Source organism: Nothoprocta perdicaria, unplaced genomic scaffold, assembly GCF_003342845.1.
Source record: "Nothoprocta perdicaria isolate Ctin4 unplaced genomic scaffold, notPer1 scaffold_66, whole genome shotgun sequence".
NCBI classification, from domain to species: Eukaryota; Metazoa; Chordata; class Aves; order Tinamiformes; family Tinamidae; genus Nothoprocta; species Nothoprocta perdicaria.
Genome location: NW_020455932.1, coordinates 3,232,476 through 3,297,004, shown reverse-complemented (window position 1 = coordinate 3,297,004; position 64,529 = coordinate 3,232,476). Strand labels below are relative to the sequence as shown.

Genomic DNA, 64,529 nt, shown 5'->3' with positions numbered 1-64,529 from the left:
GGCGCGCCGCTCTGCGCGATCTGCCGCTGCAGCCGCAGCACCTCCCGCTGCGACTCCCGCAGCAGCCGGTCCAGGTCGGCCAGGTGGAGGCAGCCGGCGCCGGCCTGCGGACATGGAGAAACAGAACCGCGCGTCAGGGAGCCCCGCGGGGGCGGCGGAGCCGGCACCGCCGCACGAGCCCCCCGAGGTCCCGCGCTGTCCCTGCCCCTGCGCGAGGACATGAGCGGGCTCTGGGAGGGACGGAGGCCCCGCAGCAGCGCAGCAAAGCGCGCCCGGGGCCAGCAGGGAGCGCGGCAGGACCAGGACACGGACACGGACCAGGACACGGACACGGACCAGGACACGGACACGGACCAGGACACGGACACTCCATCCCCGCGTGGCGGCCGCGTGGCTGCCCTGGCTGCGCGGCAGCGTCCTCGGGAGCCCCACGCGTCCCGCTCTGTTGGGGTTTAAGTGCTAGCAGCGCTATCTCAGGTTCGTTCACTTCTGATGCCACATCTTTTTCTCCTTTTTTTCTTCCTTCTGATTCTTCATTTCTAACTTCTTCAAAGAGGGGCTACATTTGGACTCTGATCTTTTGTACAACTGAGCGTTACTGTCTATTCTGGACCCCAGGCCAGCAGGTTGAGAGGGAAACCRGCGCAGTTTTACTCTCACTAAAATAGTGAGATAGATAGGCCACCAGTTTAAGGCTTCAAAGGTTCTCATTCTTTAGGATGCTGAAAAAGAGGAAATCCAAACAAGGAAAACACATACCTGCATGTTCATAAACCCGGTTTTGAAAACCTGTCTTTGCAAATGCGCTGCTGGACGAGACATTGCTCGTTCCCCTGGAAAGCTCCTAAGCCAATGAATTCAAAACGTAATTGGTGTCCAGGACGTATTTAATCACTTTCCCTGTTCACTTTTGATTGGCCCTAAAAATAGTATGTGCTTTATACATATGATACAGTTAAGCCAGAAGAACATGTTCTTATGTTATAAGAGACAAACTGAGGTACCATTAATGGGAGCTGATTAAAGATTCCCAAGTCAGGAGCTGAGCTCTCTCCTATGCTAGACCCATGTCTCGGGTACCAGGGTAATAGTCCCATATATTAAAAAAAAAAATTGCCCATGGTTCTATACAAAATCTCCCTTCAGCCACAGAAAAACAGGCAGCTGTTCCCAAGAGACAGCCTCCAAAGGAGGCTTGTTCTGGGGAGAACAAGGGAGTGGAGAAAAGCTCAGCTTTCCCCTCTCAGTTTCTCTTATAAATGGCTCCTGCAGCTGCCCTGCTGTCCCCTGCACTGCCCAGCTGGAGAAGCTGTGACAGCGGCGGTGTCCGGCTCTGCGCCGCGGAGGAGCCCACACCAAGGCAAGCGCCTGACCCCACTCGTCCCTCTTGTAGCTTCCACTCCTGCGTTAGCTCCTGTCCCATCATCCACAGAAAGTGTTGAAACTACTTCTTGGCAAGGAATTGCAGCCTGCTTTTCACTAGAGCTTGGTTAGAAGCCCGTTACCAAAGCAGGAGTCTTAGGGAATCWTTTCATCCTGTCCTCAGAGCCCCGACTTTGCAATTCAAGGCTAATGACTTTGACTCAGATGTGCAGGATGGGAAGGGGACTCAATAGATCCATTTGCTAGCTATTAAAATACATATGCTGATTTAACTACACTAGATTAAAAGTGGTTTAGTTACAAACTCCGAACACGCACATAACATCTCTGCACAGAAAGCCCTTTACTGACATAATGTTTCTAGCATGTTGCAGACAGGTTAAGTGAATGTTCAATTTTAACTAGCTGAAAATCAAAATTTTATGCCCAGCTCGCTTGATAGAGAAATGAGAAAAACAAGAACAGGCAGATTGATTTCCTCTCTAGTACTCTTTGCAGATTCCCTGCCTCATATATAAATGTCCTCTGTTTTTGTTGCCTTGGCAAGTTTTATAAACCAGGATATGTCCCACCTTCAAAGTTTGCGGTGGTCACTCATGCCCTAGCAAGGCAGCAGCTGAAGTCATCAACCCAAAGACTGCACCATGTACTTTTTTGGACTGTAATGAATCTTTCTCACCCACCTTTGTCACATTTGTCACTGTCCTGTCCCTGGCAGATTCAGGTTGCCCWACATGCCCTGGTATGAGTATCAGAGCATTTTGGAAGGGGTCTCGGTCCCCTTCTGCGGGGTCTGTGGTGAGCAATCAAGGATGGACACTTCTTCTCGGTGGCACTRGCCTGGATAACTCTCCTATGGTGCCCCACACCAGGGCACCTCTAGACAAACACAGAACATCACCCACCAACACTGGCTTCTCAGTCGTTTCCACAGGAAGAGTTTTAGTTGCTGCTGAAAATGGCAGCCTGGATCTATGAATTTGTAAGGTGAAGGGTGGGATATCCTCCCATGGGCTGTTCTGGAGRCATCCAGCCACTCTCTCCACCACACGCTCTCCCACTTTTCCCTGTCCCAACTCACATATAGAAGGCGCTCGACTTTCACTCTCCACATGGGACCAATTAGCCTCACCCCTCTGGTTCAGGGCTGACCCCTGCAGCTGGTGTTCCCCTTGCCCGCCCTCAGGCCTCGAGCGGGGCCCCAGGAAGTTTCTCACCTTGCCTGCAATGAGCCGAGCCTGCAGGTCCCGGCACTCCTGCTGCAGAGCTTCGATCTGCTTGTCCTTCGCCAGCAGAGCGCTGGCTTGCTCCGTCAGCTCTTTGGCACGCTGCCGGGCGAATGCTTTTTTACACAGCTCAAGACTGGAACCCTTCAGAGGCACGGGAGCTGTTACCTACACCGGAGAGAGCAGCAAGGAGGAAAGCCGCRTGTGTTGGTGTTTTATTAACCACGGCCTCAGCAGCCATCAGGCAGAGAGCACCATCCAGAGCAGCAGCCTAGCCAGAAAGGGCAGGCCAGCGGACAGAGGAACCCACAGAGAGACAGAAAAGTGGGAGGAAGGGAGGGCTGCTTGGAAAAGCGGATTAGAAAAGAGGCAGGAAAGAGAAGGTCCTCAGCAGATGGGGCCATTCAGCACAGGAAGAGCAAAAGCAGGCGGGAAGAGGAGATGGAAGCAGGATGAGGGCAGAACAACTTGTGACGACAGCAAAGAGAAGAGGGTGATTGCAAAGACTACCATGGGAACAAAACTGGAGCTGGTCAAAGCAGGAAGAGACATGGAGATTTTTTGCAGGGTCTTGGAAGATGCCTAGCTGGCCCCGAAGAACCCGTGTGCCAGGTCTTGCCCTGCATCCAGAGACATCTGGATCCACCTCCCACGAGACACCAGCCCTGAGGCATCTGCTGCTGCAAGGAGACCCCGGCTGCTGCTCCCAGGTGAGTAACCCAGCAGCTCAACCATCCCAGCACTCTCACAGCTATTAAACAGTGACCACCCCAGGGTTTTGTTCAGAAAGAAAATAAAAATAAATAAAACCAGTATTTGTGCAGTTGTTGGAGCCCTGCACTGCTACTGGGCGTATAGCAAGTGCTTTCTCTTAGCACAGTACCTGAGAAATCCATCTGGCAGCAACCACTCTCCTGCAAGTACCCAAACCCAGTGACAGACGGGCAGCTCAGTGCCCAGGGACGGAGAGTCGAGGCAATGCCAGGAAAATTCCCCCCGCCTTCTCTTTGGCAAAATTCTCCCTTCCTCCTAGTCCCAGGGGGTCAGCATTCCCACCACAATCCCTGGTCTTCCTCCAACACAAAAAGAACGGGTTTCCCTTTCTCTGCTACATGTCACCCTTAGGAAGCTCATTCAGATGCTTATTTGCAAGCTCCCACATTCGTCAGCCTTCTCCCAGTGCTCCTGTGCTGTGCCACGAGCTGCAGGTTTCATAACAGGGTGCAGTTGGGTTGGAGAAAAACAAAACATGTGGTTTGCACACAAACGCAAGCGAGGTATGAATGGGGTAGAGGAAAGTATTGCACTCCGTCCTGTTTTGCTTCACCCCAGTCTTATTCAAACATTTCCTGTTTCTTTTTGCTGGAGTAGGATGAAATATTTTCACCAGCAGCACAGGAAAAGCTAAGCTAATTACCTTACATATCACCTGAGGGTAGGTGGGCACATTTACAGCAAGAAATGAGGCAGGAGGAAATTGCTGCAAAGCAGCTCTCCAAGCATGAGAGGAAGAGGCAGTAACTCCTCTTCCTGGCAGGCTTGCTGGGTTCTGTGAAGCTCTTATTGCTGCTGATGGACAAAGGATGTTTGCTGTGCAGACTCGCTCGGCTTGTGGAAGGGGCAAAGAAAACAGCTTCCTATCTCCGTAAAATAATCCTGCGTAAAAACAAGTCTCGAGGACATCTGCAGGGCTGCTGCAGCAAGAGGACCAGGGGACAGAGTGTTGTGCTGCTGCACGGGGGTTGCTCCCACTGTCTCCACTTCTGGAAGGGGAGTTAGGTGCCCAGAGGGCGAGGGAGCTCCCAGGACCAGCAGCGAGGGGCAGGTCCTCACGCAGAGCTGCTCGCCCAGCTCGCCCAGGCAAACACTTACAGCTTTGAGGTTGGCCTCCTGCAGCTTCCGGGCCCTCTCCTCCAGGCGCTTGGCRATCACGGCCAGCTCGGCGTTCTTCCTCTTCAGGTGCTTCACCTTCTCCTCGGTCTCGGGGAAGCAGCTCCTGCGCTGGAAAACAGAGGGGAAGGTTCGAGGTGAAGCCCCCCCCCACCTGCCCTCGTGCYGCGCTGGGGCTGTGACAGCAGCCAGGTCCCCAGCCCTGCAAGACCTGCCGTGGCCAGGAATAGAGGAGGGCTTTGCCAGGTCTTCCATACTGCGCTTTTCCTGTTCTTACATATCTGACCCAACCATTAAACACCCCCTTCCTCTCCTCTCCATTCACTGAAGGCTCTGTTTTTTTCCTGGTATTTCTTATTACTGATGTGACTTTGTTGTCCCCCAGAAGTCACAAGAAGTCTCCATTCCTGGGTCCTTCAATGTGGTTGCTCTTCCTTTGCAGTGTGTTGTTCTCTCCACTTTTGCAGGCTCTGAGCCCATGGGCTGGCACGGCTGCCAGAGGGGCAGCCATGGGCTCCATTGCGTCCTAGAACCTGGGGCCTTTTTCCCTTTTTAGTTCATTTTCCCAATGTTCTGATGCTCGGCACATTGCTCCAGATCTGCAGACCCTATCGTAGACAGAGAGCTTTGCTACTGTCCCTTCTCTCTTGACATTGAGGCACGAGTTGAAGGGTAATGGGGAAAAAAAGCAGCAAAGGACTTTTTCATGTTTGCAAACCATTTTTTTTCTATTTATTCTGTGTGCTCTTAATCCCTTTGTATTTGTTATCTGTCCATTTTGATAAGCTGCAGATTGCCAGTGGCTTGCTCTCAAAGTCACATCCAGATGTGTGTGGCTGTCTTTTCACATCAGCAAAAATGTCAGGTCAACTGATCCTTCCAGTTATTTTCTTTGCTGCCCCTGTGAGATCYCTTGACCGGCACTTGCTTTTTTTTTCATTGCTCTATTTGCTTCTTTTCAGTCAAAAGGTCATGGCTGATTTTTAATAGTAAGATTTGATGAGAGCTKATATGATAGAGGTTTTGCTAAAATTCAGGTGTCTAGCGAAGGATAAACACCCCAGATTTCAGGTCATACTGAATTTATTTTTTCTATAGTAAGAAAATATTCTAAAGCGTATTTCGAACTTGGTCACATAAAACAAATGTTCAGTGGAGCAAATAAAGTGATCAAATTTTCAAGGGCGTTTTGAAGGGAGAAACCAACCTGAGTTGAAATCTTCTCAGATGCTTTCCCACCTTCTTCTGATCTTTTCTAAACCACAGTGACAACAGGAGATATGAAAGTACTCTGAGTTTAGGTTGGGAAATGGGAGAAGGAAAATCCCTTCGGCAGTGATGTGGGGCTAATCTGCCTCCAAAGGTGTGTGGAGGAAGCCCCACGTGGGCAGTGCCAGCATGAGCAGGCTCCTTGCCCTTGCACTGCTTGATACCCAGCAGAATCAAGGCACCTGAAGCAGATCCCAGTAGGAGGGTCTGAGAGCCAGTGTCCATCACACCACGCAGCGAGTCCCAGCTCCATCCGTTCCTTGGAGCTGGTCCTTCCATCCAGGTTGAAGGCTGGAGCGGGCCAGGCACTGGATGGGGGCCGGAGGCAGCAGTGCAGTTTTGGGGCTGCAGTGCTGAGCGCCGCCTGACCCCGGGGCTCCTGAGCTGGGCCCAYGCTGGCAGGTCCAGGGCTCGGGGCTGACGTGTGCAAGGGCCTTGTGCCAAGTCAGGGTCCCGTGTGAGGAGCTGAAGAGCCTCCTGCAAAGCTCAGAAGCCTGGACAATGTCGTGGGTGACTTGGTCCCAGGTGCATGGCCAGGGGTGGCACCTCACGGGGCAGGGCTTGTGAGAGGATGGTGCTCCTTGAGCTCCGGCAAGGAGACATGAAGGGAGGCATCTCCTCTGCTTATTACCCCAGGTTCCCAACCAGCCCTCACAGSCCCGGAGCGGCCCAAGAGCACCTGACGATGTAGGTGAAGCAGGCCGGGCTGCATGGCCCTGCGCCCTGCAGTGTCCTGGGTGCTGCAGGGTGCGAGCAGGGGCAGTGCTGCACGGCGGCCCYGGCAGTGCGGGAATCACTGTTCTGCTTTTCCCCTAAAGGGGAAACRAGAGCACCTTCCCCGCGCTGCTCCCCGCCGCGGCCTTGCTGCTCYGGCAGCTTTCCCGGGGCTGCGGAGAAAGTCTCGCGTGGTGTCCAGCGGGAAGCAGTGCCACATGGACATGGCGGGAAGAGTGGCAAAGGCTCCTGACCCTGCTCAGCGTGACGAGGAAGGGGCCTGCTCGGGCCGCGGAGGTGCCCAGAGCCCTCCGGCTGCCCTTCACTCCTGGCCCTGGGTGGCCCTAGGTCTCAGCACCCATCTGAGCGAGGCGGCCGATGCCCAGTGTGCCCAGGGCCCGGCCCCCTCGCCACGGAGCACCCTGAACCCCACGCACACGCGCCCGGCCGCCACTCACCAGCAGGCTGTTCTCCGCGGAGAGGCTGGTGCAGCGGTGCTGCAGGTCCTCCAGCGCGCTCAGCAGCTTCGTGTTCTGCCTCACGAGGAAGCCGTAGTCGGCCCCGCTCTGCAAGACAGCGCAGGGGAGGCCAGGCAGCCCCGCGGCCCACTGCGGCAGCGGGGAGGAGGCTGAGGCCGCAGCCTCTTCGGGGCCCCTGGCAAGCCCAGCTCCTCAGCGGGAGGCCGGCAGGGCTGCGCAGGCAGCACCGTGTCGCAGCGAGAAGCAGGGGCGGCCGAGGTGGTTGCAGGAGGGCTGAGGAGCTGCAAGTCCTTTGGAAAGTGGAGAGAGCAACGACCATGAGCTGCTCCCTGCCCTGCAGGGAGGCTCGTGCTGCTGGTGCTGCTGGGAGCCAAGGAAATCAGTGCGAGAGGAGGCCGGCGCTGTCCCCAGTGCCCGCGGCCCCAGCGCTGGCCTGCCTGCTCCMTGCCCTGCTGCACGCCTGCCCCAGCACCTCTGCCATCCAGGGCCATGGCACAGGGCTTCCCRGAGCAGAGGAAGGGCACCGGGAACCGCAGCCTGCGCAAGGATCGAGTGGCCCGTGGGCCTGGTGAGGTCTCRCGCGGTGCCCGGGAGGCGGCAGCCAGCACGGCCAACACAACCCGGGGCCACGGCGAGCGCTGAGCGGGCTGCCCCACTCAGCAGAGCCGCCCCGCTCCCCTCCTGCGCTGGCTACRATGCGGCCACTCGCTGGCTTCCAGGTTACAGCCGCCATCCACAGGGCAGCTTTCAGCTGGAGAGGAGGCGCGGGGACCTGCTGGCCTCCGGTGGAGGCCTCCCCTGCCTCCCCCTCGCAGCTCCCTGCCGGCTCAGCCGGGGAGGCAGCCCTGGGCACCGACTGCCCTCTCCGCGTGAGCCCCGGCAGGAGGCGGCACGCAGGATTTCTGGGCACACACCGCCTGGGTCCTGCCCCGTCAAAGGCAGCAGCAGCAGCTCTGYCGGGAGCTGTAGATCCGGCTCGTGCTTGGGGCTTCCTGCTGCGAGCTGCCGCCCACGGGCTGCCGAGGCAGGGCCCGGAAAGGCTTGTTGCGTGCCAGCCCAGCCCCCGGCCGAGCCCTGCGGCTCGGAACATCTGGCCAGATGTTTTCCCAGCACCCGGGCTCCAAGTGGCTGGGCAGCTTGTGCTGGTGCCACTCAATGCCCTGGGGACACCCCGTTAYGTAGCCCTGCACCAGCGCTTCCTAAGCAAAGATTACAAGCTCAACGTCACCCAGCTACCCAAGAGCGTCTTGCCAAACGTTCTCAGGAGCGAACACCAGGACAACTGGCTAAAACTCCTTGCACTTTTGAATAACAACATGTTTTGGCTTTTCTGTTGCTTCTGCTGGAGGAAAAATACTGGAGAGCTTCCTCTGGTGCTGCAAAACCTACCCCATCAGCACCTCCTGTGTGGCTACCATGCCCGCACTACCACCGTTGCCCAGGTTGGCCAAAAAAAGTCCTTTCCAAACCAGTGTAGTGCCAACGTTTCTTGCACTCATATAGAACTGCCTTAGCAAAGCAAGAAGGAAAAATACAAGTGAAGGAGATGGAAAACCCAAAGACCTCCCTGAAAAGCTAATGCCCAGGCCTTCTTTCCTGGCCTCCCATGGTGCGCAGTGGTCGGAGCAGCCCTCTGAATCACTGCAAGGGAATACTAGGGGCCACAAGTTGCAGAAATTTCTGTGCTTCAGAAAGTTTCTTCTATATTTTGAAACGAGAAAAAGAAAAAAAAAATCATAGGAAGGGAGACTACCTATTTCCATCTGCAGAAAAGCAGAAATATGTATATTTTCTCTATAGGTATTTTCAGAAATCCAGATCCAGTACCTGGCCATAAAGTTCAGCTAGCAGCCCATTCCCTCGAAATAAAAGCTGGAAGAATTTCTATATTGGAAACCCCTCTTCCGTGGCTGCAGAACACGAGGTCTCCAGCAGGCTGGGCGGCAGAGCCTCCCGGCCACTCACCCCTGTCGCAGGCAGGTGGTTGGCAAAGCATCCCCATTCAGACAGCGTCTCYTCTTCACTGCTCCAGCACCAACCACCTGGCTGAGGTGCCGTTTCCTGGGAGCTGCTGGCATCTCTGGCCCTTGCGGGGCTCCTTGGACGGGAGACCACGGCTGTGTGTGCGGCAGGGACCAGGCTTTCCCCTCGCCAGTACCTTCATGCTCCCCAGGGCTTCGCCAGGTCAGGCTCAAGATCCAGCTGCAGAAATGCTAGGGACGAAGATGTGGACATGGGAGATCTCCATATCACCTCCGCGCTGCAGCCTCAACAGCAGTCCTGCTGCAGCTCGAGAAGAGCCCCTGGTCCTCAGGGATGCTTTGCCGAACCCTTCCCGCTCGGCAGGCAGCTGGGACAGGCGCCGCAAGGCGTGACGCAGCTTGAACCCGCTGCGCCAGCACAGCAAACCACTTGGAGCTGAAGGGCTGTCTAGACGTCATCCCACACTCATTAAACATTCATTCCCTGTAATGAAATGGCTTTTAATTTATTAACCGCTCCGCTGTTCCTCGCCGCTCCGCTGCTCCTCCGTGCGGCCTCACTCCAGGCCAAGCCCGTGTTCCCCTGGGTAYTGGGCTTTGGAGGCAAGTTGAGGATGTCATTAGAAAAAAGAGGCAYGGAGCCCCATCCGAGAAGTGACTTGGCTTAATAAAGATATGAAATCATGCCCGCGGGAGCCTGGAGCGGAAATCCAAATGCTTCCTTTGGACGAGGATTTTTTTGGGGGAACTGAAGCCAAGCAGGACAGAGCCRTGCTTGAAGCCAAGGGGAGGCAGAGAGGTTTCTTAGGGAGCCCCAGGGCAGCCGTATGGAGCAGTCAGGAGCCTCCCTGGACCACTGCAAACCCATCCGCTGAGACCTGCTCTGTGGCTATCAGGGAAAATTGCCGAAGCCAGAGTAATTGCAGGAACGAAGCGAGCAGAGGCAGACGGAGGAGAGCAGACCGCATAGCCGCCCTGCCAGCTGCAGCTTCCAAGCCGCTTGTCGCAGGGGAAACGGCATTATCTGTCACCACTTTTGGCAGATTTCTCCAAAAATACAGTCTCTTCAGGATGCCTCCGGAGCTGCTGAACAAAGAGGAGGTCTCCCTAGGTAGCTGCAAGAAGCTTTCGCTTTTTCACCCGAAAGCTTCACAAGGCTGYGGTGACTTGCGGTGGCTTTGACAGGAAGAGGCTCCCAGCCTGAATGCTGAACGGGTCACGTAGCCAACCCCACCGGGAGCACCCAGGCTCCAGCGCGGTCTTAAAAGGCCTGTGGAAAACGTGAGGGAAGCTGTGCGGGGGGCAGTAAATCAAGGCACGGCGAGGGCGGTGGGCTCTGCCACGCGGCGAGGGTGGCAGGGCTGCCAGGCGCCCAACACGGCTTCCCGGTGCCACCGAGACCAAGAGGCCAAAGCCGAAGCAGCCCCGCTATAAATCACCCCGCAGAAGCCAGCGGGGAGGGATGGCTTTAGCAGGTGGTACATTCCACGAGTGGGAAGTCTCGGATGCTTTTTGGAAACAGGCATTCTCCTGATTTTTATATATATAATTTTTTAAATGTGCCTATGGGATAGGAGGTATAACTCAACCTGCCAGGTTTGCTTTGCAAAAGGTGTCTCTAAAATCCAAGGCCTGCATTGCAGTCACTCTTCCCTAAGCCTGTGGTTTTCCTACTGCCTTGGATATATTAAATCCACCAGCTCTCGTTTAAAGTCATTGTCACCTGTCACTTAATAAATTCCAGGCTCCACCGTGTTCAAGTCRTTTAGCTGTTCTGGCCTTGGTAATTGGTTTCCTTCGCTTCTTGGTCCTTGCTGCTCGGAAATGAAACTTGTCCTTGCAAATCCATTTTCTTCTCTTGCATTAAGGCTTAAAGGAATTGGTTGGCTCTCGGAATGAGGTTATTTTCTCTAGGCTGCCATTCTGCAGTGCCCTCGCTGCATGTGAAAAGCGAGTCTAAAATAGGCTCGCTGCTCGGGCAGGGARCGAGCCAGCCCTCGGCTGCTGTTGCAGGAACAATCCTGTACCACAGCACACGCTAGCCAGGCGAAGGCAGCAGCATTATTTTTGTTAAAGGTATGACAGAAATAAGGGAGATGCTTGGGATGCAGTCACAGTTATTCTGTCACTCCTTTATTCTCCCGTCCGTGTCCCACRGCACTTCCTCTAGATCATTATTTTATGCCAAGTCCCTGGTTTTAGGCACAAAATCCCTTGACTTCATCACGCTTCCTATCCAGCTCCTCACCCCGTTTATTGCCCTACCAACTCCTGTTTCCATGATTCAACGTTTTCCCCTATTGCTCGCCCCGCTTCCAGCCTACTGCTTGCCTTTATTTATCCCAATTCCTCATTTGTCTGATTTTTATCACCCCGTGTAACAAATTCAYGGTAGAAATAATCCATCAAAGGCTGTTAATTTCAAAGACACTGCCTCCAGCATGCGGAGTTTGGAGCCACAAACTGCAAGATACCGAGTGAATATTCAGAGAAACGTTTACTACATTCCTACACCCTTCCCTAGGTCCCCCCTTTTGGACACCACCAGACTATTATAGGTCTTCCTGTRTTCCTCACAACATGTTGAAAACGAGATGCCCAAGTAAAACTAGAGTCTCACAAATTCCTGCCAGAGTCCCCCAAAGCTTCTTAAAAACCGCACTATCATCAGTCCCAAGAAAGCAAACCCAGCTACTCCAGCTGCAGAAAAATGAGGGCAGGAGCCCCGATCACGCTGGTTAGGTTGTCCTTAGATGAGCTCAGCTTCTCCAGTCTCCATAACCAAGGAGAAAGCAAAATTCCTSTAAAACCGAGCCAAGGAGGAACGCAAGTGGAAAATAAACCCCCTGGGCAAAGGCAGCACGTCAGCGCTCGGGAAGCCAAGCCTGCAGCTGCTTCCAGTGTCAACRTGGAGCCATTTCTCACCTTTAGCAGCAAATCCAAAGGAAAAGAGATTTTGCAAGCAAGAGAAAAGAGGTTCTGCAAGAGAAAATGACACCGAAACTCCACAAGGCTCCTGAAAAGTCAGTTTTGAGTAACCCTGACATACCRCTCACGCACTTCATGGCTCAAAATCAGACCAGGCAGATGAAATGGTTGGAAGCCTCAGAGAAACTCTTCTCTTTCCACACAAGCACAGCCTGTCCCATGCATTATAAAGAGGAAGAAGTGCCTACACCATGACTTAGATCCCCATGGAGACCTGCAGGGTCTCTAGTGCAGGAAAAACCCTGCTCAGGACACAGGCAGGGCAGGTGCTCATCCAGCTGAACAGCTTCTGAAATCTAAACTTCCCCTTGTGTGATACCAGAATCTTACGCTGGGACCTTATGCTTCTTGCAGCACACAGTGACCTGCCTAACGCAGAAGCTTGAGGGGTTGTGGTTGGTCCCGTACTGGATTTCACCAGCTGTGACCCAGCCCGTGGTAGGGGTTGGCTGTAGACAAGGCATTGAATGCTTGGGATATTACAAGTCTTTCCGTAACCCTGTGACTTGGGCTGCAAGGTACGATGGTGATTGTTGAGATAGGGCCCGTTCCTGCTTGGCTGCCAGAGTACCTACAAGGGGTCGTGCAAAATAACCTCCTAAAGGTAGAACCACATCATCTTCCTGTCCCGGGCTGCTCTGCAGCACGCTTGGGCCCTTCCCCCTCCACACGCCTCAGGAAGCAGAAGGCTGCATTTGGTTGTAAAATTCAGGTGACAACTGGGAGCCAAACCAGCCAAGCTGCCCTCTCCCCCGTTACAGATCTTTCCGGCTCGTGCTGAATGTGTTAACAGCTCCCATGYAAATGCAGAAGAGAGATGACTTCTTATCTCCTGCTCCTTTCTTATTCACCTGTATTGTCCATCAACTCTTGAATAAAGCACATGGGTATTGGTTTTCTCTAGAAGGCATTTGGACTTTCTGAACAAAACCTTTTTTCARAAACCAAAGGAAGCCTCCAGCTCCCAGCATGGCAGGCCAAGGAGCCCCAAGGTCTTCATGGAGCATCTGGACTTCCTTGTTGATGCCACGTGTAAGAATTCTAGGTAGCAAACATGCAAAAAAAAAAAAAAGGGACAATTGGTCATCTTTAATCTCTCATCTTCCTTGTAACACAAATGCTAGCCCAAAGAGCCATTCTCCCAAGGACAGTGAAATGTTCTGGTGCCCATAAGAACACTTGGGAACAGAGTACCTGTTCACAGCTGAGCTCAGCAGGCAGCTCTGTGCTATTTCAGGGGTTCACGCTGAAGGGCCATCAAACTGCATCTCATTAAATTCCCTCCCCATGCAGGACTGCCACTACCGTGTTCCAGATGAGCACTTGAAGAGTTCACGTGTCAGGTCGTCCCGTTTCAGAGCCCCAGTGCCATTATTTGTGGGTTTAGAAGTCTGCTTTTCCTGAAAGATAGGCTAGACTTCCTAGATCTCCCGATACTCTGAAGAGCACCGAGACAGACACACTCTTCCATTGTAGAAGGTATAKTGTGGAGCTGGAGATATAGATTTAATACTCTCAATTCAGTTCTCTAGCACATGTGTCTGCTCCACAGCCCTCTCATCATGACTACCTGATTTGCAGTTTCCAAGAAGCCAAAAGCATGGCAGTGGTGAGCCACCATGCCTGAATTAGAACACGCAAAATGAGAAAGACGTCAAGACAAGTGRTCATACCCCAATCATAGCCAACTCCGAGACTCCAAGGCCTGTCTGAAAACCAGTTTGTCCAGAGGAGCCACAGGACGCAATGAGATGGTTGGTCTTCCTCATCCTCCGTATTCCCCACAAGCCATCCTGGCCAGACTATCTTGGCACATCTTCATGCTCAAGGTTATCTGAGTGGAGTTAGCTTGCTTTGGAAGGTAAGGGAAATTCAGTACAGTTTGCCTTGTGTTCCCTACTATTGTTTCTAAAATTTAAGTCTCGTTGGACTTTCTTGGCAGGTGGCTCTCTCAGGTTGGTCACACTTTCCTAATGCCTGCAGAAAACACTCAGAGTTGTTTGCATGAGAGTGAGTTTTGGCAAGACATGAAGTAATTTACTTAAATTTTGAGCAAGATGAAGTTGGTTATTTTATTAAAGGAAATGTGGGAAATAATGTCTGCATCAGCAAGAAACAGCCTTAATACCCAGAAAAGACTTCTAATCCTGCTACTGTCTTTTTTTCCTTGCTGATCTGTCCTTCTTCGTCAGAGGTACAGCTCTTCTGCTCTAATAAGCAGTTTTCCGTCTTTAGCTGGGAGCATTTGAAGGTCTTWAGAAACTCCTGCAAAAGTCATTGAGCTTCTTGTTAAAACCAGCTTGGGCTGAAGACTTGATGCACAGGATCTTTACAAGCATTATAGAATTCTGATTGTATATGTGTTTTTTGTTATTACAGCTCACTGAGAGCAACTGCTTCTTTTGTGGGTGTTTAACCTCCTACTCATTTGGAGCTCCTTGTCTTAAGCATCGTCACTTGAGTTTTACAGAGTTATTGAATCCCTACAACACCTCCTGCCCTCAGCTTCAGGCAAAGCTGTATGCTCTGTGTTTAAGAGATTCACATCCCTCAGAGTTTGGAGGTACTAGCCAGCTCCAAGCCAGCTCCAAGCCAGCTCCAAGCCAGCTCCAAGCATCCTAACTGTGCTCTAGCTTCTGTGGCTGACGGGACACCAAAACAGGGATATGGTCACCCTGCTGAGATTATCCCATCCGCAAGTACAGCCCGGGGAAGTTGGTGGAAGGAAGAGTAATGCTGGAAGTGAAGGGCATGGGGAACATTCCAAAGTTGAAGGACTTTACTCCTTTCCTCACTACCAATTTAGAGCATCAAGAAAGTTTTCACTAGTCCCAAGCCACCCCCCCCATTTCCAGGATCAAAGCAGCTCCCAGGTGAGCAGCATCCCGTAAGATATGCAGGTTACTGATCTCATGGAGGATGTCCTTTAAGAGCAGTTTGACAGCACTATGGGAATTTTCCAGTTTCCAGCAAGACTATCTGTGCCACTTGAACCACAGTCTTCYTACACAGACAACATTTTTCTCTTTCTCTGATATTCACTATTTTGACAACCTAAAATATTCTGTGCCCAGAGATTCTCCTCATGAGAGCAATTTCTTAGCTCTTCTGCTTGCTCCAGGTTGGACTTGAGACKCCAAGCATCCTCTCCCAAACCACTTCTGATTCCAGAGGTCCCTTGCCAGTTCCTAAATGGGGTATCAGCTCTCCACACTCAGGAGGGATTTGAGCAATAAATCTAATACTAACTTGACCTACAGACAGCCTTAACATCTGCCCCAGGGGAAAAAGAGAGGAAGAGCAGACAGAGCTGGTACACACAGCAAGAACTTCACCCTAAAATCACCTTTAATCAATTCTGCGAGCCGGGGATGAGCCCTCAGGAGGCTTTTCCCAACATTAGGAAATTATTCCCTGGAGGCAGATGTCCTGTTTGCATAATGCAGCATTGACATCTCAAGGACAGATGCGCTGCGCTCTCAAAGGAAGGCCAGCTCTGACAGCAGCACACATGGCACCTACAGCTCACGTCCCAGGCTGCTGAGGAAGAACCGTCCTTGGGAGGAATGCTGTGCAAGATGTGCTGTCTCCATGGTCTCCAGACAGAATATGGCACCTTGTTCCCTAGGAAATGTATCTGAGGATGCAGTTCCAACAGCCCAGCTCCACCTGCGCTTGCTGTGCCACAGTCAGCAATGCTGAGCTCCTGCCTGCGCCTGAACCAGAGCCTGTCTAGCCATGAGACTCTCTCATCACTAAAGCCACTTGATGGCAGAAGAAGGTGCTGATTTTGTTCCCCAAAAAGAGACAGCCTAACTTCTCTGGGAATTAAAACCAATGTTGAAAACCAGCCAAAACCAACTATGGCACTGGGGCAGCACTACCACAGCTCTGAGTACCACCACGATACTGCCAAGTACCACTATATTATTGCTCTGATACCACCACGGTACCTTCCACGTACCAACAAGTACCACCACATCATTGCCACAGTGCGGGGTGACAATCTTGTACCCTTAAGATAATAATAATAATTCACGGTGCTTCCACAGAATTGGCCTCTGAGAGAAGGGCAGAAAAAGGAAACAACAGTGAGCCACCAAACTAGGAGCATCCAGGATCCAGCCAAAAGCACAGAGGGAAGACGGACGCAGCACTGCTGCCCTACGAAGCACGTAGGGTCCTCACCTCTTCAACATCACATGTAGACACAGCTGACACCCACGAGACTGCAGCAGGTGACAGACAGAGCTGGCGCAGAGCCGTGGCCCATGAGGTGTTGTTCAGCTGCCAGAGCACCCACAAACACCATTTGCACCTTATCCCTGCCACCTTCCCACCCACCCTGGCTTTAGGCTAGGGTAAGGTAGTCCTGGATTTGTTTCTTGCTTCCTGAAGGAAAAACGCAGTCACCAAAGCAGAGCCACATAGAGGGAGCACCAGCGTGGACAGCAGCCCCTCTCCTAGATCTCACACCCGGCTCCCTCACCACGACAAGCCACTTCCCTCCCCCACTGTCTCTCCCAAAGGGAGAGGAGACCGTAAATTTGGCACAACTGATTTCATTCTCAAGCGTGTTTAAAAGAGAGACCAGGAGCAGAAATGCTTCCCATCCTCCTGCCCCATTTTTTTGGCTGGAGCTCTTCTGGAGCACCCAGGAGCCGTGATTAGAGGCAGACTAAGGACTGCATAATTAAATGCATCTTTTCCCTGAACATCACAATAAACAGCTGTTAAAAAATGGCACACGAGAAACTGCACAGTGCCTGAGTGAAACCATTTCCCCTCCCAGAGGGTTCCCAGCACCGCTGTTTCTCCTGCAGCGCTCTGATCTCTAGCCATGCTCAGGACTCCAAGGAGCACAGCGCAGGCAGAGCTCAAAAACCTCATCCTAATCCACTGCTCAGCTCTTCCCTCCGCCCTGTCCTCAGAAAGGACAGGCAGAGACTTGATTTCCCAGCTTCTTTTAAAGCTCTGTGGAGCTACCCTAGACTGCAAGGAGGTCTGAGAAAGGCGATAGATTTTACCCAAGGGGCTGGAGTGCGAGTTGTCCTAAGAAGCTAGTGAACTTTTGTGGCCCCGTTTGAGGGGACAAGGGTCTGAGGAAGTCTCCTGGGCTGCTTTCAGAGAGATGTGGCCAGGGATGGGGCCCTGGTGAGCGAAGCTCCGGTTGTCTCTGCTGGGAGAAATTCAGGTCCCCTGGGTGGGCAGCCCCCACCAGGCTGCCCCAAGGGGAGAGGGGATGCTCTGGAGGAGGATACCAGCGGATCGCGGCCCATCTCCAAGTGCAGAGAGATGCTGCAGTGACGAGGAGCCCGCTCACCCCCCATGCTCGTGCAAGGACCGTCTGCACTGGGGAGCCCGTGCAGAGGGTTCCTGGGGAGCTCCTGAGCACCTCCCAACACCGGCCAGCTGGAAATGCCTGCTGAAGGGCAGCAAGTGGAGCAGATCCYTGCTCTTCCACTCCAGTGCACTGCAGGAGCAGCCTCTTTGGGCAGCTCCCAGCCCCACATTAGCCTTACCAGTAGCTCGGCCATGGCCAAGCACAGCTATTGCCCCTGCCTGTGGGGTATCAAGGTCACAAGTCCCCCAGCCGCCTCTCTCTCACTGACATCCCCGCCGCGACATTCCACCCAGCAGGAGACGCTCAGCGACAGCTTCCTTACCTGGGGGGATCTGGCTGTCTGGTCGCATTTGAGCCCATCCGTCGCATTCAGGGGCCTCTCAAGTGCCGGTGCTCGAGATGGTGGGTCCTGCTGGGGGTCCTGGGCCTGTCCACAGAGGGTCCATGGGGAGTCTCGGTGGGATTGGGCTGCTGTGCTCTCCTGCAGCCCCAACTCTGGCGCTGCTGGGGGCAGCGGAGGGGTCGTCTTGTCACCATCCTCTGCTGCAGGGGCTCCACCTTCACGCGTGTCTGTCACCACAGCCATGTCTGGATGGGCAGAGGCCGCAGGGACGGTGTCCCCCAGCGCCAGAGCGCAGCTCTGCCACGCTGCCGTGGGCGGCAGGTCCGCGTGAGACGCCCTCCCCTCCTGCTCCTCCATGGCTTCGCTGGGGGCACGGCACCTCTCCTGCGCGATGGGCTCACCCCGACACGGCGAGGACCACACGGAGCTCCAGGAGCCAGCAGAGAAACCCTGCAGGCATCACAGCTGCCCCGGCGYGAGCAGTCCGGGCTGCGGTTCCTCACGGCAGGGTCGGAGGCAGCCGAAGCATCGCGGCGCTGGAGGAGGCACCATCCTTGTCTGCTCCGTCAGGCTTGGCAGGCTGGAGCTTCACCGCACGCTCCCCCCCCTCCTCCCCGTCATACAAAGGCTGCATGACGAGCGGTGCCGCGCCGGGGCTCGCTCCCGCGCTCCGCCGCCGCTCCGTCGCGCGCTTCCCCCGGTGCTGTGCCCAGCRCGGGCGGCATCGCCATCCTTCCCTCAGTGTCCCAAGCTCGCACCTAGAGAGGCCAGGACCAGCCGGGCGCTCGCCCCATCCTCGCGCAGCCCCAAGGATGATGTAGGTGGAGGGGCTGGGGAAGTTGGCAGCCTTTCGCGGCGCTCCAAGGAATCCGTCTGTGCCGCTTGCTGGATTTTTCCAGTGCCTGCTCGGGAATCACCGGAGCCCCACACATAAATACTGCCAAGTCATCAATATTAAAACGGGCCTTACACCTCGGCAGGGCCGCGCGGCTCCTGCAGCCCTCCAATGGCAGCGGGCCCTGCCGGTTTCCATGGAAATCATGCGGGAATGATGTTTGCTGCCTATTGATTAGGCGTGGGGCTACTGCAATCCCGAGCTGTCACACGAGGGACACGGGTGCCTGGCCCGCAGGCCTCCAGGGAGGCCCCGCTGCCCGCGGCCGGCCCGCACCTCCCACCGCCCCGCGCCCCATGGCTTCCCACACTGAGGAGCCGGATCCCTCGGAGCCCCGCAGGGCCCCCCGCGTGGCTACAGGCCCAGGGGGCTCGGAGGCCGTTTCCAGGCTCCCTCTCRCTYGGCCTCTCCTCAGCTGTGAGGAACRGCAGCGCAGCTCTGCTCCAGGGCTCCCCRCGCCCAGGGGGCCTTGCCGCARCGTCCGGCTCCCCGCCAGCGAGCCRAGAACTCGACCCCCATCAGCGCRGCCCGGGGAGGGCCATGATGGGAGCGACATCCCGAAGAACCAGCAGCTCAGCTCGGGTGCCCAAAGTGAGGGCTGGAGCCCATGTCCCAGGGGGTCACTTGAAGCAAGGCGAGCAGGGAGGAAGCTGTTGTATTTGATATGATCCAAGGAGACAAGAGCTGGCAGCATGACACCATAGGAAGGCTGGCTCTGCCTTTTCCAACGCGCGCACGCGCCCGCAGAGCGGGCAAGCGGCTGTGCTGGCTCCCTGCCGCCTCCCTGCCTCGCCGCATCCCTGATGGAAGTTATTTCTAGTTGTTAAGCTGTATGGTGTTAGCAGTTCTCAGGGGAAAAGCATTGGGTTGCTATCTGGGACAGGCACTCCAAGGGAGRCCTGTTTGCCATTATAAAACCCAGCCCTGCTCAAAGGTTGCTCGACTGCAGAGCGAGATCTCGGTCACGGCTTCTCTGCACTCAGGAGGTGTCAAAGACCATCGGAGAGGAAGCTCATATCACTGCAAATCACTTTGTTTTGGCACCTCCTGTTTCCTTGTTGCTTTGTACTTTGCAACTGAAGCAACTGAAGGTCCCACTGCTAGTGCCTCTCCCCTGCAGGATACTCTGTTTTGCAGACATAGCTCCTGCATGGGGAAAGAACCAGCCTTGGACCTCCATTCACTCTGGGTGAGCCACTGCAGAGGAGGCTCTTCAGTGGTCAGCATGCTTATTTCAGATACTGCTTTGTGAGCATCCTCTTCAGGAGCTTCACTGGCCAAATCCAGGTTCATACAATGCAGATGTGCACTTCTGAGCTAGCTGCTCAAGCTGTCTCCGTGGGATATTTGTCATTTCTTCCTGAGATTGGCATCTAATGCAGTGCAGAGAAATCACCACTAATTCCTGTCTCCCACACTGACTGTGAAGGGTCTAGATGACCCAATTAGATGAAGACCTGCACTGTCAGGAGTTAATACTAGTTCTAACAGTTTCACATCTAACAGCATTCTAGGTGTCTGTCATCCATCTGAATTTTAAAACTCCAAGGTCTACATTTTAGGAGAAAAAATAAATAAATAAAAAATCACTAAGCAATGAACAATGCAATGAACATAGCCAACAGACCGGAAAGATTTCTAGCAGTTGATCCCCCCGCCTGCATTTTCTGGTACCTGCATATCTTCAAAAGAGCAGCTTAAGTGACYCCTGTCCAAGGCAGCTTGGCAGGAACTGGACTCCACCACATGTCCCGGTCAGAAAATCTCAGCAGGTCCCTGCATACGACTTTTTCCCCCAGGGCAATCCCAAGCAGGATCCTTGGACACCACAAAAGCGTGGATTAGGGTCTAGGCCCTGCTCAGCTCACAAGACAGAGTAAGTAGGTTTAATTAGCAGGAGGCGAGAGCCAGCAGTGGGAAGGGAAATATAACACTGATAAAATCGTGTGGTTGCAGGCAATGAACACACCACTCACACAGCAGAGCTGCCTTGGAAACCCAGCTACAACACATTTTGTTTTGCACTTCAAGTGTCATATGCTGTTCACTGTCTCTGCTCATCTCAGGGACCTACCTCCATCACTTCCTCTTGGGCATCTCRTAGCATCTCCTACTCAGCAGTAGGTGAGTAGTCATGTAGCATCAGAGTCCTCCCTGGAACTCACTACCTTGGGTTTCCTGGAGCAGGAAGACTGGAAACAACTCTCTGGACTGACTCACACACGTTTTCTGGCCTTCCACAGGCCTCCAGGAGTTCCTGGAGGCCATGAGTGTCCAGGATGCCAACATTCCTCCCCACAGCTATAAGTCCCCCGTTAAAGTGCCGTGCTGGCTCGGGAGCTCCCTGAGCTTTGCATTCTTGCCTTCATAAGAATCTCAGTATATATGAAAAGAACCCCTGCTCCTATTCACCCAAGCATCTGCTAGAGTGACTCTAGGTCAGAAGGACCAAAACATTCTGGGAGATCCTTGAAGCTCTCTGTACACAGGGAAGACCCCAGGATCAGGGAGAGAACAAAAAGAAAGTACTTAAAGTGCTTACATGGAAAAGCWTCATGTCACATCAGCAGGGAGCAGCAAGAGGACTGCAGTAACCTCTCACTGACCAAGGAGGGGAGTGAAAGTCCAGGGATGAGCTTATGGTGCTCCAGGTGGGTGGGGAGGTGCCAGGTGAGGCTGTTCAGGGCAATTAGAACTAATTAGTGTCCTCAGGGGTTTGTCCACTTCTCTTGTGATGCTGGGGATGGTGTTTGTAGAGACCAGAAAGGGTTTGTGTGAGAGACTGTGATTCACTGAGGTCTCACCTGGGGAAGGAGGCTTGAGGATGAGCAGCCTGCGACGCAGCTGCACTCGCAGGCGCCTCCAGACCAAGGCGACCGGCCACGTGCTGACCCATGTCCCCCTTCCCTGCATGCTGGCTGCGTTGGCAGTGCTCCAGGCTCCCAACTTCTCCTTCCCACCCGTGCGGCTGCACCCAGGAACAGTGCCGGGACTGAAGCCCAGTTAAACATAACCCCATATAAAAGAGGATGTGAGAGGCCGGCGCACGTCGGTGTTGGCGTCACGGTGCAGCCCYAGACGGACACAGTGCTCCCCTGCATGAAAACACGCGCATGCGCAAGCACGGTCACACACACACACGCTGGGTGGGTGCCCACGTCCCCCACGGGGRCTGACAGAGCACCAGGAGCCACAGGAGTCTTTGAGCAAAAGCAGCCCGAGCACCTGCGCTGCTCGGGGCGTCTTCTCCAGGGCCTGGAAAGCAGCTGGGTGGAGGAGCTTCTCCCTGCCCTAGGTGCTAGAGAGCAACACGGAAGAGGATGAGGATGGAGCTGCCAGGCCCGGGGGCTGCACAGGGGCAGGACTGAACGAGTGAAGTACTGCCAGGATCAGCAGTTCACCCCAGTAAGGAAAGAACACGTTTCCTTGCAGGAACCCGTCAAAGCGCTTTCAATATGCACACAGGGCACTAAAAAAAGGAACTGCTTTTTTTTTTTTTTTAAGTAGCAGTTTCAGTTGTGCTGCTTTCAGCAAGAAACACGTTTTCAAACCTCCCTTAGAACAGTGAATATTGAATGGTTGGAATATTCAGAACCACAAATACCTCAGTTGTAAGCAGTCAGTATTTGTAATTCCTAATAATTCAGCAGTCGACACTGGTTATTATAAGCTTGAACTTTCAAAACATTTGCACCCCGGAATTGTTGCAGCTTTTTTTCCCTCCATTGCCTTTATTTTCCTTGCAGGACTCCCACACTGTGAAAGCTGCTCAGTGCTGAGCACGTCGCTGCTTGCGGGGGGCAGCTTAGCCCTGCTGCTCAGAAACCTGCCACCCCGTGGCCGTGAGCACAGCTTTGATTTGGCTTTTTCTGCCTGTATCCCTTTCAAATATTTACAAAGCTGGAGAACTTTGGGAAGCTGAAACAGCAAAATGAAAGCAAAACACCCCAGGCCTCTCTGGCCATTGGGGAGGGAAGAAAAAAAAAAAAAAGAAAGAAGGAACAAAGTGAAAGAAAAATATCCCGGCTTCAATAGGCACATCCGCAAATGCTCCAGCACACAAACTTCTCCAAAAAGTGGAAGCTTTCCCATTAGAATTTRGGTTCAAGAAAATAATAGAAAACTGTCTTTACTTTGATAGTGTATTCCTACTGTTTTAGGAGGTCCTTTCAAAGGCCAGGACTTCTGGAGCTGAAGTCATGTGTATGAAGTGGTATTTTGTGTGCTGGAGACCCTCCCGCTGTGCCCCTTGGAGGCTGTTCGCTGACTCACAGCGAGGAAGGGGCAGGTGTCCCGGGATAAATGGGGGGAGCTGCACAGTGACCATGGGAGCATCCCCCTGCTCCTTGCCAGGCCTTGCTCATAGCGAATGCTATCAGCATGCAGGGAGACAAGGCAGCTCCCGCAGGGAGCCGGCGAAGGCCTTCCTGCAGGGCAGGCAGGACCAAAGCCGAGCGCCCCATGCCACTGTGCTGAGATTTGCTGCTTAAGTCATTTCTAAAGCCTCTTTCCTGCCCCCAAGAGCCCCAAAGGCTTCAAACACGGCATCCAGCACCGTGCAAAGCTGCAGGGCCTCCCCGCTGGGGAGAGCCCTGCTGGGCCCTGGTGTCTTGCAAGCATCTTCTTCCAGCTTTGGTGTTTGCCAGGGATATAATAAAGAAACGTCCACAAGTTGGTGCCGAAAGAGTTTTATTCCTCAGCCCCTCACCCCCAAGCTCTACAAAATCATACAGCAATGTGAGGCCATTCAAGAGCCCCAGCTGCCCACCTCTGCCTTGGACACCTCCCATGGCTCTGCTGACTGCACGYGGCCACCACCACGTGGCGTGCCCAGCTCTGCAGGGACTTGTGGCGAAAAATGGGGATCAGAGGCTCTTCTACCTACCTGTAAGCTTTGCTGCAAGGACTCTGCTCGCTCTGGCACCGACTAGCCCCGCCATGGCTCTGCAGGAGGCTGGTGCCACGTGGGCACGGCCACGTGCGGGTGCGTGAGCTCCTCTTCCCAGAGCGGCCACTCCTGGCCATGCTGGAGTGCGGGTGCCAGAGGGTCTGCAGGGATTGGGAGCCTTCTGCGCCCCTTTGAGGCACCCACTTCCCTCCCTAGTGCTCACGGGCTCGCCGGGGTCACGGCTGCGTCGGTGCCGTGGGACATGTGGCGGCAGTTCCTGCTCTTCGCCGAGTGGTGCAGCCTGCAGAGCCAGGGCACGAGCGTGGGCGCGGGCACCCTCGAGTAACCCGGGCCCAGCCGGCCCTCTGCTCTCCGACCGCGTGGCTTGCGACGGGCACGCGGGGCAGCAGCGTGGGTCAGGCGCTGTCGGCAGTGCTCTCTTCTCCGTAGCCCACAGTACACTCATCCATAAAGTAGGAAACACTACACCCTGCAGTGCTGTTTAGTAGTGCTTTCTACTTTATGGGTGACTGCACTGTCTCTCAGTCGGTGGCTGGTCTCCTCTCCTCGGCGTGCGCGCTCTCCTCGCCCGGTCGGCTCTCGGCGGCGGCGGGGAAGCGCCTCCCCCAGCCCCGCGCACCCGGCCACGTGGCCGCCCCGCGGCAGCCATTTGGGGCAGATGGCCCCAGCCAGGGGAGCAGGCACAAACCGCAAGGCTGGCATGGCCCATGGGGACAGATGCGCCACCCCACCAGAGCCCAACTCATGCTTCAGGGGAGATCCCCACCTCATACCCATCCTTGCCTCAGGGGACCCCCTTCTTCTTGTCCCCATAGCAGAGGGACCATTGCAAACTCCATACCAGGCAATGGGGACTCCCTCACCATGTCCTGCCCTCGGGGAAACCCACTTCATACCCCACCACAGGCCCATGTACCCCGTTGCCTTCTCCCAAAGAGAAGGATTCCCCTGGAAACCCCTTTACAATCTTGGGGGACYCTTGCTCACTGTTTCCACTGGGGGACACCCCCTCAAGCCCCATGCAGAGCACAGGGGAAGACTCTTTTACTTCTCCCCGCTGGAGGCGCCCCCCCCTCAAAGTCCATAACGCCCCTCAGACTCCATCTCAGTCACAGCAGACCTTCTTGTCTTGTCTCTGCCGATGGGGAACCTTGCTGAAAACCCATCACTGCCTCAAATCTTATCCTGGTCACGGGGGTCACCTTGCCTTGTCCCCATGACGGAGAGGTCATCTAAATGCCATCTCTGTCACACAGACCCTCCCTCCATCTTGTTGTCCCCACCAGGCCTAACCCATATCAAACATCATCATGGCCACARGACACCCCGTCACCCTGTCCCTGCCATGGGCAACCCCACCTCAACCCCATCCTAGTCACTAGAGACCTTCTTGACTTGTCTCCACATGGAGRTGAACCGGCCCAAACGCTTTTCTGGGTCTCTGGTGAAGCCCTCACCTTGTCCTTGCTGCGGGTGACCCTCACCCCAAACCCCATCTTCACTCCTCACATCCCAGGCCTCTCATGGGGAACCCCCTTCTTTACACTCATGGCAGGAGAACCCCACYTGGACAGGGGACCCCACAGCTCCCGTAGGCGCTCCGCTCCCGCCCAACCCTTGTCCCAGGCAGCAGGAGCACTACAGGTCCTCCCCACAGGCCCCTCTGCTGCTCACCTGTGGAGGTCCTTTTGACACCCCACGGCGACAGGGACATCTCCGAGGCCCCAGGCACCAAGAGGAAGCACAGCCGGACAGTGGCCCTTGCCCCGCTGCCCCAAGGTCCCACCCGGGGCCGGCCCTGCACGCAGCCCTCGGCGGACCGTGCCGGGGGCCGCGCACTGCCCGCGCTCACCTGCTCCCACGCGCGGCGCATAGCCCGGGCCCCGCGTCTGCCTCTGCGAGGAGCCGCCTGCGCGACGCAGCCCCCCGCGGCACTTCTGCTTTCGGCGCTTCCCGCCCTGCCCTGCGCTCACCCGCGCCCGCCGCACTCAGCCTTCCCCTTCCCTGCACCGCAGGCGGGACGAGGACCCGCAGCGGCCCCTCGGCCTACCCCGCCCGGGCAGCGGAGTCCGCGCGCGGCGGCACCGCAGTGCTCTGGCCTTCGCCGCGGGAGCAGCCGCACGAGGCGCCGGGGCGGCTCTGCTGGGACGAGGCACCCGCTGCTCCCCGGGCACCCGGCGCCACATGCACCCCCTTCCCGCACCCACCCGCGCTGGGGCCGCTTGCCCGTGTGTCGGCCTGCAGCGGTGCCGGTGCGAACCCACTCTCCAAAGCGTGGGTGCTGCTCCAGGCGAGCGGCTCCTTGGGGGCTCCTCTGGAGAGCGGCAGATACGTTACCGGGTTCCTGCCGGCGCCCGCCAAGCCGAGCYGGGCTGGGTGAAGCCGGCCCATGTGGCCGGGACCCTGTGGCGGAGCTGCTGTGGGTGCAGCTGCAGGGCCGGGAGGAGCAGACCCCTCCGGAGAGCGGGCCGCCTTTTAACCCCATCCTGCCCACGTGGCCTCAACCACAGGAAGAGCCGTAGCTGCTCAGGAGATAAACTGTGTAGCTGTCCCACCCAGCGACACCCCGGCAGTCTGACCGCAGCATGTTCCAAACCGACAACACGGCGACGCTGCTGCCGCTGCACAAGGGCTCACAGGAAGCAAGAGACGCTCTTGCAGAACAAGCCGGTTACGCTCCTCTGAGCTTTGCTATTCCGAGCGACAAACATGTTTGTGCAAAAAAAGAAGTCTGTTTTCACCCAGTGCAGTAACCAAATTTCTCCCCCCAGCCCTGCCACGGTGTAGGATTTGATCGGAATAGAGACCAGGGCCGTGCGGCCCGTAGGCCGCCCTGCGTAGCAGCTCAACCATGCCTCTCATCTCTACCCGCTTTCTTGCCGGGGGAGTGAGCTGTTTCCCGAATGAGGAGGGTGGCAGCAAAACCCTAGAGAGGTTATGGAGGGCGGCAGCAGCCTTGGTGGGGTAACAGCGATCGCAATCCGTGCAGGATTCAGCTCTGTAGCAGTAGTGAAACAGGGACTCAGGATGGACCGGGCTTTCATCGGGGCCTTGGAGCCACGGAAGCAGCGGATGAAAAGCCCAAACCTGTCTTTAGGAAACTTGTTGCACGAGAAACCTCCCTGTCTGTCCCTGTGCTTTTCACTCACAAAACACTTAGAAATATCAGACTTCCTCTGACTCCAAGGAAGCCATAACAGCGAAGGGAACAAGAGGTCCCCGAGAAGAAAACGAAAGGTGGGTTTGCAGAGCCAGCAGAGAGCAAGACCTTGCGTGGCTCGTTAGCGAACTGGGGACATTCAGGGCCAGGCATTACTGTCTGCCAGAGAGCCAAGGGCTCAAGTGAAGTATGTGGCTAAGTGAGTTTTCCAGCTTGTGCCCCGTTTCACAAAAGACATCTCCAAACCCTCTGCAGTTYTGCTGATATTTGCAGTAAAGAGCAAATGGATTCTGCCACCCAGCCCTGCTCTCCTTCTACGAGAGCGGCCAAGTGCCATGAAGGGAGAGCAGTGACTACGTGCCCTGCATCAGTGACTGAGCTGAGGGAGGTCACTGAATGCTGAATGAAACGATCCATTAAACTAGATTAAAAACTGCCAGATTGATCTCAAAAAGGGGCTGTAAATGAGAAACCATCGGTCTGTGGCGTGATCTTCACGCAGCTCTGCAGAGGGCTCTTTTTAGGCCAGTGTTGGTAATCTGGATGAAAATACAAAAGGTGACATTTGCAGAAGGTAAAGATGCAACAGTGTCAAAGTATTAGGGCAACAGCACAACGCAAAGCCTTTTGACAGCATGGGCTTGCTTGAACAATGTGTGTTCTGATTAGAACAGGCAGAATGAGTTTGGTCAGATACAGAGTTTGTCATTGAATGATCCTCAAACGGAGGGAAAAGCTACTCAAAGAGTTTAGCCAGACCCCAGAYGTGTTCCCAAACTGCTGGAGCAATCACATCCTTTGGCCCGGGCATCTCCACGTCTTGCTGCTCGAGAGGGGAAACCTTCCCGGTGCCGCAGGCCGCCGAGGCGGCGCTTGCCGGCAGGAAGCGCCGCTGGGGGCCTGGCTCGGGGAGCTGTGGCCAGGCCGGCACCGTGGCCGGCGCGGGMGAGATCTCCCGGCTCCGCAGGAGCTGCGGCGCTTTGCGCACGGGAGGCGGCATTCGCTGGAGCTGGAGCCGGGTGTCTGTCTCCCGACGGCGGCTGAACTGCCATCTAGTGAGTCACCCTCACATGCTCCCTGCAGGGCTCCTTGAAGCACTGTGATCCTCTGCCCTGGAGCCTCTGCTCCTCGCCTCCTTCATGCCTGTGGGTCCAATCCATGCTGCAAAATGCTCCGGGGTGCTGCCCGCCCACACTGGCCCCGTGCCAGGCTCCATCCCTTGCTGCYGCGGGCCCTAGGTCTCCGAGTGGCTCCAGGGCTGGGGACACAGCTCTTGCATAGAGCCAGGCCACTCTGTCTCTCCTTTGCTCTGACTTTGGGGGCTCTCTAGCATTTTTTATGGGGAAATCTAGATGGACATTTGTGCTGGCCTCATAGACTGTGGGGTGTGAGTGGCAGCAAGTACAGATGAGACCTGGGACAGCATCTTCCTCACCACAGCCTCATGGTGAGCACCTCCTAGCTAGCAGAGGAAGCCACCCACCTGTGTAGCCGACCTTGCTTTGCATGAGGCTGGGTTAGATACCTCCTGATCTCCTGAAAGGACCTGAGCTCCTTCCCAGGCTGAATTATCCCAGGACCCTACTGGCATCTTAACTCCTGGGGACACCTGGAATGTCTGAAAYAACATTTTGGGTGGAGCAGGTTTTTACCTCTACCCATAGATTAGCCCTGCAGACCCTAGAGAGAGTGAGCCATTTCTCTGGGCACCTGGGGGAGGTTTTGGTCACAGCGGTGTTAGTGAGAGCCTTTCACGTGACAAACAGTAGCACAGGATTCAGCACCACATTCCTCGCAGCAAACCTTGCTCAAACTGCAAGTCTGCCTCTGCACAGGAGTGGGCTAGGAGGCAGGCAACAAAGAAAGGGAGTTTAGGCCACTTTGAGATGCCAGGCGTTAGTGAGAACAAGGTGGTGTACACCACTGATTGTGGTGCCCGGCTCTGGGGAGATGCCTTCAGAGAAGTCAGTGCATGTCGTGGACTGAGACCTCTCAGGCAGAAGCTCAGGGACAGGAAAGCAGATAAGTCAGTGCCTGGAAGAGTCACTTTAAAGCAAGAATTAAACAGAGAAACCCTTCTGACTAACAGKGCCACGAAGAAATCTGCTGCTTTGCAGCAAGGGCTTCCCCATCCCTCTGCAGCCACGGCAGAGCAGAGCTGGGCACTGCAGCTTCCTTCTGGACTGGGGCATACAAAATCAGGTAGCACGAGCTCGGCTTGCCATGCGAAGATGGAGATGTGTTTTCTAGAGCTGGCAGTTGGGAGTGAATAYGCTGGGGCTGGTGGAGAGCGTTTTGTTGTGGACAGAGCTAATGGTCAGGAGAGGGTATGGTGCTGGGAACGATGCTGGTGTTCACACACGGGGATGCTGCAGAAAAACCTGCACCAAGGACAGATGCAGGAATTGCAGCCAGGAGAGGGCAGCTGGTGAGCTGGGCAGCACAGAAGGTTGGATCAAGCCTGGAAGCAGAGCAGGACCTGGCCCGCGTCCATACCATGGAGGGCAGCACCATGCTGCAGAACCTCTCCACGCAGTATCCAACAGCAGCACTAAGGGCAGGAGCCACCCCCGACCCGAGACGGTGCTTGTTGACTCGGGAGCTACCCCTGGAGAACCCGCGCTGGCAGCGGCTCCCTGGCCGAATTCAGTGCTGGGCACAGCACTGCCACGAGCACCAGGGGATCTGGACGCCAGATCCATGCCCAGGAGGGGACAGGCAGCACTCGTGGGGAGGCCTGACTTCCCGGCAGGGCYGGGGCCAGGGGAAGTGGGGGAGGCGACACGCTTCCCCTTTCCGCGCTCCCGCGGGCAGAGTGCAGCGAGGGGGACATGACATTTTCTGGTGTCTTGAGCCAGTTTCCTTCTGCCAGGCAGCCACCTCCTTCTCTGTTTCTCAAAAAAAAAGGGGGAAATCAGCAGATCTGGTTTCTCAGGCTCCACTGAGGAGGCCTGAAAGTCTCCAACTGATGATGAACTTACCACATCCCCTGGCCATTGGTTAATTCTACCACCCCGTAAAGGAGGCTGYGGCAGTTTCTAACCTAGTCCTTGTCCCCAGATCACTGTTCCCTCTGTGCTCAGCACGCATGGCCAAAACGGCTGAGCACGTACTGCACTCACTGTGACTTTGGAGGGGAGTGGGGAGGAGGGTTGAAGTGCTTGAGTTTCCTCACCATGCAACCTCATGAGAGCCTCCAGTGCCCAGCTTTCTCATGGCCCCTCTCCCGATGCCGAACAGCCCAGCATCTCCTCAGGTGCTGGGGGAGTCACAGGCTGCCTCCAGGGTCGGGGTGCTGGGCACAGTGCTCATGGCTCCTGGGGTGCAGCTCTCCGCTCCGTAACTGCCCCGATCTGCTGCTCCTTGCTTGAGCCCCAGCAACAGCAGCCAGGCCTGGCACCGTGTCCCCGACTCTGCCCTCCCTTGCCACCGGCTCCCGGGGGGCAACACGGCTCCGGGTGGATTGACCATGTGCTCCCGGCACTTCCCAGCCTTTGCTCCTTCCTGAGAATGGAAGGCGGGGCCCAGGGATGCCACCGCAGCCATGGTGTGGAGGGCCCCGCTCCTCTGCCCTGCCGGCCTCACGGGCTGGGGCTTTTCCAGTACCACTCTCTGTATCTGCGAGGGAGCGAGAGGCAGCGGAGGCGAGAGGCAGCGGGGGCCCCCGGCGCGCAGGGGGAAGGGAGCTTGTCGGGCGGCRCAGCCAGCGCGCTGCAAAAGCGCTGATATTTCTTATCGCGCCTTGCAGCAACTTCCCCTCCTGGGCTGCGGTCGGGCGCTGCTGCACGCAGGGGAAGTGGCAGTCCCAGCTGCCTGCACCCGCTCCCGCCTTTAAAGGAGCAGAGCCCCCACCGGGTGCCCCCCAGGCAGCCCCCACAGCCACGGCCGCCGGAGCCTGGYCCCAAACCGCCTGCTCCGACCACCCGTCCTCTGGCCTCCCTGGTGCTGCCGGGCACCCTCGGCCCACGCAAGCTGCCCCATCGCTGACCCCTGTCAGAGCAGGCCGGGGCCTGGAGAAGGGCTGGTCCAGACTGCTAGACCAGCTCACCCCTAGGGGCTCCAGAGCCACGATGGAGTAGACACGGGTGATCTTGCCCAGGCCTTGTGGATTCCACTCTTGGGCCACTAGGAAATGGGTGTCTGAGCCACCAACTTCTGCTCCACAGCACCAGCACCCACAGCACGAGGCACTTCTGGTCACTCCTGGGAGCATCTCCTGGACATCCTTCAGCAACATCTGCCAGAATCTGATAGAGCCACGGACGTGCCATTGTTAATGCTGAAGCCTAATGACTGCATTTCCAACAGGCACTTCCAACTTGCCTCTCAGAGTGAGAGTGACTGGGAGAACAAGCTCCAAGATGAGCACAGCTAGCTGGTCCTCCATCGCCCTGATTAGCTTGGCAAGGGGAGGATTTGAGAAAAAAGTAACAGTGAGAAGATGGACGCGTGCAGGGGCCAGCATGACGGTGCTCCTGAAGAGCAGGGAGGACTGCTGTACGCGGGCAAGAGGGAGCGGGAGCAGAGCCTGGGAGGTTCTGGGCCAAGCGGCGCTCCAGGAGGAGTCCCCAGGCCATGTCCCATGCGGCCCCGGCTTCATGCTCCGGAGCAGCGTGCCAGAGGATGGAGGCGAGCGCGCRGCCCACAACGCCGCCATCGCAGCCCCGCGGCCGCGCGCACACGGCCCCAGCGCCGGCCCCCACCAAAGTGCCGCTTCCCGCCGCCGCCGTGGCCGGGATGAGAGGAGGCCGTTGCAAAGTGAGTCAACCAGAAACTGCCGAGCGAAAGAGGCCGCGGCCCGGAGGCAAATGAGAGCGCGAAGGAAAACCTCAAAAAGCCGAAGTGAGGAGCGGGCGGGCGCGCAGGGGACACAAGGGTTAACGCGGTGCCTCGCTGTGCCCATATATAGGCAAATCGCAGCCGCTGCGCCAATGGCAGCTGCGGACCGTTGCGGGGCGCAAAGTGCCCCGTCATTTTCCATGTCACCTGCTGCAGCCGCCGCAGGTGGGGGCAGGGAGGCGGCGGCGGCGCCCGGGCTCCCCGGCCGCCCGCGCGCCCTGCTTGGCTCCGTCCCAGCCGCTGGGACCCCCTGATCCCCCCCTTAGCCCAGGGGAAGGGCTGCAAGTTGGGGCAAGATGGGGGGGCTGCTGGGCCCACCTGCGGGGGCCCTGCAGCCGGCACCGAGGCCGGGCAGGGTCCGCGTCAGAGCTCGTGTCACCCCCTGCCACTGCGGGTCACCAAGGGGGCCAGCAGCTGGCGCAGAGAGGCAGGAGGAGATCGCCGGGAGGGCTCCTAGCCCTTCCGCGGGCATCCCGGGAGAGGAGGAGCCGGCGTGGGCCGCGGCAGGCCGAGCACGGCAGCTCTGCCGTGTCAGCCTCTCCTGCCCCGCTCTCTCCACCGAGGCCTGGGAAGAGCTGGGCATCCATGAGTGGCCTGGGGGCCGTCGTGCTGCCCGCAGACCCCGAGGAGGGGCCGGTACAGGCYCTCAGGGTGCCACGAAGCATCTCCCTCCGCTTGGCCGTGGCAGCCATGAATGGCGTGTAGGTCAGGCTGATCTGGCACAGCGGCAGCAGAGTTGCCAGCCTGTGCAGAGGACTCGATGCTGCCGTCAGCGGAGCAGGCTGCCACCCTGCTTGGCACCGCACATGGAGGTGGGGGCTTTCAGGCCCTTCTGGTGCTTGGTGACCTGCTGCAGGAGAGAGACAAGCACATGTGATGGCCTTGCCCAGCACCAGGCCCAGTCTCTGCCTTTGCTGGTGAATCCACAGCTTTGGCAATAGCACATGAAGAAGGACGATGTCCCCAGCAGGGACAAAATGCAATTTCAGTCCAACTCTTGTTTCAAGAACATCCTGGGTGGCACAAGTGCAGTCAAGGACAGGAAGGAAGGGGGCTTATGCATGACACCTTTGGGTGGGGAAAGGGCAGTGAGAGAACCTGGGGACAGGGGGAAGGGGAGGTTGGAGGACAGGTACCAAAGAGGCCCTGTAAGCCTGGCAGATGGCAAAACGTGGAGTCTGCAACCAGAGACACAAAACACCAAACCACTCGCAGCTGTGTGCATGCCAGATGAGCAGAGGTAGGTTCAGGACCTGGCAGAAAAGCCATAAGGATGTGGCAAAAGGTCCAGGAAGGCTGGGGGCTGGTAGTGCCATGACTTCAGATGCCTTCTGTGATTTCAGCTTTCCTTGTGGGAGCCAAGCGTGGGAAGCGGCTCTTGCTTTGCCATTTGCCCTTAGGAAACAGCTCCCTGCAGCCCCCCAGAAATCAGCACCACAGGTGGGTAACACCCGCCTCTGCTCCACCAGCCTGTGTGTATTCCCTTCTCACAGCGTACAGCTTAAAGAACAGACTGGGGAGGCAAGAGGTCTCCTGCACAGAAGACATTTGAGACCCTCCACCTGCTTCTCTCATCCTTCTGGCCACCAAAACCACAGCTCGAGACAGACCGGTTGGGTTTCATGTCCACCACGAAGCAGCTGAAAGCCTCTCTGCAGGCAGTATTGGGTACAGAGATGCGGGCAGCACATGGGGTGGCAAACCCTTCTCTGCGTGCCCTTTTCAGGCTGTCTTTCGGGCACTGATAGACCACTGGCCCACATCTCTGCTGAAGGTCTGCTTCCCAAAGCAGAACCCCTCTTCCCTCTGAAATTTTGGAGGGGCRAACATCCAAGACAAGCCTCGTTCTCCATGCAGACAGCCCTCGCGATGGACCAGAGCTCCCATTCTCCCTGCAGGAAGCCTCTGCTACAGTGAGGAACGTGCCCCAGCCCTTTGTGGCCCTGCTCCTTCACTGCCTTGCTGGGAACCATTTTGAACCGAGGACATGGAGGCTCTGCCTCGTTTCTGCCACTCACCTAYGAAACCTTCACCCCAGCCCCTTGTGTCAGTTACTGGAAGCTCCTCACAGGTTCTCAAAACGCAAATCCCCCTCCCGCCGCAGCACATTCAAACTGCTGCGATGAAAAGCCGCTAGCGAGTGGCCCCCTTTCCTCCCCACATCAGACACCAGCTCCCTGCCGACTCCCACAAACCTGCTCTGACTCAGAGATGACGGTTGAATAGGTCTGCACCTCAGCTTCAGGCCGTCTCCTCATACTTTATTTTCCACTCCTGCTCCAATACCCGTACCATGCTTGCCTCAGGCAGGCAGGCCCAGGAGGCTAACTCTGACCATCATCCTCTGCTTGTTTAAGCCACTTCGCGGCTTGCTTTTGCCAAAGAAAGTGCTTTGCTCTTTTTATTATCTCATTATTTTCCTCTGTTGCACCTACCACCAAGCCCTGTGCTCTAAGTGGGAGTCTGTGTTAATCCACTTGCTTCCAGCAAGCAGCTCCAAAGGACCCCCAGGACCACAGGGATGGCTGGGAGAAAGGCACCCAGGGCAGACTGAGGGCAAAGCAGGAGCCAGAGAGGCAGCAAGTGCCAAGGGTTTTAGGGCAAGGCGGCACTGGAGCCAGCCGCAGGGAGCTCCAAGCTGTGGCCCTGTCTCCTGGCCACCCAAAGTGCCACGGTGACAACCAGAGCAGCTGCATTGGTGCGTACAGAGCGTCTGCAGGATCAGAACTGCAGCGTGGAAGGTGGGGGCTCWCCCCCTGCCTTGCCTGAAGCCCCCCCAGCCCTAGCGCTGAGCGCGTCTCACGCCGACAGCCCCTTTCTGCAGAAGCGACGAGCCCAGGCCCGGCTCGAGCACCGCCACGAGAGCCTCCACAGCGCCAAGCGAGCAGCTCAGCGCCCACAGGGCTGCCCAGGCCGCGCGCTGGCACCGGGAGCAGCGCGGGGGTGGCACGCGAGGCCGGCACAGGGCCCCTCGCGCTGCGACTGCTCGGCCGGGCCTTTCCCAGAGCAGCCGGCAGCTGCCTCGCGTAGAAACCCCGTGTGCTCTGCGGTTTTGGAAAGTCACTTTTCTCGCCCGGAGGGAGAGCCGGGTATCAGTTCTCAAAACCTGCATTAAAAAAAAAAAAAAAAATCAACTCGCTGGGACTTCCTGCCCGGCAGCCCGGGGCCCCCAGCCCAGCCCAGCCCCAGGGCACGCTCTGCTGAGAGGTGCCCCAGCGCCGCCGGGCTGCTTCACATGCCAAACCTGCACACTGCAGGCCTGGCTGAAATACTTGAGCAGCATTTGCTGCAAGGGGAGGAGCTGTCTTAAATGGACTCAGATCTAAAGCTTCCTGCCTGCTTGATGCTTTCTCTTGCAATTACAACCCAGGCTGCTGCTGTGCACATTTTTCCTCAGCTTTCTTCAACATGAGATCTCCCTGGCCTACTTTTCTCAGCAAATAAAGTTCTGCACATGCATTTGCCTTTGCCACAACCCCCCAGCATCTCTGGCGGCGGCATCTAAGCGGAAGGCTCGTTCTGGGCCCAGCGCTCAGCTCGGGCGCCTGGCAGCAGTGAATCACTCGGGTGCGTGGGCCGGGAGCTGCGGCGCGCGCGGGGGCGAGCGAGCAAGGCAGCGGCAAGGGCCTCACACCTCAGCCCCACGGCAGGCGTCAGCCCCTGCAAAGTGCTGCGATCTGCTGCGGGCGGGAAAGGCAGATTGCCTCGGAAYGACCACAGGTTGCTCAGCCAGTTGGGCTCGGCTTTTCAGCTCCGTTCCTCTGGACTGCAGCCACTTCTCTTAACTCTCCATAAGCCAGAGCTGCTGCACTTCCTAGCAAGACGCGAGACCCCTGCATTCCGCCTTGCTTTCCTGCAAAGCATGACGGCAGCGGATGCTCTTCCTGCAGAGCCACTTCCTAAATCCTGCTGTGACCCCCAGGCAGCGACCGAGTTGCTGCCAGAGCGCAGCTTGCCCAGCGGCAGCCACGACACCATAAGACCCGCGCGCAGCTCCCTGTCGCACAAGCACGTGCAATGGCCCCGCGCTGGCAGCATGGCACGGGCCGCTGCCCCCAGCCCTGTGCAGGCCCCTCTGCGCCCCGTGTGCCAGCGAGATAAGACAGCCTCCATTGGAGGCAGGGGCCTTGCTGGGCCTCCCCGCATGGAGCAGATCCAGCAGGCTCATCCCCAAGCCTGCAGCMGGGGAAGGGAGATGCCACCTATGCTTGAGCACCGAGGGAGCTGGAAGAGAGTTCCGTGCCCTCTGGGATGTACTGGAACCCCGAGATCTGCCTCGGGTCTCTGCTGCTCAGCGCCTGACTAATGCCCGTGCTGTGCGCAGGTGAGCTCAGCAGGCGGCCGCAGCCCCGCTCCCCAAAGCCCTGCTGCCACCCCGTGGCATCCCGGCAGCAGGGCTGCGAGGGGCAGCCCCAGCCAGCACCTCCCTCTCCACCGTCCTCGCAGCCGGCTCCGCACAGCCCTCCCTCCGAACCAGCTCCAGTCCAAATCTCCATCCTACAACCTGCCTCCCTCAGCTAGAGGGACCCTGTCCAGCAGCACATCRCTCCCAACCAGGTTTAATTTAAACCTTGCCAGTTGCCGTTAGGCTCAGACCACACCTGAGACAACAGTCATTCCTTCTTTCCCGGACAAACCTGCACAAGACAAACTCATCCCAGAGGACATGACAGAATCCCAGCTCACCCTGCCCGTCCCGCTGCACAGCTGGTCTGAAACCACCCTTCAGGAGCCCAGATATCCAAGCACAAAATCTCCAGATCTTAGCTCTGAGGGAAGCCGTCCCTCCGGCCTGCTGAGGCTTCCACACTGTGCTTTCCTTCACCTCTCACCAAAAGACCTGACCTACCAGGCATTTCTGACGTACGTCTCTTGTCCGTTCTGTGCAACCAAGCAGGCCGGGAGCATGGGTATGAGGTAGCTTAAGGATTTGGACGTTGACCAAGGATGGTCAAGGATGTGTGAAAGCCGGGCTCGGTGGCCTCCTTTGCCCAGGACCCGAACCTGCTGCTCCATTCCGCAAGGTAGCACGGCAGCCACCGGGCCACGGGCTGTTCTGTGACAAGGCGCTCTCGGCCCTTCCTGCACAAGGTGCTGCTCGCATGCAAGTATTTGCTGGAGCCACAAGCAGCTGAACGACTCACGCTGCAAGACCTGGTTCCAGTCTGCGCCTACCAAACCCTCTGACTTCAGTGTCAAAGGTGCGAGTCCYTGAGAGAAGTGTAGTTTAAATGATCTTGGTGTGCAGTGGCTCCTCTCAACCGCTTCAGCCCCCTGCACCGTCTCCATGCACTCACCAAAGCATGGTGCATCTCCAGCTGCGTTTCCGCTCAGAAACCAGAAAACAGGCAGATTTTCCTTGGCCAACCTGTAGTGCCTGGGCTTGTAATACGGGGAAGTTTTCTTTGGGTGATCTCTACAACTCAGACGAAACCAAAAAGCACCAACAATACCTTGTAGCTTGACAGGGCCACTCTCCAATAGCAATCCATTCTCTTCACTGCAGGCACTTTGCCCTGAATCAAATAAAATAACCTTCCAGGTTCTATCAGTTTTCCAAGAGCTCCATATAGGAAACAAACAAACAAACAAAAAAGGAAAATATAGGAAAAACAAACAGAAAAACAAAAGCTTATGGATACATTATTGATAGAGGACTCTGCTTGCCCAGCCCCYGGAGAAAAGCCATGCTTTTTGGTCACTAGCTACTGCTGAACTAGAACTAAACTAGCAATAGTCAGTAGGATACCGAGTCTCTGAGGAGCCAGTGCGACACGGTGGGGAGACTGTGTCCAGTTAGCTGGACAGGACAAAACGCATGGTGTTAGCCAGGACTTCATGACCRCAAGGCAGGACGTGTTTCTACCTATTTGTTGGGGCAACAACACATCCCTCCCCGCCGCAGGGTCCAATGCCTCCCAGTGCCACCAGCTGCAGGTTGTTCCTGCTCTGTCTGCCACTGGAGGCCATCAATGGTCCATTCCAAGTCCTTCCAGTCTGCTTCACAAGGTAACTCACTTTGGTGCGCTGCAAAGCAGGGTGAAGGCTACTGTGACCACTAGAACTCCCTCCATACAAATTATTGCACGTTTTCTTACCTATTCTGTCCAGCAGTGAGATTTGGCATTGCTTGTTCTGAGAGCAAAGGACACCCCAGTTCATCCAGGGTGTTGATCCATCCATCCTGTGGTGGGCAGGACTGCAGAGCGAGCACACACGACGGACACAGCGCTGACCAGGTTGCATGGTTTATTGAAGTATTTACACAGGTCTCCTCTTCCCCATGCTGACAGCAAAAGGTTTGTGCACTATTAAAAGCCTCTTTCCCTGACCTACTTACATGCTCCTATCAGGACTTCGAAAAAAAAATCTATTCTGTGGGCAGAAATTGGAATTTGTGTTTGTGGGGGGAAATTAGTATGGGAAAGTCCAAAGGTACTGAGTGAGAGAGGTGAGGCAACAAACCAGCAAGGACCCCCCAAGCCCCCGCTCGTTTASCCACTGGCTACAGCTCAAGGCTTCCAGAGCAGCCCTCCGTGTTCCGGCTGCCCCTCCAGTTGGTCCCGCAGAGCAGAGGCAGCACAGAAGCACCTTAGGTTTTGATAGCTGTGTCTCGAGACTTGTAAGCCACGCCACGGCTCTTCAGCTCTCGGACGATGCCTGCAGGAGGGAGACAAACACATTTCAGCATTCAGAGAGGGAGCCCTCGGGAGCCGGCCGGTTGTGCCCRTCCTTTTAGACACCCAGAACTGCCGCTCACATCTACACTGGCTGAATGCAGGTGTTGTCACATGGTACAGCTGAAGGACMTCAGGAAACATTGTCCCTCACACTTTAGAACGGGGCCAGTCACTCCGTGTATCTTAAACCATCTCTTCTTGCTCCTGGTAAGACCAGTACATCTCAACTARTTACTATGCAGAGTCGCTTGTGATGAAAGGGAAGCACCCACAGCAGACACAGAAATCAAAAGCTGGACAATCGTCTCAGGGTATCAGCTTCACTGTAAAGAATGTTTATTGATTCACTTCCTATATACCAWTTTTTTTTTTCTCCTCAGGAGCAGGAATGTCATTTATTTTCTTTCTGAAGTTATTTGAATATTATGATAATGAACTGACCAAGCTCTTAAGGCATTTTCTTAAACCTTTCAAACAGTTTTGTGACTTTCTTGGTAAAGAAAAGCGTTAGGAGAACAGCACTCTATGGCAAGGGACAGCCAAAGGAGRGCCTTCGAGGGCCACGAGTGCAGCTCGCTGATCCCTGCACTCCTCAGTCCCCCCTAACCTCTCTGTCCTCCCTCCCGTTGCAAGGCCAATGACAGCAGCTGCCCCTGCCCTCCTGCTGCCCTGTGCGCTCCATGGGCAGCTGTGCCCAGCACACGCTGCCATCGGCTGCGCTCCAATTATTTCGGACACGTCCAAAGCTGTGGCCAGCAGGCCTTGATGTCAAGGATCATCACAGAAGGGTTGAGGTTGGAGAGACCTCTAGGGATCATCCRGTGCAGCCTCCTGCTCCAGCAGGGTCACCCAGAGCTCGGGGCACCCAGTCGCATCCAGGTGGGTTTGGGAGATCTCCAGAGAAGGAGCCTCTGCAGCCTCCCTGGGCAGTCTGSGCCAGGSCTCGGGCACCCTCATAGGAAAGTTCTTCCTCATCATCGTGATGCTCCAGCTCCTTCCTCCATACAGTTGATGGAGCTCAGGTCAAAAATAAGAGGCTTGGGATTTCAGACACAYGCACAGGCTGCGGACATGGGAATGCAGCACTTGGAAAGGGGTGTGAGGTTGGGATTCTGCTCTGGGCCTCTGGAGAGGCAGCAGGGAGCAGTGGCCATTGGCCACATGGAAGGTGCACATTTCTGCTACAGAGRGAGTAAAGTCGACTCTCAACACCCTCCAGTCCACTTCTAAATGCACAAAACCCACCAAGCCCATTGTGCACTCCTAYGGTGTAAAGGGTTATCTGCTCACCAAGACCCCCAGCCCTCCTCAAGATCACTTTCTTTAACAGTACCGCTTTCGTTTCTAACACAKGCTCTCGCATTGCCCTGCACCGAACACCTTGACCCACGCTCTCGTTCTGAGCTCGGCCTTCTCTCACAGGTCACCRCTCCGACGGTCTTTCCGAAATCCCCAGGTTTCATTCTCAGTTGTTTCATTGTYGTTTCTGACAGGCCGGACACTGACTGAGCGCGGGGGCAATATCTGTGCACAGATCCCCTGCGACTGCCCTCCCGATTTAACCTCTCCTTGCAGCGGTTCCCTSGCGCACCTCCTCATCCGCGTGACGCCTGCTCCGTTCACTGCGGTGTTCGTTTCAGCTACAGGGGTGCAGTCACCAGGAGCTGCCTCTCAGTCCTCACGATATCACACACAGCCAGTGTGATTTACACAGTATCGATGCACGATCAAGTCTGTCACCTCAGGGCCGGTCCCCAGCTGCCCCCCATTCCCACTGCCCAAGATAGTCCCGCGCTGTCCGTGGGAGAGGCTCCCGGTGCCGGGCGTTACCTTGGGGCAGGCGGCCGGTCACCGACACCGCGTACACGCCGGGCTTGAAGCTGCCTGCGGAAAGGACACACCGAGTCACAGCGCGCAGCGGCAGCCCCGCCACCCCCAGGGAGGGCTGCCAGAGGGAAAGCGGCTCCAGCGCAGAGCGCCCGCACAAACACTCACTGATCCGCTGCCACTTGGACACCCAGCTGTCCTCGGGGCTCATCATGGCGATGATCCTGCGGGGGACACGGGGTGAGGACACGGGCCCGGCCCCGGGCGGCCCGGGGTGCCCGGCRGGCCGCACTCACCCGTCGAAGGAGGAGCTGGTGCAGTCGTAGACCATCTCGCGGTTGCCCTTCATCTGCAGGTAGGCATCGCAGTTGTCGCACCCGTCGTACTCGAACTGGTCGATGGTCTGCGGGGACGGGGGCGGCGCGCGCTGAGCCGGGCCGGCCGCGGCGGGCCGGGCGCTCGCAGAGGACGGGGAGAGGGAACGGGGGGTGCGGCCGCTGAGCGCGAGCGCGGGGAGGCCGGGGGGGCCGCGCGGAGGGAGCCCGGCGAGCCCGGGCAGGCGGGAGCGGAGCCCGGCGGGGCCGGGCCGGGGCCGGGGAGCGCCGCGCAAGGGCCGCCGCGCACCTTGACGAGGGAGCAGAGCAGGCAGGCGCGGAGGTGCCGCAGGTCCTTGGGGACGGTCTCCAGCGCCATGGCCGCCGCCGCCGCGCAGGCGCAGGGGCCGCGCCGGGCCGGGCCGGGCCTCGCCGGGGCGCCGCCTCCGCGCGCAGCGACCCCGCGCGGGCGGGAGCCGCGGGGCCGCCCGCTGCGATCCGGCCTGGCCCGGAGAGCGCGGCCTAGGCCGGGAGAGCGGGGCCCGGCCCGGCCCGGGAGAGCGGGGCCCGCGGCCTCGCCGAGGCCTCCTGCGCCCCCCGGCCCGGCCCAGCTCCCCCCGCACCCCCAGGGGGGCCCCATTTCCACGGGACGGAGGCGCCTTCCCGCGTGGCTGCGGGCGAAGGAAAACACGAGAGCAGGCCGGGTACATGGATAAATATATTAGTAAATAAATATATTTATGAGCACGTCAGCATATTCACACATCTTGGTTTCTATCGGACATAAATACAAGTTTTGCATATATATATAAAACTTTTTTTTTTTTTTTTTTTGAGGGTGGGGTCATAATTTATTCTCAAGCCCCAAGAGCCAGGACAGACTCTGCAAAACAAAAACAAAACAAAATAAAAAACAGAATAAAAAAATGAAAGTATATTCACATTTCCAAAGGATCTGAACGTTAACAAGGGCAGGAGCAGAGGGGTCCGGCCGGCCCGGGCACCCAGGGCCCAGCAGCGACGCTCTGGGTGCAGACAGAGAGTTCAGGGTGCTCCGTCTGCCCTCACGTCTTCCCCCACGGCTTTGCCTGGCTCCAAGGAAGCAAAATGAGCTCTTGCTTTGCAGCGATGCCGAGGAAATTCGGGAGCCAAGCTCGAGGACGTTGACCACCCAAAACTACCGCTCGCTGACGCGAGCGCTGCTGAAACGCAGAGGGACCATTTCCCGTTTTCTCAGAGACTGCTTCTTCGTGTCCCTTCTGCGCAGCCAAGAACCGCGGCTGCCGAAGAGGGTTGGAAAAAGACACCCCCTTCCTGGAGAGCTCCGCTCTCTTCCCACGTGAGAACCCAGCCAGAGGCACCTCCGCTGCCCGTTCGGCCGAGCGAGCCCTGGGGAGGACGCTCAGCATCCAGGGGGTCCGTTGTCCGAATGGAAAGTAGCAGCAGTGTAACATCGGAAAATGCAAACACTTTGGAGCGGGCATGGCCCTGCACAGCCCAGGAATACTGCAGGAGGGAGTGGAAAGGGTTCCTTGCTAYTGACCGCCGACTCCAAGAAGCTTGGGCCTTGCTGCCAAGTACACAGTGCTCCTTTTTCAGTCTAAGGAGGGGAAGCCAGGAGCACTTTTAGACTGCAGACTGGCTGCCAGCTCCTGTGAGGCACTCAAATGCATCCGTGGAGGCTCTCAGGCTTCTCRGCTCCCAAGGAGACGTGTGGGAGCCCAGTGAATCTTAGCTGAATGCCCGAACTTCATGAGAGCCAGAGAGCAGCCGGACTTCCAGCCTTCCCCTCTGTAAAGCCCTTTGAGCCCTCCAGGATGGTCAAGCTAGTTAGGAYTATCCTTATGACATATGCACAACTCCTGATTTTTCCTCTACTTTTAGAWTGAATTCCCTACAGAGGAGAAAACAGCTGGGCTTGTGTCTTCTGCTTGCTCTGTATGACAGAGAAGAACCTGCAACGGTTAAGATAGAACCTGTTGGATTCATTTATGTTAGGAAATCAGCTCCTCACAAGGCAAGAAAATGAACACTAGGAAGGGAATAATGTTTTGTTTAAAATTCTGTTATTGGTTGTTATTGGTTATTGGTTGACTTGTCAACATTGGTGACTGATGAGCAATTGAGACAAAGATGCCACCCAAAGATGCAGGGGAGCAACCTGAATCTGTAAAGAGCTTTTATCACCCAGAAAGGAAGGTGAGGCAGGGCCAAGCTGACGTGGGAGCACCTAGGCACTGTGCTTTGTCAAGGTGGGGAAGAAGCAGGTACTCGGAAGGAAGATATAAAGGCTGGTCACAGAGTGGATAGGGGACAGTCCGTCTGCACACTGGGTTTCACGTTGTCAGAAGTCACCATAATCTCTACCACAGCATTCCTGCAAGCGCTGCATTAACACGAGAGCTCTGGGTAGCCTTGCTGGCCATGGGATACACACTCCGCACGGAGATCTGCCTAGTTCTTTGGTTTGCATTAAGGTTTCGGGCAATGAACACCACAGCCTAATTCCCTGTACTGTGAAAGCTGTTCGGATTTTATGGATTTGGATTTCCCAGTCTTCATTTTAGTTGAATGTCTCCTAATTAAGTGACATGGGAAAAATCAGAATTAATGATTCTCCCAAGATGAAAGAAAACCAAGGAACAACAGGTGAATYAACCCAGAGTCTAGAAATTTCTCAAGCTTTCTCTCTCCCCATCACAAACATGTTAGAAAAGGGAGAAAAGTATTCTGAACCATTACTTTGCAAGATCATTATAAAAGTGGGATGGGACTTCTTGGGTTTTGCTGAAGCTTATGAGTTTGCTTTGAAGCCATAAGAAGATGGGTTTTGCTATGTGTTTGGGCAGTGAGAGAGGAAGAGAAGCAGCAGGAACCGTGTGCACACAAGGATTCCCTGCAAGTCCTGTCGGGGCTCATCTCGGATTTGAAACACACCTAACAAATGTGTCGCTCCCAACAGCACTGACCAGAACAGCCATTTTGAGAGGGAATGGAGGAGTTCAAGGATATTTGTTCACATTATCAGGCGAGCTGGTGGATTCTGAACAGTGCAGAGCCTGATCCCTGGAAATGGCCCTGTTCCTTCSTCTCTCCTGCAGTTGGCAAAACTCAGCAAATGGCCAAGACGGTTTCAGCTGAGGGGCAGTGAAGTGACAGCAAGTGGGGAGAGCTGTTAGCTTCCCATGAAGTCTGGAAAAGCACCCTGCAGGGCAGACCTGCGGATGCACAGGTGGAAACTACCTAGTTCCTATGTCTGAAACAAGAGGGGAAAAGTTAAATGAAGAAGTTTGACTTTTCACCTAAGTGAGGAAATGAAGTCAGGAGCTGCCAGGCTAYGGAAAGCCACTGCTACAGCTTTTGGTCTCGAAGGCTTGTTCATTTTCTGAAGTATCTAGCAATGCCTTCTATGGCATGAACGTGCTGGAAGAGCAGCTTGCACTCACTCTTCTGAGCTCTCCAGCTTGAGACTCCCAAGGCAAGTCTCGGAGCGAGCTTAGCCACGCAAACAGATGATGCTGGAAGCTGAGCTGAAGATGGGCTCTCTGTGCCTGGGAAACAGGACTCGGTGTTTGTGTGACCACAGCAATACGGGGACAAGTGTGCAGAGCACAAGGGAGTATCACGTTACTTATTTGCAGTTTGCATCTTGGTCTGGCCTGTGTATTTATTACAGGGCCTGCGTAGAGAGCAAGGTGTGACCTCCACTCCTGCTGGTATTCTGACCTTCCTTATCCACTCCAGGTCTCTGTAGTGAGCAAATGAGCCAGTCTTTTATTAAACTGAGTGTTCATGGACATCCTGGACCTCCTCTTCAGATCCTGCATTCAGAAAAAGAAAAAGAAAATGTAAACTCTCACTAACTGAATGCTTCAGGATCCTGTGGCTGCTAGAGTCTTAATTCTGCAATACAGAAAACAGATACTGCTGTGAAAGCCACCAGGTTTGTCCCGGCATTTTGGAGGGAGCTTCCTGGCTATCTCCTCATGAGTTTATTCCTCTGAGTTAATGAACGATCAAACCTACACATAAGACAGCAATCTACTCCCTGGACATTTCAGGAAATACTGGCTAAGGATATAGTGCCTGCCACGACTCACCATGCTGCCAGATGGCTTTTTGGTGTTTACAATGTGAGGAAAATCTGAACAGACATTTCAAAAATTCTCAGTAACTGTCAGTAACACGGATTCGCTCCCACGCAATGCCACAACCGTACTTCCCATGCACAGGGGACAGCAACAGGAGAAACTCCAGAAAACAAACGGAGTGTGCAGGGGCTGTGTGCCTGCAGAAGGGAACACACGAGGGATTCTCGGAGCCGAGCTGCACAAAGTGCTTGGAGTTCCAACAGCAGCCAAGCCCTCGAGGGGAGGTTGGCCACGAGCGCCCATCCCGCAGGCCCGCCAGCAAGGACGGCAGTTCGTGCTCYTCACCAGCTCCTTCTGCCCTGTGATTTATTTACACACAGGGGCCGAATCGTTGACATTGAAACATTTCAGCCTCAGGGCTGCCTAGGAACTGTGTGCCCTCAGTTACCTGCCTTAGATATTCCCTTCCTCTCTCGCGTGCCTGGGCGCTCACGCACACGGTCCCTTTCCCGCGTGTCCCTCAGGCCCACCCAGAGCTCTCGCAGTCTAAGTATAGCCCAGGTAATGCAGATGTGCATTATTTTTACATTGCCCTTTCCTTTAATGTTTTTGAATTCAAAAGAAAAAAAAAAAGAAAAAAAAAAAGCCTATCTCAATATTTGCAGAAGCATTTCAAAAGAACTTTTAAAAATAGTCGCAGCAAATTCTGGTTCGTTACAAGTTATTCACCARCCACAGAACCTCTACAAATTAAATATATGGGAAGAAAACAACTAAATGAGATTCAGCCTTGAAAATGCAGCAAATAGATGTGGGAAAATTAAAGCACAGTCAGAGCATTTTACATGCACATGCTAGCAGAAGATGTATTTCGGAGTATCTGGCATCTGTGATTTGTATAACCAGCACATTGAATAATCCACTGCTAATTACTGTTCCTACAGAGAACACAAAAGCCGCTTTGCAGCTTCCATCGCTCTGTGATCAGGCAGAAACCCCGAGTGCAAACTATTAAATTATAAACTACATAATTATATATAAACTATTAAAATATTTTGTGACAACTCTGCCTGTGTGAGTGCCCTCAGCTTCCAGGACAGCTTTATGGGCAGGAAGGTCCATCAAGCCGAGCGCGTGTGCAGCAGATGCTGAGGTGGCAGAACTTGGCTCCTGACCCCGCGGGGCTGAGGACCCCAGGGACCGCACTCACACTGTGACACCGGTGGAAACCCTGTTCCTTGGGTGCTGTCTTTTAACAGAGAGCGTCTTCTGCCCTCTAGTCCCTTCCTCCCTGGCAGTCAGGAGCGAAGAAGGGACATGAAGGAGCRAGCCTAAGAGGGAGCAGGAGAGGGGCCCGTGCTGACACACACAGTTCCCAGGAGGGGCAAGCAAGGGACTTGAGCACCCTGTGCCAGGAGGAATCCGCTGCTTGGGGATGGGATCAATGCCCGGGGGCCTCCGGGAAGCCCTCGGGCTGTAGCTCATGCCCAAGCCCTGATTCTCTTAAGGGATGCATGCAGCATTGCTCAAGGACGGGATCCTTCCGTGACACGTCAGTGCTGTAACTTGCAGGGATGGGGCCCGAGGCCAAAGCAGCGGGGCACAGCTTCACGCGAACCCCCACGGAGGAGCGAGCGGGGTGCTGGAGGAGGCGGCCCACGCTCAGGACAAGCGAGGGGCTAACCGTGGCCGAGCTGCGGGCAGCGCCGCCCAGGCCAGCGCGTGCCRCTCCTGCCGAGGGGCTCCCCGGGGACACGGAGCACCGGCCTCGGCCCGCACCTGGGCGACGATGCACCCGGGGCACCTCAGCCCACAGGATGCCGCCGCTTCCCGAAACCCCGGTTTGGGACTTCCCGAGCCACAGCCCGTATTTGCATCTCTCTGTGTGATAGCTCTTGATCTAGGATCCCGAGCCCGGTTTAGCACCTCCAAGCTGTGGGCGAGGAGCAGCACGACGTCGGTGCGCGCCCTGCGCTGCCTTCCCCGCGGCTCTRCAGCTCCCGGCTCCCCTTTGATGCCAGGAGACACTCTGCTATAAGCAGCAGTGATTCATATCTCCTACCTTCCTTCCCCCCTACCCGCCATGACTTCACAGATCAGTTTCACATCCTTTCCACATGAAAGTCTCTATTTTCTTTCTTTTTTGCTCAAACCTCACATATTTATGTACTTTTCCCAATTTTACTATCACTTCCCATGAGAAGGCGTGACAAGAACTTGGTGGTGGGTCCTGGGGGTGCCACTGAGTTGGGCAGTTACTTGGTGTCACCTTCTGCTTGCTCTTGTTCTCTGTCCCCAGTCTCCCCAGTGCTCTGCCTCTGGGCCAGCTCCGCGCAGCAGGTCTGGGCGGCGCTGACCGGGGTAATGGGGCATTGAGCAGCAGTTCTGTTCACGGGTGCCGCAGGTGCCATGTACACAGCCCTTCACCTGCCACCTTGGTACCCGCTAACTCCCTAACAGGAGATCCTGCCCGATGCTTCGACCAGCTGTACCGCTGACAAGAGCAACTTCTGCCAACTTTGTTAGCTCCCTTCCTCCTCCAGGATATTTTTGAGCTGACTGAAAAATGCAGCCAGTTGGGAGAACTCCCCTTTGCTCCATTTCCTAGTTATTTTCCTCCACTAAAACTGCTCCGCACTTTTCCTCTTATTTTTTATCCAGTTATTTACCCAGGAGGGGACTTTCCCTTTGATCCTTTGATGGATTCGGTCCCGCAAAGGCCTGCAGGGCGTTCTCCCTGCTGATAAAGGCTGTGCCGCCTCCTCCCCGGACTCCACGTTTCCCGTGGGTCTACRGGCCAGGCTGTATTTAAATTCCCAGCAATGGGGTGGGCAGGAARGGCAGGCTCAGGGTTCTGTGGCTTCAGCCCCGGCGCGCGGGTCCCGCGCGGTGCCTGCGCCTTGGGGCCCCGCGCGGCACCCAGGGAGGGCCCCGCAGCCCCGCAACGTGTCCCTGCTCCCGCTGCAGCGGCTCCGGCAGCGCCCATCCCCATGGATTGCTTTGGGAGCCGCTCACGCCCTGGGCTGTGCCACCGCACGACGCTCCGCAGGCGCTTGCAGCTCCTCCGCGAGTGGAGGCCAGGGCTTTGATTGCTGGGCGCTCCGTTTTACCCGGGCTGTGCACAGGAACCGTCCCCGCCTGCCTGGTGCGACTCCGCGCTTAGCTCTGCRCCTAACTCGTTCTTGGTTGTCTCACATGGCCCTAAGCGGTGAAGAACTGCTTGTTTCTTCTAAGGGTTTTCTTTGCCCTGCTCCCTGGATAGGGCTTTTCTGGAGCCTTCTCAGGGTTGGGGATATTGCTCCGGGCACCTGCTGTTGTATCTTTAAATGATCCCTGTGCCCCCAAACATCTAATTCGTTCAAATGTTTATTTTAATACGGTTTTAGGAAGATTCCTGTTTTTACGGASACTTCTTTTTGGCAATTCATGCTAACACAGCATATTATAATGCTCACACAGTCCCCGGTGCTCATACTGCAGYGCTCATGCAGAGCACAGATTTATGCTCATACACAGCATATTACAACGCTAGTCAGGCACAACTGGGGACTTCATGCTGGTTGTCACTGGACTTCAGGAGAAATTTCCCGACAGTGACGGTGCCAGCGCCCTGGCCCAGGCTGCCCAGGGAGGCTGCGGAGGCTCCTGCTCTGGGGAATCTCCCAAACTCACGTGGTTGCAGCCCTATGCCCCGTGCTCTGGGTGTCCCTGCGTGTGCAGGGGGTTGGACTGGATGATCYCTAGAGGTCCCTTCCAACCTTAAGGATTCTGTGACTTTGCACTGTCCTCAATGCACAGTGCCCTCCCGTGCCACCATGACGTACCCTTCTGTAGGGCTTCACCTGGGGAATGAACGTCCCTCTTTTCTTCTTCTGGRTTTCCTAAATTCTTAAAAACTTCATTTAGAGCCAGGCCTCCTAATTCACCCACTTAGGTTTTAGCCTTCCAGCATTCATCTAGACGTATATATTGATTCTCTGCTGGCTTCCTTGCCTTATTTTATGCGCATCCCACTAAAATGAGGCTGGCTGCTGCGACTGATCTTTGCTGTTTCCCACCTGTTCCCTGTTGATTTACACCCCATCCCTATGCCACAGAATTGATTATTGATCTATCAGGTCAAGCAGTGTGTTTTCAATGTGACAGCTTTTCTATAGCTCCCGTGTGAGCTCTACTGTCCTCAGGACGATGACTGACGCTCCAAGCTCTCTCTTGGGATGAAGGGATCCGTTCCCTCCAGGGGTGTTCCCGTACGTGCCAGGGCATCCCATAATRGCCCACACTGCCTCCCACGTGCAGAGCATCCACACTGGCACCGCAGGGACAACCCCCCGGCTCCCTCCCGGCTGCCCCCTGCAGGGGGGGACTCAAGGGCAGGTCCGTGTTCCCGGGGGGCACCCAGCGCTTCCCTGCTGTGCTCCCGGGGCTCCAGGGAGCTCTGAGGACAGCCAGGTGCTGCCCGCTGCCCGCACAGGGCAGGGGAGGCAGAGCAGGGCGCCCACACGCGGGCAGAGCTGCAGGCAGCTGCAGCAGGTTCACCCGGCACCCCAACGTCACCGCTGGCGTCGCTGTCCCCAGTCCCCGCTCTGCGCTTACGGGACGTGGGTCCCGCACAGCAGGGTGGCACGCGAGGCCACCTAGCCCAGGTGACAGGCAGCTGCGCAGGACTTGCCCCGGCAGCTCCAACCACCCTGGGCACACCGAGGAGAGCGCGCCCTGCTCCCCTGCCCGTGCAGGGCACGCGTGGCCGTGCCAAGAGGGGCAAGGAGACCTGGCACGAGCACAGGGCGCCTTCGCTTCCCAGCCCACCGGGACTCCCTCGGGCCGCAGCAAGGGGGATGCACACGGAGGAACCCGCTGATGTCACCACGGCAGGGGACACCCTTCCCCGGCGTGGCAGCTGCGTCAGGGTCCCTCTCTGAGCAGCCCTGGATCACAGGAGCCCAACACSCTCGCGGGGCGGCCGTGAGCGGTCTGCAGATCCCCCAAGGAGCTGGGTGCCCCTCTGCACCGGCCCCCGAGAGGCGGCAGGGGAAGCCCCAGCTGCCCTGGCACCAGCCACCGAGAGGCGCCGTCCCCCCGAGAGGCACCGAGCGTCCCCAAGGCAGCCGCGGAGCGGGTCAGGTCAGACGCACCCAGAGCACGGGGCACCGGGACTGGGACGAGCGTTCCCAAGAAGACAGGATGGGCTGTTCAATGAGCAGCGGGGGCTGCTGCAGAAAGGCACCAAGCTCCCCAGGGAACTGCCTGTACCCCCACTTCGGTGGCAGCTCGTTTGCCCTCAGGGTGGCACCGCAGGCAGCAGGCACAGGACCCTGTGACATCCCGTCTGCCGTCCCCCCTGCTCCGCACATCCCGCCTGCCGTCCCCTGCTCCGCGCATCCCGCCTGCCGTCCCCCCTGCTCCGCGCATCCCGCCTGCCGTCCCCCCTGCTCCGCGCATCCCGCCTGCCGTCCCCCCTGCTCCGCGCATCCCGCCTGCCGTCCCACACGTCCCGTCTGCAGGTGAGATCTGCAGAAGAGCCTGAGAGCACCAGCCCGGGGAGCTAAACTGGGTTCCTTTTCTGACAGGAATCCCAATCTCAAATGCACTTGCTGCCTCAAGGAGAGGCAGAATTGATGTACAACAGTTAGCTGAAGGATTCAAYTTTAATTACCGCAGAGCTAAGGCAGATGAATTCATGGCTTTACATGTCCCTCATGTCTCATCTAGTCTGTCCTTCTATAAGCACAAGCCATGGACACTCATCTCCTTATCCAGTTCAGTAAGTTGGAACTTAGAACTGACAGTTAAGGCACAGCAAGCAGCATTGCTGACAAATCCTGCAGTAGGGCAGTCTAGATAGGGACACCGAGAAACAGGGTTCTACCCTTTGCTTTGGAAGATATTCCAGTTTCTAGTTTAAGCGATTCTCACTTTAGAAACATCCTCCTTCATTCTAATTTTTTTTTGATGAGTCTGCAGTGTCTGACTGGCTGATAATCACAGATCTGCAAAATCATCTCAGGATAGTATCAGAAATAACAGGTGAACACAGAATTACCAGTGACCGGCAGGACATCCCACTGTGACAGAAGCCTGTGCACGTGCAGCGCGAGTATCCTCACAAGCCACCCACAACAAACCACCCTTCTCCRTCTGCTGGTTGAAAGAAGAGGCAAATAAGAGACTTACCCCGGCTACATCGCTGAGACTGGCAGTGAGGGTGAACACGCAGACTGGGAGCAGGGGCGCCCGTCCCTGAGAAATCAGCAGCAACCAGGAGGTTTCCCTCCTGGCCCGAGGACCCGTCCTCCTGCTTTTTCAGCTCCGAGCTGGACTGTGGGACCAAACACTTCCAAAGTGGCCGAGAGCCTGAGCCACAGGGCAGGGGAGCACTTGGGATGAGGGGCTGGACTTCCGGCGAGCAGCTGTCACCGGCGGGATGGCTGTAAGGAACACGGGCATCGGAGGCTTTGTGCAAGACTGAGTCCTCGGGGAGGTGAGGAGGGTTGGGCTCCAGGGGACACTTTCTTTTCCTTCTGTGATGACGCCCATGTAAGCCGTGTCTCTGGGGCAGTGGGACATGGGACGTGCCAGCTGCTCCCCAAAGCCTGCTAGCATCTGTGCCCAAGTCCAGCCTGTTCAGAGAGGCAGAAGGGGCCCCAGAAAGCTCACGGCCTTGCTGGAGGCAGGTGGGCTGCCCTGCCGGAGGGGCCTCTGGTGACACAGTGCTACTTTCAAGAGGCTGCTGACAGCGGTGGGGTTTCTCAGTCCTCTTTTGCGTCCGAGCACTGTGCAGGCCAACTTTGGTGCCAGGGTAGCGGGACTTGCGCGGGCTCGGCCCAGCACGCCCGGAYGGGCACTCGGCCTCTCTCCTATAGTGCTGGTGGTAGTGGACATGGCCGAGCACCTGGGGCTTGGCTGCAGCAGCACCCCCAGGCACGAGCAGGTCCAAGGACCTGGGCCGCGTCTCCCTCGCCAGCTGCTGCTCCTGCCTGTGGTCCACGGCAGGTCCCTCCGAGCTGCAGTACACGAAGGGGTCRTAGTCGCTGCTGAGGGAGCTGCGGAAAGTAGAGCAGCTGCCGTGGATGCCCTGGAGACTGACGTCTGTGCAGTTCAGCATAGAGTCACTGGAGGAGCCGTGACAGGGCCCGGAGCTGGAGTCGCTGCCCGGCCCGTCTGCCAGGTACCCGCTGTGCTCGGTGAGGTAGCTCTCGCCGGAGCCGCTGCTGTTGTGCTGGTGGCCGAGGGCAGCTCCGCGGCGCGGCGGGGCTGCGCGGTGCTGCTTCTGCGCCGCAGCCGCCGCCTTGAGCACCGCGCACGGCGCCGGCAGCGAGCAGGGCCGGTGAGAGGGCAGCGGCTGCCCGCACTCCGCGGCCGGGCCCTGCTGCGCGGCCAGCACGGCGGGCACCAGCGCGGAGGGAGGGCGGCAGGCGGGCAGGGAGCCGGCCGGCCTGTAGGGCACGTAGTGAATAGTGCCGAAATCCAGCCGGGAGAGCTGCGGGGAGCGGAAGAAGGGGTTGCCGTGCGCAGGCTCCGGCGGGAAGCTCCTGAGGTTCCGCTGGGGATAGGCGTGGGGCAGGTGATAAAGGGCATGTCCTGGGTGCTGCCGGAAGAGATGGAGCCGCCGTCCAGGCTCCAGGTCCCGCGGCGCCAGCCTGGAGCCAGGGCCTGCAGCCTGCTCCACAGAGTCTCGGGCTAGGAACAAAAAGAAGGGAACATCCAGTCCCTGCCCCTCGGCTTCAAGGGTCCCAGCAAGGCTCCCCCACGCGCCACGTCCCGCCCCTGCCCCACTGCCCTTCACTGCAGCCACACGGCCAGGATGGTCCCACGCCACGCGGCCGGTGCCTCGCACCYTCCCGCTGCCCCTGCGCGCAGACCCAGCAGCCTCCCCTGCCAGCCCCACTGCTCTTGTCCTGGCGCTGGGACCCCTTCCTCCTGGCACAGGCCCCAAGCCAGCACCTCACCACACACAGCTGCAGCTGTGCAAGCTCTCGCTGCGCTCCCCTCCGTGGAGCCACGTGCTGCTGCCCACAGCACAGCTGGGCACGACCCCCAAAGCCACCCCCTGAGCAGAGCCYTGCACACGCCGCCCATGCCCAGCTGCACAACGCTGCGCCGGAGTCCTACCGAGGATGTTGAACATGCAAAGTGGACACGTGTGGTGTTGCTGCAGCCAGGGGTCAACACACTCCCGGTGAAACTCATGGGAGCACGAAATGATCCGTAGTTCCTAGGAAAACATGGGAAGAAAAGGAGAAGGGCGAGTGAGGAGAACCTTGTCCCAGGATCTGCAGATGGGGAGATGGGGCTCTCCTGATCCTCCAGGAACGAGGACGTGTAAAATGGAAAGAGGTCTAATAGTAGGCAAACTGTAGAGCAGTTTTGCATGCAAGAGGCTGTTCTGCAGCCTGGTATATTGAGTTCTCTGGCTGTGCCAAGCCACGGTGGCATGAACATGTAGAGAGGTGTTTGGCTCCCTCCAAATACAGGATTTCAAGTGAAGTGCTTTAAGGAAGCAAACCCCCTCCTTCCTCCTTCTCCACCCAACAAAACAGACCCAACACAGATATATTTAACCTACGGAAACACCAGGAGTCCCAATTATAGGGAATCTGGATCTGCAGGTAAGGAACTGGAGGGCAGGCAGTGCTTTTTGCTCAAGTTCCGAGGCAGACTCCCTTCTGTCCTGCTTGTCCTTCCCCAGCCCTCGGGAGCTGCTGCAGGAAACCTCCCAGGTGCTTCCCACCCCGCTGGGCTGCCCCGCTGTCCCCACGGAGCATCCAGAGAGCCCCAGCTGCGGCGGAGGAGCAGCCGTGCAGCCTACCTGGCCCTCGCTGAACTCCTCCAGGCAAACGGCACAGACGGGCGCCGAGCTGCAGCTGCTGGCCGAGTCCCAGCGCGCGGCCTGGCGGCACCGGGGCTGGTAGGTGCGCGTGGCGAGCTGCCCGATGGCCTGCATGGTCTGCTGCTGCAAGGAGTCCTGCGGGAAAAAAAGGAAGGAGGTTTCAAAAAGCGCCCAGGGCAAGTGAGGCTGAAGGTAAAACTGTCCTGCACCGGCTGTCAGACCATGAACCACACGTGGCCACAGGGAGCTGAGGCAGAGCAGTCTGGTTGGGATGACACAACCCTAGACACCATCGTGTCCCTGCTGCTGCCCCCACTGCCTCCTCCCTGAGTGCTGGGTGCCTCCAGACACCCATCCGTGCTGAACGCCTGAACCTCTCCTGGGCTTCCTTCCTTTGCTAAGSGCTTTGAGGTCCCCAGCTGAGTGCAATTAATTAATTGTGATCGATTGATTAAAGTAGGCTGTGTGAAGGCTTGAAGAAGGCTTTATTTAATTTGTTAGTTTTTACAAAATATTGAAACTTCTATTTTCTGTCAATATGCTAAACCAAAGAGGTTGTGAGCCYGCTTTGCTGCCCCAGCATGACAGAGCTTGTGACAAGCTCTGACCGGTGCTGGGCTGGGGCACTGCTGCTGGGGCAGCAAGAGAAGTGTGAGACCACTGCCCAAAGGACCTCAACCCATCTCCGAACTGCCCCGTGCACCCCTGCGACACAGAGGCTGCGGGTGGCCAGGTGGCCAGTTTGCAAGGAGGCCCACGGCCTCCCCCAGGTTGCCTTCATGGTTGTCTTCGATGCATTTCTGTTCACTCAGACCCATTTCTTCCCTGGGATTCTTACCTGAGTCCTGCTCAGCTGGCACTTTGTGCGGACAACAAAAATCAAAATGATCACGACAACAGTGCTGACCACTGTGAGAAGAATCCACACGTCATAATCTGGCTGTTGAATAAAACAGGAAATTAATTACCCATGGGGGTCAGGGCTGGGAGCTAGAGCCTAGGCAGAGCAATCCTGATCTCTTCCTGACCATCAGCTTTTGAATACATAATTCTTGGCCAAACTCTACCTCCTTGCTCTTTACAAATAAAACAAAAAGAATCCAAGCTTTTTTTTGTGCAAATTCCATCAGAAATCAAATTTCTCTCTCTTGCAGCATCTTAGCCTCACCTGAAAAGACAGGAAATTCTGCCTTACTCTTGATTAAATAACATAAGCTGTAAATAAGCTGAAGTTCTTTGAAGTATTTGCATGTTATCTAAATACTGCCAAAAGCTGCCGCCTCCATCCGCAGGCAGGAAAGCTGGGCACGCTGGGTGCTCAGCCCTGTTTCAAGGCACAGGAGCTTGGGAGAAAGGACAGAGGAGGCAATGGGAATGGTGTGTCTCTCACCCAAGCTGGTGGCTCCTTGACCTCTATCTTCACGTGCGCCTCTCTGTTCTTGTTCACGACACCCATGAGAAGCTCAGCATCGTGGCCTCTGATCAGAACCACAGGTTGACTCAGACCTCTGGGCTTTCTCAGCTGTAAAGAAATAAACGTGGTGAGAGATGGTCTGGAACAGTCTGAAACAGGGACTATGTCTGTTTGCCAGGCACGCCAAGAGCCTCCGTTCCACAGACACCTTAGAGACCAACGCTGTTCTTCCAAGCCCACATCATCTTTCTGTGATTGTGTTCTGCATCAACTGAAGCTTCTTGCCCAGTGTTTCCCCAGCTCTTCATCAGGAGGGCTTGTTTCATTTCCTCCTATAGCTTAACCCACAATGGTGTCTCCTCTTCAAGCACAACTGGACACTCCGCTCGGTTCCTCCTTCACTCTTCTCTCAAGTCCCCGTGCAAAAAAGTTCTTGGTCTCTCCTCTCCCATGTGGGAACTGCCTATCACACCACTAAGTGCTGCCTTCTTTACAGCAACACTTCATCCTTTCTGTGGCACTCCTAAGAGTCCCTCCACTGCATTTGAGCTGTATGACATTCAGTTTGTTCTTGGTTATATGTGCATTTTTCCACCACGGACATGTAGTCCAAGCAGCCTGACTTGGGCTGACTCAGTAAGTGGCCAAGCCTGCTCTGTCCTTCAGATAAAACTGAATCAAGGCGGTCTTTTGGTCGCACGAACCACTTCCCATACGCTCAAAAGCCATAGTGTCACCTCACGGATCTGCTGCTGCATTTCTCTAGCACAAGGAATTAAGTTGCAAGTACATGAAAGAACCACAGGGACGGAACCAGGGTCCAGGAGTCAACCCAGAGTTTTGCTTAGCTCAACTAGCCTGTACTAACTTCCTGGGACCCGGCGGCACCTGTATGACCCAGCACGGCGATGGTTGGTGGCTCCTGAGCTCCTTGAGCATTTGGGGAAGGGACAGGACTGATAGTATCAGTGGCGTCTGTACCTGATCAGCAGCACTTTCATCATCAGTAATGTCAAAAAGGATAGCTCGGGCTCCACGCTCTCCCGCCAGCTTGGCCTGTCAGAAAGAACAAAACCTTTTTGGATATTGCACATCWTTGCATCTACTTATCTCATAGGTGTTTGCCTGGTTCTTCATGGAAGAAAGAAGTGTCTGCTGCTTCAAATAAAACAATAGCTCATATTTTTATCTCTGTGCTCATGTAGAGCTGCAGTGAGACCAGTGCCTGCTCTTGTTACAGCTCTGTGGCTCTTGGAGGGCTTCTCCCCACAGYTGCAGCGGTGCAGTTGGTGGGTTTCCACCACAACAACCCATCTAAACATCAAGTCTTTCCCATAAATGTCTGGGCCAGGTGCCTCCCACATCAGGGCTAGGTTTGCTGGGGAGGAATCTGTCACTGCTAGCAGTGCTCGCAGCAACTTAACCCCTCCATCCAGGGCAGCAAAAACCCTCTTGAGGTCCCTCTTTCTCATCATGCTGCCCCAGCCATGGGCTGTCTACAGCCCTGACTCCCATGCCCTGTACACTGCTTTGTGTAATCCCCTTGATGCAGGGACCTGCGTTCATCAGGGAGAGGCTTAGGTGATCCCTGGACTGCAAGTCAGGCCTAGGATTACGAGTCAGATCACTCTTGCTGTGCTTTTCACAGCTTTCCATGTCTGCCACAGTCTGACAGGGACAGCTTTGACTCCCACTGCAAAATGAGGATAAATGTCACTGTGGTCAGGGCAAAGGCACTGCCTAAAGGACTTCACAGTGTCAGCCACGTCCTCCTGCCGAGCGCTCATGGCAGACAAAGCTGCCTCTTGTGAAAGGAAGACAGGAAGGTGAACAAAGTGCAGGGCTGGGCCGCTCTTACTCACGCAGGTGGCTTTGATGCGGGCGCCGCGCGCGCCGTGCAAACAGGGATGTGCCGCGCGCCGTGCAAACAGGGATGTGCCGGCGCCGCTCCGCAGTGCCCCCGCCGCCGAGGCAGAGCGCGGCGCGGAGGGCAGCGCTGCAGCGCCGGGCAGCACCCGGGCTGGGCACACACAGCGGGGCGGCTCTGCCAGCCCGCAGGCAGCCGCAGGGCCCTCGCTCGCTCTCAGCTCCGCGTTGCTTCCACGCACCCCAGAGGGAAGGGGCTGGCAGCTGGAGGCAGGTCCCCGAGCCTGGGACGGAGCTGGTGGTGCAAAGAGAGGCACCGGAGCTGGGACCTGGGAGCTGGACCGCGCTGCAGCCCAGCGGACTGGGAGATGGGGCTTAAGGCGCTGAGTCGCTGATGGGATTTGACATTCCTGGGTTTGATGTAACAGGGGAAGCCAGAGAGGGGAATTAGAAGCTCAGGGCAGGGATCAGAGATTGGGGTCCTGCCTGGGATCAAAGGATCCTCAGCATTTGCCAGCACTGCAGAACAAACAAGACTTGCAGGTAGTGAATGCCCCCCACTACACTCGGGCAGCTTTTGTTGAGCAACGAACAGCTCTAGATTTTACCCTGCTAAAGACATCTGCAGTGGGGAAACAGATGACTGAGACAGGGCACACGTTACCTCGCAGAATTTTTCAACTATTGTTGCCCTTTCCCAAATGCAAAGGATGCAGCTTTGTTCACGTTATTCCCAAGCAGCTTGCTGCAATGATTTTATGAGCATTTGCTGTCCATGCAGCTCATCTCTTGAGCCACATAGCGTAGCAGGACTCCCCTCTTGGAGGACTGAAACATTTTTAGTGCAAATACAGACTGTTTTGGAGACTTCAGCAGTCAGCCAGCACTGCAATCACCGACCCACCCAAGGTCAGAGGAAAAAAAACATACACAGAAAATTGCAAAGATTACAAGAAAAGGGGAAACCAACCATCCTGCATCCATTCCCAGGGTATTTTCCATGTCTGCCTCTGTTCTCACAGTTCAGGCAGCGTTTTCACTGATTTTCGTTTTGGATGCTGAGCCAGTGCTAGAACTGAAGAGCAGGGCAGCAGCAAAGAGCATCAGGTGGCTGGATCAAGTTATCCACAGGCCAGGCTTGGAAGGGCAGTCTGTGTGCACTGCTTGGCAGAGGGTCAGCAAAAGCAGAGATTCTGGTAACGCTTTGCACATGGCTGTTCTTATCATCACTGATACAGCACTGCAGCTCAACCTGCGGGGCTCTGTCACGGGAGACACACGCCAAGGCAACAAGCGCTGCTGGCCCAGCGAGCCACGCTCACTCCCCGGACCAAACAGCAGAATAAGCCCAATTCTGCATAAAATCAATACCTAGTAGAAACCGGTGCAGTGGAGACTTTTAAAAGTAGAGAGGGGGCTTGGTGAATGCGGGACACTTGTTCAAGTACCACAAGTAGGGAAAAGCTCCGGGAAAGGGGCCCGGGGCTGGTGGCCGGACTCCAGTGGCTGGAGGTTGGGGAGCTCTGAGCCCCGCGTCCCTCTAGCTCCCAGGCGGYGCCCAGGCCTCCCCAGCTCAGCGGGGGTCACATCTGCACCGCTGGGTCACATCCCACCGCTACGTCGCTGATCTCCGGGAGAAGCATTGGGGAAAGAGCAAGAGGAGTGTCAAGAGGAGCAATGTAGAAAGAGACCCGTTTGCCCCTGGGGGAAGGAGCGTGGCAGAAGGGCGGAGAGGCAGCTGCACTCTGCTATAGAAGGGCAGCAGCTGTGGGCAGGGGCTTAGGAGCCAGGATCCAAGGCAAAAGGAGGGCCCTGGAATGTGGGCTGCTGAAGGAGGATTTGTCTGCATTTCATGGCTATGTACTTCATATGTATGAATGTATGTGTACATACAGGTGTACAATTTCATATGTATGAGTAGWTCATGGTGGGCCGTTATTGAGAGGAGAGATGGGAGCAACATGGTGACCAACTCATGTTCAGCTGAACAGGCTCTCAAACAAAACCCAGTACTAGGTGGATTGAGCTCTGGTAACAAAGCTAAGATGACTAAAGACCAGAGACGCTGCCAAGCCATGAGTATGCTCATGACTTGAGGGGGTTATTTCCTTTGGGAAGTTAAAGGTCCTAGAGAAGAGCCCGGGAGCTAGTGAGGATGACCAAGCCGATGTTCTCCCTGTGCAGGCCTTCCTCACCCAGTCCCTGGACTCAGGAGCATAACAGCATTTCCCGTCCTCAAGTCAGAGACCAAGTCAGAAGAGGTTAAATAGAAACCTATGAAAACATTTTGAAAAATCTCTGCATCTCCAAGTTTCCCAGCTTTTGTTGCCACAGCCTTTGTGAAAACAAATGGCTGAATCTGGGAGAAAGGCGAGCTTCAGGGCTGCAGGACACCTCAAACACACCAACACGTGCAAAGCACGTAAAGGCTCTGCGGTGCTCCTGCAGAGCACTGCGATGCTCCAGCTGGTGCTCAGGGCCCTCTGCCCCGAGGAGAAGCAGACAAGATGCTGAGCAAGAAGGACCGCTTGGTGAAAAGCTTTCCTGCCCTCTGCAGCTGAGCTGCGCAGGGAAGGAACCCCGGCCCCAGAATTTCACCACCAGCAGAAAGCAAACAACAGGGGCTACATCACCTGAACGCAATCCAGGTAAGGCAAAAAAGAGCTAAACAGATTTTTTTTCCATGTTTATGGAACTTTCAGGAAAGTTAATGCTAGGTTTACCCACTCAACTTTATCAGAGACACAAACATTTTAAGGCCTTAATGACCCTCGTTGTTACGTGACTTCCTTATTACCAGGGAATTGTACCAGTGACCTCAGCTTTTGACACAGAAATTGCTGTTTTACTGAGGCACCTCGTTCGCAGGAGATCTGATATGAAGACATCTAAGATGTCCCATCACGTTGTAATGTGGTCCCCACTGTTAAAGAGTCATGTCCTAATTCTGGATCATCTAGATTGCCTGAATTGCTCAGCGCTGACTCTCCATGTGCCAGTCCCGGTGGAGTACTACAATATTATTTTTAAAGTCATGGGCATGGAAGACATTTTGCATCCAAGTTTCACTCAAAGCGCAGGAAAAGGGCCAAGGAAGTGGAAATCCCTTCAACAGGCTGTCAGGCAAAGGGAGGCTGCAGGACAGAGAGGACACAGGGCTGGCTGGCTGTAAAGCTTACGTGGTGCTGGGGAAAGGTCCAAGCTGGTCCAGGGCAGCCAGACTGGAGTAAATCCCACAGCAAGATTAGGCAGTCCAAAAACCAAAGAAAGAGGGATATTGAACTGGCTGGCCCAATGCTTCTCCCAGGAGACCTCCCTCCACCCAGGGCCTTTTCTCTGCTTTCCACCAGCTCTTCTCTACCTTGCAACCTCCTCTTGCTTTTACTCTTTTCTGCACAACAGCTTCTTTCTACAGCCCCATCCCATTCAGGGCACTTTTGCACGTACCTTGTTAGCCAACGACAGGCACGGGTTGGGGTCTCGATCCGGCTGTTCAAGCTTGACAATGGTGATGAATCCTGTTTCCGTGTGTTCATCCTCACTAGTGTTGCACAGGGACAGTGGGTGGGACTGTATGGAAAAAAGAAAAAGGAAACTCAGACCTTGAGGCTCAGTTCTGCAAAGAGCTTTCTGAGCCTTCTGCAGACCTTATGCCTTAGGACCTCCTCAGAGCAGAGCACGGGATATCTGCAGGATATCTGCAGGACCCCTGCAGTACAATTTCTACCATGGGATGGACACGAGCCTGACTCTGTCCCCGTCACAGATATTCAAAGCTGTAACAGCTTACGGAATCAGCGCCCTTCACTGGGGATAGAGCATCCTGCCAGCACAAGCACACAGGCTGCAAGATGTGCCCGGCACCCAACACTGCGGACTCGCGCACACAGGGACAGCTCCTTCCCAGAGCACCAACCTCTGGGCTGACTGAGGGGCAGCAACAAAAGCACCTCGCGGTGCCCCTGCACTATGAACCAGTGCTGCTGAACTGAGCACCTCTCTGACAAATTTAAAGAGGAAGCCAAAGGAAGTAGTGAGAAACTGAATGCAAGTTACAGTAGAGAAGTACCAGGAATGAGATGGGAGAGGAAGAAATCTTGACAACCACATCTCAAGGAGGGGTTGGAAAAATCAGGCATCAGCTGGAGGCGAACGGCACGCGCAGGGGGCAGAGCTTGCGGACGATGCTGGAAGACAGTGCAGGAGGTGGAAGACAGTGCAGGCCTGGATCTAGACGCATGAGACAGCCCAGCGTGGCCGTGCAACTCTGCAGAGGATCTTCCTGGGACACAGGCTCCCTCATCTTCACAAGGTGAGATATTTCACATAAGTGCCATCAGCAACAGGAATCAGACCAGGGTTCCTGCCTTGCAGCCACTGCTCAGGGGTACAAARGCAGCCCAAGCTCTCTCTGTGCTGTGGACATATATAAAACCCCTGGGACACTGTGTGTGTAGAGAGGACAACAGCTACAGACGAAGGGCCCTGTGGACACGGGGCCTCCCAAGGCCACCAGCACAGCCTGCAGGAGCAGGGCCGGCAGCTCAGCAGGGCGTCACGGCGCGGAAGGCAGCAGCACCAGGCCTGGCCCAACCACACGTGCCCGTGCTGTGGAGTCCCAAGCTGTGGGGTAACCCCTGCCAGCAGCACCCGCTTAACGCTGCAGTGGTAGAACCCGCTGGAGATGAGGCAGGGCCTGCACAGCTGGGACATGCAGTGCCTCATGCCTGCGCATTTGTCATCACCGTGACATCTGCTGAGTGCTTTGCTGATTCATGTCTGGAAAGCGTGGAAATGTTGCTGATTTTTCAGTCTGTAAGTGCAGGAAAGATGACTTTGTGCTGATTGACTAGAGGCTGTAYGAGGCTGGAATTCAATTCCTGCCTCTCTCTTGGGAGTCCTGTCACCCTGCATAAAACGTCCCATCTCCTCCTAAGACAAAAACGAGCTGGTCAGCGCCCTCCTTCCCGAGGTGTTCTGTGACTAAGTGGAGCTGGAGGAAGTGGACAGAGGTTATGGTGTATTTAGGAAAGCCTGTAAGTACTAAGGTTGTTGGACAGCAACGCATCAGTGCCTGTAAGTGTGGGAAACAAGCAAGGAAGCCCAAAGTTGCAGCGGAAAGGAACATCAGACACCCCTCGTACCCCTCGAGGAATTTGACTACAATATCCTAGTGCAGTGCAAAACAGCTGTTGATCTGGCAGACTCCACAGATATGGGGGAAAATTCAGACCCTGCTGTGGCCTCTCTCTGTTGCTGCAAGGGCAGGCTGAGGGAGACCTACATTCTCCATCCTGCCACGGTCATCCCTGCCCATCCATGCCCATCCCTGCCCATCCACACCCRTGGAATCACAGAATCGCTAAGGTTGGAAGGGACCTTTAGATATCACCTAGTCCAACCCCCCTGCACATGCAGGGTCACCCAGAGCCCCCAAGGACTGCGCCTCAACACTGCCCTACCCTCAGGCTGCTGCCTGATGCCAGCACTGCTGTGGGGCACGCAAAGGGGCCAGCTGATGGGACTCATCCCCACGGCCAGTATGGGGCCGACAAGGGCTGGGCAATGGGGCAGGATCGGGCACAGGCAGATGATGTTTCCTTCTCTTGCACCGCTGCTTACTGCAGAAGTCTACCAGGTAGAGAGGCTGAATGGGGACCTAACCACACTTGACAATCTTGCCATGTAATATATGAGTGGGACACAGAGTCCTCAGCAGCAAAAACAGGTCCTACAAGTGAGCACGACTCGTCTGCGACATTTTTCGGCCATGTCACTTCAGCATGAGAGGAACCGGGCCCGATTCTTGCTGTCGACAACAAAGGGGTGCAGATGACTGGCTGAGATTGCACGGCGCACATCAAAGGCTGGGGAGAAACACGGCTCCTCCAGGCCCTGGCAATGCACAATGTCTCCCTTGGGCCTCCAGGGTGCGGGCAGCCGAGATCCCTGTCCAGACGGGCCTCGGTGGCCCGGGAGCCACGAGTGCCGCGGGACGGGCGGGTGGGCTGGGGCTGGGGAGGGCGGCCAGGCCGGCAGCCCGGGCCCCGCTGCCTCTGCCGCCCCGTGGCCGAGCTCTGCCCGGCCCTGGCTGCTCTCCGGCCCAGGGGGGCCTCACGCACAAGCGTTTGTGTCGCTCCCTGCGCCACGAGGTGCCCATCGGCCACCCCGAGAGCGGGCAAAGCCCCCGAGCCGCACCGGGGAGCTCCGACCGCGTGGGGGGGCTCTTGGCCGCGCGCTGCCCCCTGAGCGGCTGCTCCGGAGTGGCCCGGCCACCCYGCCGGGCCCCCCTGGGAACGAGGGGCCCTCACACGCTCCTCAGGGACCTGGAATCAGGGCGAAGCCCCGAGAGCCGGGCCGGCCCGCGCTGGCACAAGGGCCTCCTCGGGGGAGGGAGGCCCTGCGGCCATTTCCAGCGCTGGGGCAGGAGCGAGGGGGCTCATGGGGGGCATTGGCTTTGGGGCAGGAGCGAGGGGGCTCACGGGGGCAGCGGCCTTGGCTTCGGGCACGGGCGGCCTCCTCTCCCCGGAGAGCGGCCCGCGCGGCGGGCGGCTCTGCCCCGGCGCGGAGCTCTCCTGCAAGCCGGGCTCCAAACAAGGTGGAGTTTCCTGCTGGAGATCAAAGGCTCCTTTATCCTCCCACTGCGCGCTCCTGCTCGGGGCAGCCTCCTGCTCGCGCGTAGCCATGTGTGAATGTGGTGACCCCCCGGGAATCGCAGGTTCCCCTCGAGCAGGGTAATTTGCAGAGCTTCCCCTTTGATCGTACGGTTACAGCCACTAGAGAAGTGCTGTGCACGCTGCTTGCAGCTGCAGAGGCATTTTCATGTTTGGCACTGGGAGCTTCTGCCCGGGCTTCGGGAGCAGCAGGAACCTGCAGCAGCTCCGCGAGCTCCAGCACAGACACCCCAGGACCAGCACACAGCACCTCGGACAAAAAACTCCTCTCAAAACCATGCAAGTGAAACAAAACCAGAGGATTTCAAAACATCACGGACATTTGGGGTCCAGTCATTGTATAGGCTTTGAGAACCCTAACGCCTACAGTCAGAAGGCTAAATATTGACACTAAAAACATCCGAGCTAAGAGGCTCAGCGCTCCCCCAGGAGCTCCAACACCAAGGTGGTGGGAATAGCACGAYGACAATTTTCTGGAGACACAACCTGGTATATCTGAAAATACATGCACAGGAAAACATGGCATCTGGTCATCTAACGTGCCCTTCTCATTGACATTCTCTCATTCATCTTTCACTTGGGAACTCACCCCATCTCAGCCACAGTAATATGAGAAGACAAAAAAAAAATGTCAAATGGTATATAATTTAAACTTCAAGATGTATAATTGTACCAAGCTGAGGATCACCAGTTCTGGAAATCCAGAGCTCAGGGCTTGCAATTAAACATGCTACRACTTGGGAGTATTCAGGAAAAGTTCCCAAGTACCTCGGTGCAGTGGCAGGCGTTGCCCATGCTGAGATGAACGTGGCCTTTTTTCTGATCCTGGCTGGCTTTAYAGAACAATTCTGCCTTTTTCTCTTCACAATGCCACCACTCTTCTGCTCTGTTTGCTTGAGTGGGAGTTTTCTGGGTTTTGGTTAATATATTATTTCAATAATCGTGCAAAAACACAAAACAGGAAATGCAAAGAGCCTGTCTTGTGATACTTCTAATAACTGAGAGATAAGCCAGGCTAACCCTCCTGCTGGCTTTACTGGGCCCCTGCGGAGCAGTTCCTGGAGCTGGGCAGAAGGGCCACAGCGGGAGGCAGCGGGGAAACTGGCCCTGCCATTGCGACCCACCTGATACCCCAACCCAGCCGTCCCCAACCTGCCACCGCCTCGAGCAGCACGGAGCCAGGCACCTACTTAAGACAATGTTGTCCCTCCTTTCAAACTGGAGAAAAGCAGCGTCTGCACAAGGCAAAACAGGAGCAACAAACAGYTTCAGAGGGTCTCACTGCCACAAGAGTAAGGATTTGTGGATCCCTTTCTCCATGCGGGCGGTCATGCACTGGCAGCTCCCGGCAGAGAATTGCTGCGCTTTGCTGGGCAACTGGGATGTCTCTTCCTGCAGCTTTCCGGGCCCAG

The 64,529-nt window shown here is 56.1% G+C and overlaps 3 protein-coding genes and 1 long non-coding RNA gene across 4 annotated transcripts in view; all 4 read right to left on the bottom strand.

Moving 5' to 3' along the window:
* Positions 1-4,169: 4,169 nt before the first annotated feature.
* Positions 4,170-17,938, bottom strand: LOC112956674 (peripheral-type benzodiazepine receptor-associated protein 1-like). Its single transcript, XM_026050158.1, has 3 exons — positions 17,598-17,938; positions 6,941-7,048; positions 4,170-4,610 (listed from the first exon to the last, which is right to left on the bottom strand). The coding sequence occupies exons 1-3, from the start codon at positions 17,859-17,861 to the stop codon at positions 4,170-4,172; spliced, it is 813 nt and encodes a 270-aa protein (XP_025905943.1). The 5' UTR covers positions 17,862-17,938.
* Positions 17,939-19,312: 1,374 nt separating this feature from the next.
* LOC112956723 lies at positions 19,313-21,111 on the bottom strand. Its single transcript, XR_003251091.1, has 3 exons — positions 21,056-21,111; positions 20,188-20,331; positions 19,313-20,064 (listed from the first exon to the last, which is right to left on the bottom strand). It is a non-coding gene; the product is annotated as an uncharacterized LOC112956723 (long non-coding RNA).
* A 16,542-nt stretch (positions 21,112-37,653) lies between these two features.
* On the bottom strand, positions 37,654-40,632 carry SUPT4H1 (SPT4 homolog, DSIF elongation factor subunit). Its single transcript, XM_026050186.1, has 5 exons — positions 40,553-40,632; positions 40,225-40,331; positions 40,097-40,152; positions 39,932-39,985; positions 37,654-38,081 (listed from the first exon to the last, which is right to left on the bottom strand). Exons 1-5 carry the CDS (start codon positions 40,619-40,621, stop codon positions 38,014-38,016), a joined length of 354 nt encoding a protein of 117 aa, XP_025905971.1. The 5' UTR covers positions 40,622-40,632; the 3' UTR covers positions 37,654-38,013.
* A 2,903-nt stretch (positions 40,633-43,535) lies between these two features.
* Positions 43,536-64,529, bottom strand: part of RNF43 (ring finger protein 43) — a 59,069-nt gene continuing 38,075 nt past the window's right edge. The window contains exons 2-9 of the mRNA XM_026050212.1: positions 59,891-60,013; positions 55,559-55,633; positions 54,554-54,685; positions 54,002-54,103; positions 53,143-53,298; positions 52,446-52,548; positions 50,508-52,013; positions 43,536-44,063 (exon numbers count right to left, since the gene is read on the bottom strand). Of these exons, the coding sequence (XP_025905997.1) occupies positions 44,020-44,063; positions 50,508-52,013; positions 52,446-52,548; positions 53,143-53,298; positions 54,002-54,103; positions 54,554-54,685; positions 55,559-55,633; positions 59,891-60,013 (2,241 nt within the window). The 3' untranslated portion in view covers positions 43,536-44,019. The remainder of the gene's footprint in view (positions 44,064-50,507; positions 52,014-52,445; positions 52,549-53,142; positions 53,299-54,001; positions 54,104-54,553; positions 54,686-55,558; positions 55,634-59,890; positions 60,014-64,529) is intronic.

Bases quoted from the DNA above. Each gene is read 5' to 3' on its own strand.
- SUPT4H1 (XM_026050186.1), bottom strand. From the start codon at position 40,621: ATGGCGCTGGAGACCGTCCCCAAGGACCTGCGGCACCTCCGCGCCTGC. The intron at 39,986-40,096 runs GTGAGTGTTTGT...TCCTTTCCGCAG, and splicing joins GTCCAAGTGGCAGCGGATCA to GCAGCTTCAAGCCCGGCGTG. The intron at 38,082-39,931 runs GTAACGCCCGGC...TCCCTCCTGCAG, and splicing joins GACCGGCCGCCTGCCCCAAG to GCATCGTCCGAGAGCTGAAG.